Source organism: Jatropha curcas, chromosome 9 (genome assembly GCF_041381405.1).
Source record: "Jatropha curcas cultivar XTBG-Jc1 chromosome 9, XTBG_Jcur_1.0, whole genome shotgun sequence".
In the NCBI taxonomy this organism is placed as follows: Eukaryota; Viridiplantae; Streptophyta; class Magnoliopsida; order Malpighiales; family Euphorbiaceae; genus Jatropha; species Jatropha curcas.
This window is the reverse complement of record NC_143159.1, coordinates 20,488,854-20,560,942: the sequence shown is the minus strand read 5'-3', so window position 1 is coordinate 20,560,942 and position 72,089 is coordinate 20,488,854. Positions and strand designations below refer to the sequence as shown.

Below are 72,089 nucleotides of genomic sequence, written 5' to 3'. Positions count from 1 at the left end.
TTCATAGAATAGCTGCGTGACGCAACTGTTCTAATATCCAGGACAATAACCAGAGTTCCGTCACGCGACTGTTCTTCATAGAACAGCTGCGTGACGCGACTGTCTTCAAGTTCCAGAACACTTTTCTTATTTTGTCTTAATTTCATGTCATTAAGTAGATTTTTAATCTTAATCCGGAAAATGGTCAATAATGGGCAAATTAAGTCTTAATCAAACCAAATCGATTAATTTATTGTGATTATAAGATTTTGGGATTTATTATTCATTGTTTACTATTCATCATATTATTAAACTCGGTTTGTGGCCCGCCTTTAATCATAAGGCAAGAGCGGGTCTTTTAATTATTTTTGCTATATATTGTGGATGAATGGTGGATGTGATGATTAATTTATGATGAATGCAATGAATGAACCTATTTGGGACGGTTAATTAATTTTCCACATAGGAACTCGGTTCGATTTATTCGGGTTGGGTTTAGTTAAATAATTGGCTTTTCTAAAATAAAATCAATTAGAAATCGTAGGCTAAAAGAGGCCGGTTTTCCGGGCGTCGACTTCCAACGAGCCGACGTACCCAATTCTCTTACCCAGAACCTCATTGGTTTGTCTGACCAGTTTTTCTAAATAATTTGGCCTTGAATAAAAAATGGGTTAAATGGAGTCATTTAATAAAATAAAAATTGAAAACGGTCCCATTGCTGAAAAAATGGGTGGCGACTCAAAATATTTTATAAAACCGATTTATCGGCATCGCATATCCAAAAAGATTTTCATCACCTTTTTCAAAAACAATAATAATAATAAAAAAGATGTTTTTTGGGATCCTTCCGGGGTTTTTGGGATTTCGACGAAAACAGTTTGGCGACTTCACTGGGAATTTGCACCTACTAATCCCCGGTTATTTTTAATAAATTTAGTAGTTGCAATTAGGAATTGACTCTAAAAAGTCTACTTTTCTAAATAAAAATTGGTTAGAAAAGCCGATGGAAAATTTTTAATCGTTCGTATATGTTTAATTGCTTTCCTTTTCTTTTATAGGACTTTTTGCATTCATTCACATTTCTTTCTTCTCACCTCATTCTACCCATACTACCCTTCGGTATTGGTGTTAAGTTTGACGGTGGATCTAGCCTAAACCATGCGATTTAGGTGCATACATCCGAGAATTAACATTACTACCAACCGCAAGCCTAGTACCTCAAAGGTGCGTTAAAAGGAGTAGGCCCAACAAAGCCCGAATCCTGTTTGCGGAACCCAGACTTTGTTAAGCCCAATAAGACTAAAGCCAAAGCATGTAGTTAAAAAATCGTAGCTACTTCCCCTAAGGAAATACCCGGTTCTATTTGCTGTTGTTATGCTGCATTCATTTCCGAGTTGATATCGTCAATCTCAAAACCCCCTGTTGGTTGTCGAGATTAGACCAATTCCTAGGAAACAGATGTCGGAATTTTATACCAATGGAATCCGTGTGTGGGAGAAATAAGGTCGGAAGGCATGCATCTCCCAACTCTCATTCCCCTGTTTGATATAAATTGTACATATGTTGTGACATTCATGCACCATGTAACACTTTCTTTTTCAGCCATGCATTAATAAGAGCTAATGTTCGATATGGACATTTGACCTTGATTTTGAAACTGGACTTCAAATTCGTTTTGAATAATATTATGCAATCACTTATAGCAAATCAATACCCAAAAGAAAAGGGAGATATAAGGGGGTTGCGATTCCTTTGTATTTTTTACATTTCTCGTATTATCTGAAAATAAGTGAGAGATGACAGAATTTTGTAACAAAATAGAATGACGTCCTGCTTGGGGCCATATGTTCCAAGGCAAAAAGTAAGGATACAACAAAATAATAAAATAAAGTCCCGCTCGGAGATTCTTTCGTTCCGAGGCAAAAGTTAGGGATTCGAGAGAAAATAGTTGATCGTAAATCCAAAAGGAACGGTCGACGACAGATAATGCCCGAAACGTTTAAATATAAAATAAGTTATTGATGTATTATTCATACCGAATTTTTGGTCCAGTTGTTGAAATCGAGATCTTATTTCCGTGCTGGCCTTAGCACATTAGAAATGCATTTCTCATCCTATGTGCTTTCATTTTCACATGCATACATGTAGGACCTACTTTAACTCGGACATTTTTTGTCAGAATTGATCCTTCCCGGGAAACTGCTTCGAGAGCTTGGAACCGACGTCCTGGTCAGCGTCTAGTCAGAACATCCCCAATCCCCAAGTTTATTCCAGTCAGTTCAGTGAGCTATTCAAGTTCATCAGATTCAGAACCCGATTCAGATCCAGTAGAAATGGCAGATGATATAGGGGATGAGCCCGGATTTTCACAAGCTCAGATAAGAACAATTGCTCAGATTGTGGCCGCTGCTCTCGCCCAAGATAGGGCTCAGAACCAAGCTACTCCTGCTTCGAGCAGTCAACCAGCGGTTGAAGAAAGGAAAATTCCAGAACCTGTGTCAGACAACCGGGCTTCTGTGGGAAATACTGTCCCTGTTGAGAACGATGTAATCAAGCAACTTGCGGAGCTGAAAGATAAAATCGAGAAAATGTCTGTAGTGAAGGAAAAAGATCCGGTCACCAATTTTCACATAACTGAGTATGTTTTGCACCCAACCAGCTCCACCTCATTCAAAACATTCAAGCATACCACATTTGAAGGAGACAATGATCCCTGTTCTCACTTGTCTGAATTTCTCCGAGTCTCTCAGATGAACCGGTACAATGAGGAAGATGTTTTGCGAGCATTCCCACAAACATTACATAAGGACTATCGGAGGTGGTATGATGGCCTAGATGAGGAGATTCAGAAGAATTGGATCAAACTACAGACTGCTTTTCTCAAGCATTTCAAGACCGATGAGAGTGATGAGTTTGGTTTGCGTGACTTGGAGGGTTTGAGATAAGGGAAGGATGAAAACTTTTCTGACTACTATAGGAGATGGAGAACAAAGCAGTATAGGGTTCAGACAAGGCCGAAAGACAAAGAGTTGATCAGAATCTTCAGTAGGAGCTTGTTGCCCTTCTTCAAGGAGAGGATGTTAACCCAGCCTCTCACTGATTTTGCTTTAGTTCAAAGTGCTGGTTTGAACATTGAGGAGCTGTACAAGGAGGAAAAGAAGAAGAATAGAGGGTTTGGCAACTACCGGACTTCTTATGGTGACAGAAGTGCTGGAAGTAGTAATCAGAACCAATCGGGGAACAGTAATACAGTGGGGGCAGTTAATGAAAGAGCCAGAAGAGAGTTTACCAATTTAGGAAGACCCTTGAGTACAGTGCTAAGATCATGTATCAAGAATGGAGTGCTGTCGAAGCTGCCAGTCGACCCGACTAAGCCCGTGCGAGGGAGATATATGGACCGAAGCTGTGATTACCATCAGTGCAAGGGACATTCGACTGATGATTGTTTCAAATTAAGGCACGATATCCAAGATCTGATTGACAGCAGGAAAATTACCAAGCCTTCGGAGAGGAACAAGCCTAGCACTAAGAACAACCCGCTTCCCCAATATCAGTACAACTATCCGCCCCGTAAGACTCAGTTGGGTGGGTCGGTCAACGCGATCGGGAGTGGATTACCAGAAGAAGTGGTATTGGCAGAAGCTGAATGGGAAGAGCAGATGTGCGCAATGTTGAACATATGGGATGACTGCAGTAGCGATGAGGAAGGGAAGATGCTCGTAAAGATAGAAATTGAGAAAAGCATCACGGTGAAGGTGGGTGATGTGCCAGAAGATGAGGATGAGCAACTCCAGCTTGCAATTCAAAAGAGCTTAGCCGACCAAGAAGAACAATGGTATTATAGCAGTGAAGAGGATAAGAATGAGGTAGGCATCCAGAGCTTAACCCGCAGTGGGCGAGTATACAATCCCGAGAGCAGTGTACAGGCTAAGGGAAAAGAGATTGTTGTTGATGGAATAAAGAAGAAAGTAACAAAGAAAGGCGGAGAGGAGCCAAAAGAGAAAAAGAAAGAGGAGGAGGTAGTGAAAGGGCACAAAAAGACTATCGAGGTTGGAGAAAGCAGTCAGAATAAGGTACCTAGTGGGGTGACCGCCAGTTCTGTATTGAGTCAGTTGCAAAGAACAAGAGCAGATATTTCAATATGGGACTTGCTGATAGCATCCAAGGAGCATAGAGAAGCTTTACTTGAAGCCATGACTTTTGTCAGAGTACCGGCTCGGATTCAAAGTGTTGATATGATCAACGTGCTACAACGTAGAATTGGCGAGGTCACTTTCTTTGACTCGGACCTCCCACCAGAAGGAAGAAACCACTCTAAGCCATTGTACATCCAGATCGCCGTCAATGGACGTGATACCCAGAACGTGATGGTGGATAACGGATCAGCACTGTGCGTATGCCCGTTGAAGATGTTATCTAAGTTTAAAATTGAAGAGTCAGAACTTGAGCCATCAAATATGGTGGTCAAAGCTTATGACAACACCATGAGGAATGCAAAAGGAACTTTTAAAGCGAAGATATCCACAGGGGCCGTGGAAAGCTAGGTAAACGTGGTTGTGCTTGACATCTTAGCCAACTATGCTCTTTTGTTGGGAAGACCCTGGCTCTATCCTTTAGGTGCAGTTCCGTCCACTCTGCACAGAAAAGTAAAAATTCCATGGGGTACAGACGTGGTGACAGTCAATGCGCAAGAGGATCTGAATGTGGCAACAGTGGAAGGCTTAAAGTTGGCGGTACCGTTGTCAGGTTTTCAGGTGGCAGTGATTGATGCGCCCACCACCAAGAGCAAGAGTGCAGTGAATAGAATGAGTCCTTTTTCAAGGAAGATGATGAAGAAGATGCATTGGCATTATGGCAAAGGTTTGGGTCGGGAGCTGCAAGGAATGTTTGAACCTCTCTCATCGGCATTTGGACAGCAAGACAAGCGCGGATTGGGATAGTCTGAAAATAGAAAGAAGGAAAGGTATGAGATTCGGTCTCCAGTCAGAGGGTCAAATTTGAATCATATCTTTTTTGTTCCACAAGCCGAAGGAGAATTTCAAAGTAGGGGGAAGACCTACCCCGGCCTGGAGATATTCATGACCGACTATGAGGAGAAGCTGATCAAGTCGCCTGAACCTTCCTTGGAACAACTGGTGGATGGAACTGAGTTTATGGTGGGTATGACAGAAGCAAACACCGAATCTGAGTGGTCAAAGAAGATATCTGAGTTTGAAGACTTTTTGGGGATTGGGGATGAAGCTTCCAAGCTGGTGCAAGAGCAGAAGGCCAAGACACGGATCCTCCAGTCGATTCTAGCTACTGAAGATGCCAAAGCGGCAGAGAGGAAGGTATTGAAGATGAAGCTGGTGCAAGAGAAAGTGGAAACTACCCCGGAGGAAGAAGAAGGTGCAGACGCCGATGAAGTAATCTAGGCAATAAAGAACACTTGTAATGAATGTATTGAACAGGTAATTAATCCTATATTTTGTTTTTCTGATGCTTGTTTTGAGAACAATATGGATGATTTTCCTCTCTTATTTCAATCAATGGAAGTGAACTTTGACTACTTGTTTTCTTGTTTTCCTGATTGTCATGTTCATGGCATTGATTATACCACACGCATATTTGACATAAATGCATTGCATCATTTTGCATTTAACTTAAGCACCACTGAAGATTCTAAAATAATCGAAATCGGATCAGACTTTAAACCTGAGCTCAGACAGGATCTTCAAGAATGCATTAGAAAAAATTCAGAGGTATTTGCCTGGAGCTATGCAGACGTGCCAGGGATCGACAGATCAATAGCAGAGCACTTTATTCCTACTGATCCGAGTGTTAAGCCAGTAAAGCAGAAAAGGAGAAGGGTTAGACCCGAGTGGCAGGATAAGATCAAAGCTGAAGTCCAGAAGCAGTTGGATGCAGGATTCTTGGAAGTAGTTCACTATCCGGAATGGTTGGCAAATATAGTCCCAGTGCTAAAGAAAGACGGGAGGATAAGGGTCTGTGTCGACTACAGGGACCTGAACAAAGCCTCGCCTAAGGATGACTTTTCACTTCTGCACATAGATGGTTTGATCGACAGTGCTGCCGGGATGGGATGTTATTCTATCATGGACGGATTCTCCGGATACAATCAAATACTGATGGCTTTAGTGGACAAGCACAAGACGACCTTCACCACGGATTTCAAAACGTTTTGTTATAGAGTAATGCCGTTTGGATTGAAGAACGCCGGGGCAACATACCAGAAAATGGCTACAACGTTATTTCATGATATGATCCATAAAGGGTTAGAAGTATATGTAGATGATATGGTGATCATGACAAAAATACAGGAAGAACACACAGAGATGTTGGAAAAGTTCTTTGCACGGGTCAAGCAGTATAACTTGAGACTCAATCCCAAGAAGTGCGTATTCGGAGTAACGAAAGGGAAGTTGTTAGGTTTTGTTGTAGGACCTAACGGGATTGAAGTTGACCTCGACAAAATAAAAGCCATTCAGGATATGGAACCGCCAAGAACAGAACGTTAGGTGAGAAGCTTCTTAGGTAAAATTCAGTACATCAGCAGGTTTATTTCGAGGTTATCCATCACCTGTGCTCCAATTTTCAGGCTACTGAAGAAGAATCAGCCAGTTAAGTGGAATGAGGATTGCCAGAAAGCCTTTGACCACATAAAGAAATACTTTATGAATCCATCGGTGCTTGGTTCACCAAGATCAGGAGAACCTCTGATCTTGTATATATCTGTAGAAGATGCAGGAGTTGGAGCAATGTTGGTACATCCGGACGCCGCTGGAGTAGAAAAGGCCAGTTACTATATTAGCAAGAAACTACTGCCTATGGAGGAGAAGTACAACTTGGTGGAGAAAACATGCATGGCAGTAGTGTGGTCGATAAAGAAGTTGAGGCCTTACTTCGATTCCTTCAAGGTCACTTTTGTCTCCAAAATTGACCCTTTGAAGTATTTGCAGAGAATGCCTACTCTGGAGGGACGGTTGTCTAAGTGGTTAATTCAGATGTCTAGCGTGGATGCAGAATTTGTAATGAAGAAAACGGTCAAGGGTCGGGCTGTAGCAGAATTCCTGGTAGAGAATCCAATTACAAGTGATGAACCTTGGGAATTGGAGTTTCCAGATGAGCACTTACTATGTATCGAAACAGGGGCTTGGAAATTGTACTTTGATGGATCAGCCAACAGAAATGGAGCCGGAGCTGGTATTGTAATTGAAGCACCTAATGGCAAGGTTACCACTAACAACATGGCTGAATATGAAGCATGCATCATGGGAATGGAAGCTTTCCTTGCATCCGGCGCTAAGGAGGTCGAGGTAATAGGAGATTCGTTACTGGTTATTGAACATGCCAACGAGAGATGGAAGGTAGAGGAAGAAAGACTGAAGCCCTATGTCGAGTACTTGTTGAAAAAGGCAGCACTATTCGACAAGATCACTTTCACTCACATAGGAAGAACCTATAACAGAATTCCAGATGCCTTGGCAAACTTAGCATCGGCTTGGCAGGATTTGAGTAAAGTTCCGAAGAAGCCATTTATCATTACCACAGCCAATATCCCATGTTATAAAGAACATTTTGTGAACCAGGTAGAGTCGGAGGAAGAACCATGGTTTACGGATATTCTGAGTTATATGAAAGACGGTATTTTTTCTGATGATGCGACAAAAGAAGACCATGCAGTTCTCAGAAAAATGGCTTTGAATAATGTTATAGCTGATGGTGAACTCTATAGAAAAGCTTGGGATGGGATGTTGCTGAGATGCGTGAGTAAGAAAGAGGGAGAAGACATAATGAGGAAGGTGCATGAAGGAGTTTGTGGTACTCATCTAAGTGGCATGAGCCTAGCAAGAAAAATCATGAGGCAGGGTTATTTCTGGATGCAGATGGAAGGTGACTGTGTTCAGTATGTGCGTCATTGCAAAGCTTGCCAATATCATGACAATAAAAGCCACTTACCTGCTGTTGAACTCCATCCAACAACTCCTTCTTGGCCTTTTTCTGCATGGGGTATAGACGTCATCGGCAAAATCTCGCCAGCAGCATCGAACGGCCATCAGTACATATTGGTTGCAGTTGACTATTTCTCTAGATGGATTGAGGCTCAATCTTACAAAACCTTAACCGCCAAACATGTGGCTAGATTCATTGAACATAACATTTTCTGTCGCTATGGTGTTCCCCATCACATAGTTACAGATAACGGTTCTCATTTTCAAGTAGATGTTGGCCAATTGCTTTATAGATATAAGGTTGAGCATCACCATTCTTCTTCTTATCGCCCTCAGGCTAATGGTGCAGTAGAAGCTGCGAATAAGGATATCAAAAGAATCCTATCAAAAATGTGTGAAAGGTATAGAAGCTAGGCCGAGAAACTTCCTTTCGCGCTCTGGGGGCATTGCACCACATTCAAATCAGTAAATGGAGCCTCTCCTTTCGAACTTGTATATGGAATGGAGGCAGTGTTACCAATAGAGCTCGAAAAGAAGTGTCTTAGGGTTTTGGTAGAAGCTGGTCTGACCGAAGAGGAATAGGTCAAGAAGAGATATGAAGATTTGGCGCTCTTAGATGGAAGAAGACTGAATGCTTGATTCCAGGATCAGATGAGAAAAAGAAGGATTGCTCGCTTCTACAATAAACGGGTACATCCAAGGGCATTAAAGAACGGAGATTTGGTTTTGATCAGATTATTGGATCACGAAGCCCAGAATCATCCTGGTGGGAAATTTAAACCCAACTGGCGTGGACCGTTCAGAGTTCACAAGTTATTAGCAAAAGGCGCCGCTGAATTAGTCACCATGGAAGGGAAGCCTGTCAACCGAATTGTCAATCAGGATCAAATGAAGAGATTTTATTCCTGAAATGACGATTTCGATTAAAAAAAAAATCAGCTAATTTGAAAACCCGAAAGGGCGGCTTAGGCAAGAATTAAGCTCGCTAGGTTGAAAACCCGAAAGGGCGGCCTAGGCAAAAGTTAGAGCATGAATAAAAATGATAATAAAACAAAATTTTCGGGATCAACGTGTGGTGCTTAGTTTAAATGCAGGATCTATACCATGCGTTCGTGATAAATTTGTGATTGGTTGCTCAACGCCATCAACTCGACTTGAAGGAGAATAGGAAATCGAATAGTTAGAGCAAATGACCATTGTATTAAAATAAATTCTTTCTACTTCTGTATAATGTTGAAAAGAAGTAAGATTAATAAAGGATTTGAATTTCAAAATTTTTCTTTTTGTTCCGGGGTTATGGCCGAAGAATGCAAGACCTTCCTCTCTGCTTATTTGAATAAAGATCGACTCATCTGGTTTAAAATGTTCTGGCTGTTGGTCCTGCCTAAACAATGAACTCTTTTAAGACGTTGATCAGAGGAACGAGCACCATTTTCTCAGTGATTTCCCCGGAAAGATCAATATAAAACCATGAATAAACCTTAGTACTCATGTAGGTTCATGCATACATAAAGGAGTTGCGTATGTTGTTTTTGTTTGATCTGTGCAGGTAATAAAATAGTCACCCCATTCTTAGTTATTTCCCAGTGTAAGCTTTTATCTTTATAGAATAATCTCTTTCTTATGAGCTTTCATTTATTAACCCAAGGGCAGGAGGCCCAAATAACTAACGCAATAAATAATTTCGAAAGAAAAAGTTTGTTGTCTGTTGTTGATTCATGTGTGCAGAAAGCAGGAATTAATAAAGACAGGATCATCGAGATCATTAATTAAAAGGAGAGCAGATACATTCAAATAAAAGCTCATGGCCTGAGTACAAAAGAAAAGTAACAAACAACAATTTATTCTAGTGGGGCCTATCAGCAGAGGCCAATTTTCACAGAGCTTGACATCATTATGGGGTAAAGAACCAGTTGGCATATGCGGGTGTCATGGTGTCCTGCATCGTTCCTTCATCTACATACATGGTGTTTCGATTTTGCCAACGGTCAGCCAAATGGGTCAACAGATGTGGTGTTATCAGACCACTCTCGAAGTTATGGACTCTGGGAACATGCTGTATCATCCCATACTGACGGCTGATCCTATCGGGGAAATAGGCCATGGAACAGTCTAGACTGGCATACAACACATAGTTGAGATTCATACTTCCGGTTGTGACCAGTCTAATCCTCCACCAAGGACAAGTCCACCGAATTGTAGGGTTACCCCCAAAATCGAAGCGTCTCCGAGACCGAGATTGGAAACTGGCCGGTCCATAGGTTGGAATTAAGCGAGCTGGAACCGGAGGAATCAGGTTTAATTTGTCCAGAGCCCAGGCTTGCAATAGCAATAGACAACCGCGATGATGAACATTGAAGTCGGTGATGTGAAGGGCAATATTCCTGACCCAAGACATTGTTTCTCCCATGATCATCATAAAGACAGTATGATGGTACAATTGCATGTCACGAACAACGGTCAAAAGTCGGAAATCTCCGATTCCTATGAATACTCAAATTTTGAGGCTCAAAGAGCCAGTTTTTCCGGACTGCAAACAGTTCGGCCGGACCAGAGGCCATTTTGGAAATTTACCGGAGGTATGCCAATATGGTACTTAAAACGTCCGGGACGTCGCGAGGATCGCGGAACTGGTCCCGAAATATTTTTTGGAGGTCCGGAACTCCCAGAAAAGCCTCCGGAATGTAAACCTAGAAAATGCGCCGGCCGCTGCGGCGGCAGCGGCCCCCCTTCACGGCGGCGGTAGCCGCTATCGCCGGCAGCTGCAGCCGCCGGCGACAGCAGCTGCGGCGGCCGCCGAGCTCCGGCAGCCCAGCCGCCGGGATCCGGCGGCTCAGGCCGCCGAGCTCGGGCGGCCCAGCCGCCGAGATCAAACGGCTCAGGCCGCCAAGCTCCGGCGGCCCAGCCGCCTAAACAGTCCATTTTTTTTGCCTATAAATACGGCCCCGGTGTGACCTTTCAACTCACTCAGTCTGTGTTGACGGACGCTCCTTCTCCCCTACGCTCCTTGCGATTCTTTACTGCTTTTCTGCATTTTAGTTTAGCTTTAATTGCTTTCTTGCTTTGTTAAGTGGTCATAAAATCAAATTAATTAATATTCCCTTAACGAGGAGCTTAACCTGGAGTTAAAAAGCGGTCGACGATTAAATCAGGTACATGAACTAAACTCTGCCTATTTAATTTTAGCACTTCATGCATGCTTCTCTTCTACTCCTAATAATTCTACAACTGCATAAATGCATTCACGTCAAGCATTAGGCAAATAAACTGCCTCAATTAAATAAATTTAGGCTAAACGCCCGGTTAATCAATAATCGTGGTGTTAAGCTTAAATCCGACAATATTGACTAAAAAACGCCTAGTTAATCAATAACTATGGTGAAATTGCCTTTATTTCGAACAAATTCGGCTTAAGTCCAATTAATCAATAATTGTGGCTAAAAGGCCTTAATTAAACACGGTTTTTTTCTTGGCAAAAAAATTGCCTACATTACAATTCGGTTAATCAATTTTTTTGGCAAACACATTACCTATAAATTAGATTAACCACTTTTTAGCGATAAATCGCTTAAATCAAAAGCTTTGGCAAAATGCCTTAGAACTAATCAATCTTTTGGCTAAAAGCCTTCAAACAATCATTTTGGCGACAATCGCCTAAATCACATCAACTTTTGACAAAAATTGACTAAATCAATTCATTTTGGCTAAAAGCCTTCAAATAATCAATTTTGGCGACAAACGCCCAAATCAATCAAACTTTGGCAACAAATTGCCTAAATCAACACATTTTGGCTAAAAGCCTTCAAATATCGACTTTTGGCACAAATGCCTTAATCATTTTGGCGACAATCACCCAACAAAACATCTTTTGGCAATAATAAGCCCAAACATCAATTTTTGGCAAACTAATTGCCTAAATCAATCCTTTTGGCTAAAAGCCATTAAAATCAACATTTTTGGCATCAAATGCCTAAAATCAAATCAATCAATTCTTTGGCAAAATGCCTAAACAAAATGCACAAAGCATACACACACTCATGCATTAAGCATACCCATTCAAAGAAGGCCTATCGAACTACGTTGACTTTGATCTTCCATTCAAATGGAAGTACGTAGGCACGTTTGGGATTTAACCCCGAGCGGCAAGTCGAAATCACTTTCAATTGGTCCAATTACATCATTCACCTTGCAAAGCATCCATTTCATTGGTTAGTTTATCAACATGACATGGTCTCGGGATCCGCCTCGAGTTCGTAGGCTATGCCTTAAACATTGGGATAATTAATCTAGTAATTAGGTTAATTAAAAATGGAGTCACTTAGGGTTTTTTCCTAGTTTACCCTGAAATAATTAAACAAGGTGGCAACTCACACACATCATGTGCATTTCTTCCTTGGTCACATGCATTCCTATGCATTGATATTTGGGGAGGGGTTCACAATTCCAGGTTGACGATTCTTCATGGCGTACACATTCAACAGCAAGAAGCAGCAAGCTCGGATCCAAGAGAGATCTAGATCGATGGACAAAACCCTGCTCAAGAAAGGTTCCAAGGGAAGGCCTTGATCCACGTTTATGCCATCAGGGAGGTAAACCGGACACAAGGCTGCAATCTCAACTAGATCATACCTAGGACCTGGAGGTAAAGCCGGAGTTTCGTCTTGATCAGGATGATGATCCATCACGGCACACATCTCCTCGTAGGTCGGAGTTACTTCAGAATCTTCAAACCGGAAAACCATGGTGTTAGGATTAAAATGAGTAACGAACCAAGACAAGAAACCATAGTCAAGTTTTATGTCTTTGAAATGTTTCAGCCAAACGAGCTGGTTCATAGGAGGAACTTGCCATAGGTCATCAGGAATGGATTGAACAAAGGATGAGACTTGGTTTCTGAAGGCCATGAATGAAAAAAAAAAATTATTTAAGAAACTGATTTGCTTTGAATGCTGGATGTGAAGGAGATATGAAGGGAAACCCCTATTTATAGAAGGGTAAAAGCACCGATGAGCGAAGCATCGTCATTATCCGACATGATGTCCGCTGTCAAGGGTAGTTGGAAAGGTATTCATGTATGGACTGCTTGGGTTGGTGAGCACTTAAACCCGCATTGATCAATAAGAAGGACGGTTTGTACAATCAGACGGTTGAATTTTTATGACCACATTAATCGTCCTGTCAGGTAAGTACTACGATCCATTGTTATTTAGTAATTGATTTTTGTAGTATGTCGTTTTAAATCCATTATTTTATTTCATTTATTCCATTTTATTTCATTTATTCATTTACAATAAATCGGTCCATGGACCACTAACAAGGTGGACCGCTTTTGTAAATAAATGGGACACCGTTGTTTCGTGTTTTTGTATTCGTGTTTTGTTTTTGCAGGAATAAGACTTCACAGTTGTAAAACATAAACACATATGACAATGTAATAAAAGCAAAATATTATAGAAATATAAATGATATCATGAAAAATAATGATATAACTGTACAGTCATCCTAAAAATAATAATAATATAATATAAAACTACTAAATGTTCAAAATATTCAAAATATTCCAAAGTGGCTGAGACACGGAGCAGGACTACCGCTGCCTACGGCACGGACCAGCAGCAGCCTGAGGGGGTGGAGACAGTGGTGCATCATCGGAAGAAGAGCCGTCCTCATCCTCCTCGGAGGAGTCGAGCGGGATGCCCTCAACCTCCAACCTCATCCAAAGCCGGTCTACCTCCGCCTGGAGTCGGCTCACAGCGCTAGACTGACGAGACTGATGCCTCCGCAGCCTACCGATCACCAGGTCCTGTAAAACAGAGATGTGTAAGAAAAAAAATAATAATAAGGAAGAAGCATAAGACACAAGAAGGCTATACTTACTCGCTCATGCCGCTCGGAGTAGAGCCGACTGATGTAGGATCAGGCAAACCCAAACCGCTGGCAAATCTCCTGGTACCTCTGGGCCGGCACCTGCAAACAAGAAAAATCCATTAAAAGGCTATTCAGGAAAAATAAAAATCCAAATCTCGGTTTGAACCGTAGCTGCATCACGCAACTACACAGTCGCGTCACGCGTCTACACAGTTGCGTCACGCAACTTTGCCCAAGTTGCGTAGTTTGAAGCACAGCTGCGTCGCGCACCTCAGCACCCGCGCCACGCCACTGCACAGCTGCATCACGCAACTGTTTGAAGTTTGTTGCCCTAAGAACAGATGTGCCACGCAACTACGCAGCTGCGCCACGCATCTCGACAGTTGCGTCACGCAAACTGCTCAAGGCTCTGCCTCGTTGACGAACAGTTGCGTCACGCAACTGTTCTTCCAAAGAACAGCTGCATGACGCAACTGTCGAAGGTACGCAGTGCTTTAATTTATGCCTAATTTCACTATATTTGTGTTGTTCTCATGTAATTTTCAGGGCAAAATCAAGTCGCCTAGAGATACCAACAAGCAAGCATCAATAAATCAAGTTTTAACACAATAAAATGGGATAAAATCCTAAGTTCAGGGCAAGCTAGGGTTTTCTGGCGCCACGAACAGTTGCGTCACGCAACTGTTCACACAAGAACAGCTGCGTCACGCAACTGTTCACACAGGAACAGCCGCGCCACGCAACTCCTACCTGCGTGACGCGACTGTTGACGCACGCACAGACTACAAAAATCAACCATATGCTACAGTTATGGATCAAAAGCGATAAAATCGAAGAAAATTTTTACTTACCTCAGTCTGAAAGCCGCGCATTCGGCTCGTCTCGTATCTCACCAGGAACTCAGTGCCCGGCAACGGAAGGAGCTGCAACGGTCGCGTCCCGGGGGTCAGTGGTTTCCGGCTCACCGGCATCGGCTCGCCATCGAAGGTCGAAATATCCGGTAGCGCCCCGAGGGTCTCCATCTCCGAAGTGTAAGCGGAAGCGGGGATTTCTGAGATCTGAGACATCGCTTTCAGTTGAAAAGTTCAGAGAGTTTTCAATTGCTTAGGGTTTGTGAATAAGTGAAAATGAATCAGTTAAGAAAGCAGTTACTTATAGTAAGCGGCTGGGCCCAAGCCCACTTCTCCAAGCCCAAAAAGCAACAGGCCCATTATCTTCTTTCAAGCCCAATAGGCCCGTGCAGCCCATTTAAAAGCCCACGACGGTCCACTTCAGCAATTTGACGTCGATGTGCGGCTCGTACACTTCAGCAATCTTTGTCTACTCACCGCACAGGGGGCAGGAACATCAAATTGCCCAGATTACCTTTAGGTCAATTTTCTTTCAACCACTATATCATAAAGGGTATACTTGAAAATGCAGATAACAAATTTTTGTTAAATCTTTTATGCCGAAATTTTTGATAAAATTTTTGCAAAATGATTAAAATATGCCTACAAAAGTGGATATTTCTGGTCCTAGGCCGGAATTCCGGATTGGGGGCAAAAGTATAACCTTTTGCCTTAATGTGAATCCTTTTTCATAATTAATGCATGGGAACATGTGATGTTCCAATATTTTTCTAACAGAAGGCAAGGTCTGTTTGTACACGGATATTGCTCTTTTTCTTGTGAACAATTTTTCAGGCCAACCGGTGATGGTTTTTCGAAGCCGATAGGTCTTACTGATTAGTGATGGTCCACTGCAAAGCTAGTCAGAACAATTTCAAAACAGTGATGATGTATTGCGAAGCTATTTGAAATCTCTTCCCCAGTCAATAATGATGAATTGCGAAGTTGACCAGGGTAAAACCAACATCTTTCGAGCCGATCAAATTGAGCCTCGAGGATGCCCCTTCTGATCCGACTGGAGCCGACGAAGCCGACCAAACCGAGCTGAGTAGGTGGCCAGATGATCAAAATCAAAGCCCTTCAAGCCGATCAAACCGAGCTTTGAAGAATTTTTCATAAAACCAACGTCTTTCAGGCCGATCAAACCGAGCCTCGAGGATGCCTTTTCTGATCCGACTGGAGCCGACAAAGCCGATCAAACCGAGCTGAGTGGGTGGCCAGATGATCAAATCAAAAACCTTCAAGCCGATCAAACCGAGCTTCGAAGGTATCTTCGTCAAACCAATTTTGTTATTAATCCGACTGGAGCCGACAAAGCCGACCAAACCGAGCTGAGTAGGTGGCCAAGATGATTGAGTCAACATCTTTCCAAGCCGATCGAACCGAGCTTCGAGGATGATTGCCTGATAGAAGGCGCGTCAATGGACCACTTTAACTTTAATTGTTTATACAATTAATGATAAAGTGGGGGGGCAAATTGTTGACGCGTAATTTTATGCCCCCACCTAACTCAGTGATGATATGAGGATAAGGGATAAAGAATCACGATCAACCAGAAGTGTTTGAACCAAAATTTGAATCGAACTGGCCCAAAGGAGTCTGACCCGCGTTAGGGTTGCGTCACGCAACTATTACCTGCGTGACGGCACTCTTAGTTGCGTCACGCAACTCTAACGAAGCTGACACCTCTGGCCCGCCCCCGTGCAACGGCCTGCACTGTTTGTATGGATACGCGGCAACTGTACGAAAAGTAAGATGCATCACGCAACTTGCGGTTGCGTCACGCAGCTTATACATGCGTGACGCGACTATGTTCTGTTGCCCTACCCATATAAATACGACATTTTATGTTAAAAACGAGGCTTTTTCACTTTTCTCTCATTTTTGTCTAAGAATTCTAAGGCTTTAAGCTGAGTTTTCGATTAAACGGCTAGGGTTTCTTCCCCAAGAACTCAAGTGAGTAAACTTGAGGAAGATCAAGCCATTAACAATTTAGTTTTGAAATCAAAAAGCATAAAAAAATATAAGAAGAGAAAAAAGAGAGAAAAGAAAGAAAAAGAAAACACTTTGTTATGTGAAAAACGTGGTAGCTACACTTCTGGGGTCGTGAAACAGTGTCCTTAAGCTAATCCAAGTGCATGCAATCCTCAAATCTGAGGGCTAGGTAACCATTTTAACCTTTCTTTTTCATTTCTAGTCTTTTATTTCTTAAAAATCTTACTTTCATAGTATTTAGTTGATCTGTTATTGGTTAGACGTAATTTTTCCCTATTGTTGGACTTTTCTGAGCTGAGTTTAATCATTTTTGACAAAAAGAACACGTAAAAAGAGTAGTTTGAAAGGTAGTTGTGGACCAGAGCATCCGCGTCACGCAGCTATTACTTGCGTGACGCGACTGTTCATGTCCAAAAGCACCTGATCTGGAATGAACCACCCGCGTGACGCAGCTGTTCGTGTACTCAGTTTCTATTTTGTTTTTATATTTGTATCCAATATTTTGCTTTGAATAAATAATCAATATACCTGAGGATTTTAATAAAGTCACGAACAGCTCCGTCATGTAGCTACGAGTTCCGTCACGCGACTGTTCTTCATAGAATAGCTGCGTGACGCAACTGTTCTAATCTCCAGGACAATAACCAGAGTTCCGTCACGCGACTGTTCTTCATAGAACAGTTGCGTGACGCAACTGTTCTAAGTTCCAGAATAAATGACAAGAGCTCCGTCACGCGACTGTTCTTCATAGAACAGCTGCGTGACGCGACTGTCTTCAAGTTCCAGAACACTTTTCTTATTTTGTCTTAATTTCATGTCATTAAGTAGATTTTTAATCTTAATCCGGAAAATGGTCAATAATGGGCAAATTAAGTCTTAATCAAACCAAATCGATTAATTTATTGTGATTATAAGATTTTGGGATTTATTATTCATTGTTTACTATTGATCATATTATTAAACTCGGTTTGTGGCCCGCCTTTAACCATAAGGCAAGAGCAGGTCTTTTAATTATTTTTGCTATATATTGTGGATGAATGGTGGATGTGATGATTAATTTATGATGAATGCAATGAATGAACCTATTTGGGACGTTTAATTAATTTTCCACATAGGAACTCGGTTCGATTTATTCGGGTTGGGTTTAGTTAAATAATTGGCTTTTCTAAAATAAAATCAATTAGAAATCGTAGGTTAAAAGAGGCCGGTTTTCCGGGCGTCGACTTCCAACGGGCCGACGTACCCAATTCCCTTACCCACAACCTCATTGGTTCGTCTGACCAGTTTTTCTAAATAATTTGGCCTTGAATAAAAAATGGGTTAAATGGAGTCATTTAATAAAATAAAAATTGAAAACGGTCCCATTGCCGAAAAAATGGGTGGCGACTCAAAATATTTTATAAGACCGATTTATCGGCATCGCATATCCAGAAAGATTTTCATCACCTTTTTCAAAAACAATAATAATAATAAAAAAGATGTTTTTCGGGATCCTTCCGGGGTTTTTGGGATTTCGGCGAAAACAAAAACACAGCGAGACGATTTAGGAGCTAACTTTTTCAAAAACAATAATAATAATACGGTTTCAACCATGGGTAACAAAGAGAGCCAAACACCCGCAGCTAATTTTAATTGGGTTTAACATGAAAAAGAATTTCAAATGGAGTTTGGAAATATCTTTTGGAGGATGGTAACCTATTGATTGTATAGACAGCAACATCAAAAGCATATGTCCAATAAGCATAAGGTACGGATGCATTGTGCAATAAAGCTCTACCCAATTCAACAATATGCTTGTGTTTCCATTCAGCACACCCGTTTTGTTCTGGTGTATGAGGACAAGATACATGGTGTGTTATACCATTATTTGAGAGATATTTAGAAAGAGATTGAAACTCTCCCCCCTCCCCCCAATCTGACTGAAAACTCTTGATGGAAACTCCAAAATACTTCTCTACTAATTTTTTAAATTGAATAAAAATGGGCAGAACATCAGATTTCTATTTCAAAAAATATAACCAGCAATATTTACTATAATGATCATAAAACACCACATAATAACGATAACCATCAATTGAAATTACTGGAGATGGACCCCAAACATCAGAACAAATTAATTCCAAAGGTTTTGAAGTTTGATAAATAGAATTTGAAAATGACAATTTGTGTGATTGGCTTACACTATAAGCATGACAATACTGAAAGGAATTATTAGAATCAACAGAAATATTATTTGAACGAAGAACACTTTGAACTAGACGAATGTTTGCATGACTGAGACGCTCATGCCAAAGTGCACAAGTGCTGGAAATGCTTTTGGTGAGAACGAATGAACAAATTGCTGCATCGGAAATAGATATAACCCATCTTTACTCTGGCCTTGGTAAAGCACCTGTTTCGTGGGGATATCCTTCACAAGATAAGAGTTAGGGAAAAATTCAAGAGAAACATTATTTTGTGAAGAGAATGCAGACACAGACAATAAATTTTTCTTAATCGCAGGAGAATAAAGCACATTATCAAGAATATATGAATGACCAATAACAGTTTCAAAAGAAGAACCACGAGAGACAATAGGAAGGGTATTACCATTTGCAATAGTAAGAGTAGCTGTGTCTGGAACAAGAACAGGTTGAGCAATAGCTTCCTTATGAGCAGCAAGGTGATAATTAGCACCGGAATCAACAGTCCAATCAGTAGTTTCAGCTTGCACAGTGTTGCCATGAGATGAGATTTTTGGGGACGGGCATTGACAGGCAACATGACCGCTGCCATTGCAGTTAAAACAAGTCAAAAGAGCCAAATTATTACCACGTCCAGCAGAACTAGATTGATGGGCAGAATAATTGTAGTTCCCTCGTGCAAAACCAAACTGATTATAACCACGACCTCTACCTCCATGCCCCCCACGTGACCTACCACCATAACTAACTTGTCCACGCCCAGCAGAAGATGCTCCATAATGGGCAGTTGGTGAAACAGAGGCATTTAATGACATAGAATCCATTTTCAATTGTGTTTCCTCACTTAACAGTAACGCGTGAAGCTCGTCGAAAGAGATGGGGGTGTTTCGTGCTTCAATTGCTCGAGTAAAGGGTCGATATTCAGAACCTAGACCCTCTAAAACATCACAAACTAAGGCTGCATCTGATATTGGATTTTGAAATGCCTCTAATTGATCAGCAAGAAAACGAGCTTTCTTCATGTATGTATCAATCGAATCTGTTCCTCTAGAAAGATGCTTCAACTGTTTTCACAATTGAGGAACATGTGATTTAGCACCAGTAGAATAGATCGTTGCAAGCTTATCCCAAGCCTCTTTTGCAGTTTGGCAACGTAAAATATGATGAGCAATAGACTCAGAGACAGAACAATTGAGCCAACTTCTAACAAACTGATCCTGACTAAACCAAGTTAAATATTCAAGATTTAGCTCACCAGATTCGGTTGTTTGTGATGGTTGAGGAATCGATCCATCAACATGCCCAGCTAATCGATACCCATGAAGAAGAGGAAGAAGTTGTGCTTCCCACAGCAGATAATTCGATGAATTCAGCTTAATGGTTAAAAAGGGTTTAATATTTGGGACTTGAAGAATAGGAGCAGCAACAGTTTCAGCAAAGGTAGAAGAAATCGTTGGAGAAGGAGAAGAACTCAGACTTGGTTGAGTAGACATGGTGAATCAGATCAATGGACGATGGACAGGAAAAGAAGAAAAAGAGCCCTGCACTGGCTTTGATACCATATAGAATTTAAGAATTCTAGGAGTCTTTTTCATTGTTTTATTTGTATTGTTGTAGGCTGTATATATAGTATACAGAATCTGTTACAAGAGATAATGCTATATTATTTACATTTATCACAATATAACAAACTATCCTTATCACATGCTACCATGAGCAGTAGCTCCATTTGTGCAGGTTCCAATGAATGGAAACATTTGTAAACTAGGAGTGAACCGAACCATTTTGTAACTGCAGATCGAAGGTGCAACGGACTGAGAATCCGAACTTATCGAGCCTCTGGGCATTCAACAAGAGCATGTAGCAGTGACTCCTCTTCTTCTCCACACCTGTTGTAGATCATATCAATGTCCACTCTCCTTTTAATAAGCTCAGATTTTGAAGGGAGTTGATTATCGCATGCTCAATACATGAAATGCTTTACTTTTGGTGAAACTTTTTGCTTCTATAAATTTCTCCAAAACTTATGATTCAAAATACTCGACATGCTAGCAACACCACTATTAATAATAGAATTAAAAGCAATATGATAAGCAGATCAAACGAAATAAAAGCCACTCTTATTAGCTGGCCATGTTAACACATCAATAACTCTTCTATTACATAAAGGTTGTTGAAATAATAAACTTAATTAAAAAAAATAAAAAATAAAAAAATAAAAGGAGGGACAATGATTTGATATGCACATGATGGTGCAATATAACAATAAAAATAGACAAATTAGTAGTTGAATAATAATATGTGGCAGACAAAATAAGATTGTAGTGGCAGACAAAAGAAGATTGTGAGTTGAGTATGGAAGCATGAGCTGTTTTAGGTATAAGTGTGTGGTTTTCGTTTAATGTAATGGTGGTTGTTTATAAACCACAAAATTATACGGTGTTTGCTCTATAAATAGAGTTTGTGTGTGCAGAGTATGTAATAGAGTTTGTAAGATGTGTGTTTAAGAAAATATTAATGAAGTTTTATTTTGAGTGTTTGTTGATATTCCTACTATTTAGTCCTCTTCCTTTAACAAAGTGGTATCAGAGCTTTTAAAAGCTCGATTCGTGAGAGTTGTGTGGTTTTTAATCTTCTGAAAAAAAAAAAATTTAGTGTTTGAGAGACCTCTACAAAAAATGAATTCTAATGGTGTTTCCTTCAATTTCCCTCAGTTTACCAAAACCAATTACAAAAATTGGTGTATCAAAATGAAAGCAATTCTTGGAGCCCAAGATGTTTGGGACATTGTCGAAAAAGGCTACATAATCCCAGCTGAAGGTGTACAATTGTCTCAAGCTAAAAAAGACAGTTTGCATAAGAGTCGCAAGAATGATCAGAAGGCGCTCAGTATAATCCATCAAGGATTAGATGATGTAATGTTTGAGAAGGTGGCAGAAGCAACTACCTCCAAGCAAGCATGGGACATATTACGAGTTTCTCTTCAAGGGGAGGAGAAAGTACAAAAAGTCCGACTTCAAATGTTGAGGGGAGATTTCGAGATGATGAAAATGAAGGAGACAGAAGCTATTGTTGATTACTCCTCACGAGTAAAATCTGTCGTTAATCAAATGTGACAGTACGGAGAAAAAATTGATGAGTCAAGAACTGTTGAAAAAATTCTACGGTCGCTACTACCAAAGTTTGACTACATAGTAGTGGCCATAGAAGAATCGCGAGATACAAGTGCAATGACTGTTGATGAAGTTGTTGGTTCATTGCAAGCACGTGAGGAAAGGTTGAATAGTCAAAAAGAAGAGTCTGTAGAACAAGTCTTGGCTGCAAAGACTTCGTTCAAAGAAAATGAAAATCACCGAGATATCAGTCAATTAGGAAGAGGACGTGGTAAAGGTCGTGGAGGAAGCGAAAGAGGAAGAGGACATAGCAGAAATCAACAATTCGGAAGAGGTGACAACAATGATGGAAATACCTACTTCACAAGAGGCAAAGGTCGTGGACGTGGAAAAGGTCGAGGAAGAGGAAACTGGAGATCAAATGATGGAAGAGACAAATCCAACATCCAGTGTTACAATTGCTCCAAATATGGCCATTACGTTTCAGAATGCTGGAGTTCGCCTAAGCAAGTAGAGGAAACAGTTAACAACATTCAAGAAGAGGATGTTACAGGCACCGTATTGCTAACACATGAAGGAGAAATAAATTCTCAAAATAATATATGGTACCTGGATACTACAGCAAGTAATCATATGACTGGCAATAAGAAGATATTTGTGGAACTTGACAGATCTATTTGTGGCAACGTAGTATTTGGAGATAAATCAGAAATCGACATTAGAGGTAAAGGAACCATTCTTATCCGACGAAAGAATGAATGTCACCAGTTCATTGATAATGTTTATTTTTTGCCTAACTTGAAAAGCAATATTTTGAGTTTGGGACAATTGTTGGAGAAAGATTATAAAGTCCATATGATGAATAGAAAGTTGTTGCTGCTCAATGAGAAAAAGGAGCTATTAGCAAGAGTACCAATGTCAAAGAAACAAATGTTTCCCTTGAATATTCAGACTGATGTTGCAAAATGCTTGAAAGTATGCGTGAAGAATTCTCATTGGCTTTGGCATTTAAGGTTTGGGCATCTCAATTTTGGAGGGCTAAAGTTACTGAGTCAAAAAAAGATGGTGCATGGATTACCACCAATTGATCAACCACACCAACTTTATGAAGGATGTCTTGTTGGAAAACAATCCAGAATCAGTTTTCCGAAGGAGTCCATTTCAAGAGCAAAAGCACCACTTGAGCTGATTCATGCAGATGTTTGTGGACCAATAACTCCAATATCACTTGGTAATAACAAATATTTCTTATTATTTGTTGATAATTATAGCAGAAAGACGTGGGTTTATTTTTTGAAGGAAAAATCAGAAGCCTTTGGAGCATTTTTAAAAAATTCAAAGCTATTGTTGAGAAAGAAAGCGGGAAGTATATCAAAGCACTCAGATCCGACAGAGGAGGAGAGTTCACATCAAATGAATTCAACAAATTTTGTGAAGACAATGGCATTCGTCATTTTCTGACAGTTCCAAGATCTCTCCAACAAAATGGTGTCGTGGAAAGAAAGAACAGAACGGTGCTGAACATGACAAGAAGCATGTTGAAGAGCAAGAACTTACCAAAGGAGCTGTGGGCAGAAGCTGTTGATTGTGCAGTCTACATTTTGAACCAGTCTCCAACTACCGTGTTCTAGATTTAACACCGCAAGAAGCATGGAGTGGAAGAAAGCCAAGTGTTTCTCACTTACGCGTTTTTGGAAGTATTGTATATGTTCATGTGCTAGATGAAGAAAGAAGGAAGATTGATGACAAAAGTAGAAAGTATTTGTTTGTGGGCTATTTTGAACAATCAAAAGGATACAAGATGTTCGATCCTGATTCTGGAAAGATGATCATTAGCAAAGATGTGACTATTGATGAAGAAGCATGTTGGGATTGGAGTAATGAAAAGAAGAAGAGTTATAGTTTTTATCCACTCTCTACGGATGAAAACAATGACAATGATCCAGAGGTAACAATTGCTACACCAGAAACTAATACTCCTCTTTCAGGTGATTCTGTTGGAGAAAAAGAAAACCAAAGTGAAAGTCCCAGAGAAAGGCCACTAAAGCTAAGACGGGTTGAAGATCTTTATGATGTAACAAGAAATCTCAGTGAAGAATTAACTCTTTATTGTCATTTTGTTGATAATGAACCAATTGATGCAGAAGAAGCAATGAAAGATATGCAATGGAGAAAAGCCATGGAGGAAGAGATTCAAGCAATCGAAAAGAACAAAACGTGGGAGCTTACCTCTCTTCCAGCGGAAAAAAACCCATTGGTGTTAAATGGGTGTTCAAGACGAAGAAAGATGCAGCAGGTGAAATTGTGAGACACAAGGCAAGGCTGGTAGCAAAAGGATTCAGTCAAAGAGCTGGCATCGACTATAATGAAGTTTTTGCTCCAGTTGCTAGATTGGAAACGATCAGATTGGTGATCTCAATTGCTACACAAAATAGGTGGAAGATTCATCAGATGGATGTCAAATCAGCTTTTCTGAATGGATACTTAGAGGAAGAAATTTATATTCAACAACCACCTGGTTTCATTACCAAAGGGTATGAAGATAAAGTGTTAAAGTTGAAGAAAGCACTTTATGGGCTCAAGCAAGCACCAAGAGCCTGGAATAGCCGAATTGATAAATATTTTCAAGAGAATGGTTTCTTTAAATGTCCACATGAATATGCCTTGTATGTAAAAATGAAAAATGAAGACATAATGATTGTTTGTCTTTATATGGATGATTTAATTTTCACAGGGAGTAATCAGCAGATGTTTGAAGAATTCAAGAAGGCGATGGCTCGTGAGTTTGAAATGACTGATATTGGCCTCATGTCATATTACCTTGGCATTGAAGTGAAGCAGAATGATGATGGAATTTTCATTTCTCAAAGTGGCTTTACAAAGGAGGTTTTGAAGAAGTTCAAAATGGAGAATTGCAATCCTGTCAAAACACCGGTTGAATGCAGCTTAAAGTTGACTAAAGATGAAAATGGTGTGAAAGTGAATCCGACAATTTTTCGAAGCCTGGTTGGAAGTCTTAGATATCTGACGTGCACAAGGCCAGACATCCTATATGCAGTTAGATTGGTGAGTAGATACATGGAAGCGCCAACGGAGTCTCATTGGAAAGCATCAAAAAGAATACTTCGTTATTTAAAAGGTACAATCAATTTTGGCCTACACTACTCAATTTCTGATGAATTTAAATTAGTTGGATACATTGATAGTGATTGGGCCAGTGACAAGGATAATCGAAAAAGCACGACAGGTTTTGTATTTTTCGTGGGTAATACGACATTCACTTGGAGTTCCAAGAAGCAACCCATTGTGACTTTGTCAACTTGTGAGGCAGAATATGTTGATGCGACATCATGTGTATGTCATGCAATATGGCTGAGAAGATTACTGAAGGAATTGAAGATGGCTCAACATGATCCAACCGAAATTTTTGTAGATAATAAATCTGCATTAGCGTTGGCAAAGAATCCAGTATTCCATGATCGACGCAAGCATATTGATACGAGGTATCATTTCATCAGGGAAAGTATTGAGCAAAATGAAGTAATACTGAAGTATGTCAAAACTCAAGATCAAGTTGCTGACATTTTTACGAAGCCGCTTAAATACGACATGTTCAATTAGTTGCGAGCATTATTGGGAATTACCGAAAATTAAGTTTAAGAGGGGATGTTGAAATAATAAACTTAATTTTAAAAAATAAAAAATAAAAAAATAAAAGGAGGGACATTGATTTGATATGCACATGATGGTGCAATATAACAATAAGAATAGACAAATTAGTAGTTGAATAATAATATGTGGCAGACAAAATAAGATTGTAGTGGCAGACAAAAGAAGATTGTGAGTTGAGTATGGAAGCATGGGATGTTTTAGGTATAAGTGTGTGGTTTTTGTTTAATGTAATGGTGGTTGTTTATAAACCACAAAATTATATGGTGTTTGCTCTATAAATAGAGTTTGTGTGTGCAGAGTATGTAATAGAGTTTGTAAGATAAGTGCGTGTGTTTAAGAAAATATTGATGAAGTTTTATTTTGAGTGTTAGTTGATATTCCTACTATTTAGTCCTCTTCCTTTAACAAAGGTAAGCTACAAATTTCAACAGCTTCATTTGGCAAAAAAATGAGTTAATGAGTTTAGAATTTCAAACCCCAATTTTCGCATTGATGAGATCGCTAACCGTTGCATTGTAATCCAAAATTGAAGGAATATAGTGGACTCGAAATTCCTGCTGCTTGGGAAGCCAATTGCCTTGCCCAATGCGAATGTCTTGACTGTTACCAACTAAACATCTAGAACCCCTCTTGATTAACCATCGAGCTTCCATTAAACTGCACCACACAAAACTTAGTTGGTCCCCTGACTTCACTTTAAGGAAAGAACAATTTGGATGATATTTGTCTTTAAGAAACCAGGTAAGAAGAGAAGAGTCATTCGTAGCGAGTCACTAACATTGGCTACCCAGCATTGCTAAATTGAAAAGGCAAGTTTCTAAAACCCAACCCTTGTTCAAATTTTGAATAACATAATTTATTCCTTTAGGCCCAATGAACTTTTCTCTCCTCACCTTTCTTACCCTACCAGAATTGAGCCATAAGAGATTCCATCTTGTTACAGGTATCATTCGATAAAAGGAAACACTCATGGTGTATGTCAGGATAGATTTGATAACAACCTTTAACAATACTTCTTTTCCTGCTTTTGAAATAGTCTTTTCTTCTTTTGAAAGAGTCTTTTCCCAGCCTTTTAGTTTTTGTGCAACCCTATCAATGAGGTTGCTAACACCAACTTCTTTTTCTCCCAATTATAGCAAGTAAACCTAAGTACTTACTATGTTTTTTAACCTCTCCAACTCCAAGCCTTTGTCTAACAGTATCCTGCAAGGCCATAATAATATTAGCACTAAAAGAAATTTCAGACTTTTCCAAATTCAGCTTTTGACCAGATGCTCTTTCATAATCGGCTAAACCTCGAAAGAACTCTTTCTACTTCATTTTGGAATGCTTGAGCAAAAATAATGCTTTCTTCTGCCAAAAATAAGTGAGAAAGAGAAGGAGCTCTTCTACAAATATTAATACCATGTAATTGTCTTAAACTTTCTGCCCGACGAATCAAACCTAAAAAGAACTCAGGCACAAATATGGTGAAAGTGGATTACCTTGTTGAAGTCCTCTTTGGGGGGGAAAGACTTTTTGAGGTTCACCATTCACCAGAACAACATTAGGGACACAATGCATAACCAGATTAACCCAATCAGAATTAAACCCAATCTTAAGCATAACTTGTTCAACAAAACCTCATTCAACTAATACTTGCAAAATGCAGATGGAAATCAAACCCACCACCTCCAGATTTTCTTTACCATCAAACATGCAAAGGAGGAAACATGCAAAGGAGGAGCAATAGATAGTTTATACTTATATACAAGAGAAAATAAGACAAGCATAGCTCAAAATTACTTCAATAACACATTTTCCACCAGAAGCTAATGATCCAAGTAGAGCATTTCCTCGCACTTGATTGGTCTAAAGAAGCAAAACTCCGTTAGCAAATCCCAAGATTTAAAAGAATATTAAAAAAGAGCAGAAAAGAAAAAGAGAGGAAAGGCAGAATGACAGGTAATAATAGACCTAAAACCACCACCTGGTTTTAAAGAAACCAAAACAAGACAAGGAAGAAGCTAACAAAAAATATCCAAGAAAACCCCTTATCTTTAATCGCTAATTAAACCACTTCACTTTTTAGGGAGTTTGAAACTAAGGTATCATCGTCTCTAGCAGTTTCGGAGGAGGAAAAAGCTACAGTAGAGAAAGAGTTTTATTTATCAAGAAGAAGCGAGTCACGGGAGCTGCTGACTCTCTCTTCATTCCGCAAAGTAAGAAAAAGGAAGCTTTAGGGTAACATTTGTAATTTTAAAATAACTCTCTCTCCTCTCCCCTTGCTTTACACTCTCATTTAACAGAAAAAACATTTAATTTGGATGGAATAACTATTTAATAAGAAAAAAACAAAACTTAAAAACGAAATAATTATTTTTTCTAATAAAAAATTATTACTTTTTTATTTTAAATATTTCATCTGTTCCATTTTATTTATATAGTTTGATAAAACATGCATATTAAGAATTTAGTCAATAAAAATTATTTTATCATTCTTTACCTTTAATAACTCATTAAGATATTAATAAAAACCGTTTATTTAATAAACAATTATAAAAAATTATTATGAAAAAAATAATTATTTATATATAAAAATTTAAAAATTTTGTAAGCATTTTGAGACATCCAAATAAGGAATAACAAGCAAATAAAATGACTTTGAGAGAGTAATATATATTCCATTCGATTTAGCATTTTGAATTTTTTTTTTTTTTTTTTTGAAAGGTAGTGCTCAAATAAAATTTTTATTAAAAAAAAAAAAGCTGGAAGATGATATTATTTTAAAATTCAAACATTTCCATACGTTTTTCTAGTCACCAAATAGAGTTCTTTAAGCCCTACACAGGGAAAACGAAACGGCAATAGCAATAGAAACAAATCGTAACTGTGAAAAGAAAAATGAAAATCCGAGTATTGGTTCTAACACTCTCCATCTTGGCTCTGCTAATTTCAATTTCACAATCATCAGAATCGGACGAGAAAAAGTTCAAGATTGATGGCAAAGTTTTGGAGCTCGACGAATCAAACTTTGATTCGGCCATTTCCTCCTTCGATTTCATCTTCGTTGACTTCTACGCTCCTTGGTGCGGCCACTGCAAGCGTCTCGCTCCTGAGGTACGTTGAAAATTTTTTGATTGGTTTTGATTTGCCCTCAATTTCGGTTATGCATTTCCCTATCTTATTGGTCATGTATTTGCTACAATTGAAGTGAGATTTCATATGAATTGGGTCAGATTTAGATAGATGTTGTATAGAATATCCGCTTTGGCAATCTTAAGTTAGTAAATTTTGAGGAATAGTTTGTTGAAATTTGGTTAAAATGCTAAATTATAATTTCTTTTTGAAGATTGTCAGAGGTTGAACTGGTTTGAAGATTTGTCTGCATGTTTGTAATTCATCTCAGCTTGTGAGATTCTTTGATTCTGGTTTATATATATAACTGTAATAATAGGTACTTTGGTTTTAGTTATTTGGCACTAGGCGTCAGTGATGCTAGTTGTTTTGTATCATTATAACCCGAGTAATTTGATAGTTTAAGTTGACAAAAAAGTGAGCTTGTTGGCATTGATATTGGGATGGGAAGTGCGGCTACTGTATATGATTCAGGTGAATGCATTGTGTGAGGTTTGGTTAAAATACATCTAGAAATTTGGCTTTTAGCTTTTTTGTTAGTAGAGTTATAGCTTCTCATTTTGCTTTTTGTTGCGAAATATTGTTGATTTTGGAACTCCTTTTTATGTATTGGTTTAATTCTTTTGTTGCAGTTAGATGCTGCTGCCCCTGTTCTTGCTGAATTGAAGGAACCTATAGTGATAGCAAAAGTAGATGCTGACAAGTATACCCGTCTTGCTCGCAAATATGACCTAGAGTATGTATGCACTAGTTTTTGTTTCATTCCAGTTGATAGTTCACAACTCCTTTTTCAACTTGATAATCGAGTGCTATGATAATTACCTTTGTGCTTATTCTGAATGTTGAATCTCAGATATGCTTATTTCAATTTAGCATTCTCTTGAAATATTTGTGCTTACTTTGATGCAGTGGGTATCCTACCCTGAAAATCTTTATGCATGGCGTTCCTGTGGATTACTATGGACCGAGGAAGGCAGAGTTACTTGTTCGTTATTTGAAGAAATTTGTTGCTCCTGATGTCGCTGTGCTTAATTCAGACTTTGCTATCAGAGAATTTGCTGAAGCAGCTGGCACTTTCTTCCCAATATTTATAGGTTTTGGATTAAATGAGACAACAATATCAACACTGGGCATAAAGTATAAGAAAAAGGCTTGGTTTTCTGTGGCAAATGATTTTTCTGAGGATATCATGGTACAATATGATTTTGACAAGGTTCCTGCTTTGGTATCTGTTCATCCAAGTTATAATGAGCAAAGCATCTTTTATGGCCCCTTTGAAGGTTAGTTATATCCATATATCAGGAACCAACCATTTATATATAATTTTTTTCTCTATGCCGATAAATTATCTGCATTTTCTTCTTAGAATTTGACCATTAACATTTGGTTATTTCATGTTTCTGCTTGACACCTCATTCCCTCGATATTTGTGTACTTGACTATGATCTAGGTTCCATTTGCTAGAATAGAGGAATGGAATTAGGGATAGAAAAGAGGAAAAAATAAGGAGAAAAAAAAAAAGTAAAAGGAAGGTTCAATCATGTTGCATGTGTGTGATTATGCTTGGGCTGTCTGGTGTCAGTCACTTTCCCCGTTGTGTTATTTGCTTAATAAGTTAATATAAACTGCACAAAGTGGGGATCAGAGGAAATTTAGAACAACTCAGGGAGCAGCATATGGCTGGGAATCAAATTGTAACACCATTATTAGCTGACATATTCATCTTGGAATCAGTTAAGCTGAGGAATCAGGAAGAGGTTAAGTAGAACAACAGGCTAGGATTACTAGAACTAGAAGTTGTGAACGCTGGCTTAACCTTTACATTAAGTTCATAAATGAATCTTGTACAGAAATTGGCAATAACCGAGTTAATTATCAATCAGTTTGCCTCCAATAAAACTTATTGGGAGTTTCAGTGGCTGGATATGATTTTTCTATCGGTGTATGCTTTCTATATCTTTTTGCAACTTTGCTTCTGCAGGTAATGACAAATACTACCAAATGGTGAATCCAACTGAAGTCTTTGTCAATCTAAATGAAAAAAGAAAAAAGACGGCCTTTATACTTGATACTAATGGGTTGAAGAATCATGGTGGAACTGAGTCAGCCTTCTATATGTACTAGGAACGACTTTTTAGTGCTTCTGTTACCTATGCAATCTATCGAATTTTGACTTTTTAGTGCTTCTGTTACCTATGCAATCTATTGAATTTTTTTTAACTGAAAAGAGTATGATAAAAACTTGATACAATGTTGAAAAGAGTCTAGATTCTGATAAATCATCACTTTCTTTCTTAAATTTTTTTTTTTTTTATTTTTTTTTATTTTTACTTCTCTTTCAATTTTTTACGCATAAACCATTGTGGATATAATTATAGCTTTAAAATTCATGATGTTTCTTATACATGAAATACACCTCAGAACTTGAGGGGAAAAAAAAGGGAAAAAAAAGGAATAGAAGAAGATAAAGAAAAATTTACATCTATGGTCAAAATAACCAGCTAGGCTGAAGTGGAGCTATGCTTCAGCAGCTATTTTTGCTAAGTTGAGGTTAAATATGCTGCGGAGAACTTTCAGATAAGCTCATGACGAGCTTGTTCATTAATCTCATCAATTAAGCCAAGAAGTTTAAGGTGGAACTCTCGATGATATATTTATTCCTCTCATTAATTTAACTAATTGAGCTTAAACGTCTCAACTGACTCCATAGTCATTTCAGCTTTGAGTTGATCAGCATGCTATATTTTCTGTCGCTTCCAAATTTCATTTGCTTTAGCATAGATGTTTCTGTTCGTTCTCTAGTTATACCTGTTTTATTTCTCTTCGTTGGTCAAATTAGTGTGAGCAATTCTTACATTCCTCCTGTTAAATATGCAGAGAAATTTTTGGAGGACTTTGTAAAACAAAATTTTCTTCCTCCAGTTGTGCCCATGAACCATGACACGCTGAAGATATTGAAAGATGATGAGAGGAAAATTGTCTTGACCATCTTGGAAGACGAATCCGATGAAAAATCACAAAAACTGATAAAGTTACTAAAAGCTGCTGCATCTGCAAATCGTGATTTAGTATTTGGTTATGTTGGTGTCAAACAATGGGATGACTTTACTGATTCATTTGGTGGTAATAAGCAGACAAAACTGCCGAAAATGGTTGTTTGGGATGGAAATGAGGAGTATCTCTCGGTAAGTGATGGTTATAAAATTACACTTGAATTCTTGTTCCTGAACTTGGTACATACTGCAAGTAATTGTTGATTATATTATAACAGTTATTTACTTTCTTCTTGACGTTGATTAATATGATACATAAATGATGATATAATGAGGAGTATCACTTGGTAAGTAATGGTTATAAAATCACACTTCAATTCTTGTTCCTGAATTTAGTACATTCCACAAGTAATTGTTGATTATATATAACATAATATAAGCCAGTTTATTTATACTTTCTTCTTGACATTGATTAATATGATGTATAAATGATGATATAATCATCTTTTATTGCTTAGATGTAGGATATTGAAACATATGTTAATTGTCATACTTCTTTCTGTTTCAAAGACATGCATTATTTATATCTGCAGCCTTAAATGAGATGCATTTTAGATCAGTATGGGTTTGCTGTGTGCAATGGAGACGTTTCATCATCTGATATTCAGAGATATCCTTATACATGATACTGTTAAATTCTGAGAAAAATGATCTAATGAATGAAATTTGAACCAAACAAGCTGTTTTGACCTTGTAGACGAATTAGACCTGGCAAAGGTTCTAGTTCTGAACCAGAAATGCACTGATTTTGAACTTATTAAAACCAAATTGGCCAGAACCAGAACCAGAGCTAGTTTTGATTCCAATTCTATGATAATTGGAATTGGGATTGTACCTTGGCAGGAATCTCCCTGCCTGGAAATTAATTTTTTTATTAGGAAAATTAGAAAAAAAATATTTAAAATGGCTAGTTCTAATTTATTAAATAATTAATTAGGTGAAAACCAATTACTTATATTACTTTTAAAAAATAAATAAATATGTAATATCACAATCACACTAAGAATACTGAATGTATAATATCATAATAATTGTTAATTTTTTTAAAAAAAATAAAATTATTTTTAATTTATTCTAATTAAATTATTCTCATTATTAATTTGTTTATTTGCTTAATTGAAAGATTGATAAGTCTTGAAGAATTAACTCATTTTTAAAATTTTTTAAAAATATAATTCCAGCCAGAATTGCTTGGAACCTTACTGTTAAGGTTACGCTTCTGGTTCCGACTATGGAGAACAAGAACTGCTGATTTGGTTCTGGTTCCGGAACTTTGGCCAGGCCTAATTGTGGTGGAAGTGTTTGCTGAAATAAGCAGCAGAAATTATTGTCTAGGCTGAATCAGGGTACTCAGTTTCATGCAGGTCATTCTTCCAAAAATATTTTTGTGAATAAAACCTAAATTAAATGAGAATTCTAAGAACTTAGGCTGCTGCATCATTTTAGTTTTTCAATGATAGATGTCTAGTGGCTACAAGGTTTAGAATTTTTATTGAAACAACAATTAGCAGTCATTAGTGGAGGATCTCTGCAGATCTAGGCTATTGTATTTGCAAAGTGATGTCTTCTGGTTTTACCATACGGTCTGAAGGTTCCCATTTAATTTCCTTAGAATTAAAAGGACTTCTCATCTGCATGGTGGAAAGAGAGGAGGCAAAAAGGAGAGAATGGAAATCACAGCTTTGTTTTATCATGTGAAAGTCACTGGAAATTACTTTTCGAATTGGGAAAGTAGAAGGAAGATCTGTTCTCTGTAGATTGTAGGAACTTACTTATTTCTCTTACACTTGGACTTTTCCATCTTATTCTCTCTCTTCATTCAAGAAAAATAATTTGTATATGTTTACTATAATACTAGAGCCGAATTTATTGCAATACTATATTCATTCCTTTTTGCTACTTTAAATAGCCTATTTCGCTGTTAACTAGTTCAATGTTTTTGGCATGTGCATCTAATATAGGAAAAGAGAAAAAAAAAAATGTGTTTGTACTAACGCTTTTATGTTTTGTTCTTTATGATGCAGGTTATTGGTATGGAAAGCATTGAAGAGGAGGACCAGGCATCTCAAATCTCATATTTTCTTGAAGGATACAGAAAAGGAGAAACAATACAGAAACAAATAAGTGGTCCGTCGTTTATGGGTTATATCAGTTCACTATTTGGCATCAGAAGTGTGTACATAGTTATCTTTATGGTTGCAATGTTAATGCTTATCCGAACCATTGGCAAAGAGGAACCGCTTAGAGTCGGTACTCGAGATGAGGCTGACCATGCCTCTAGTTCTGAAGCTGAAGGCATCAAATATAGACCTGGAGATAAGCAAGATTAGATTTTCAGGCTTCTTGTTTGGAATGGAAATGGGATTATTCTGAAATGGGAGAATAGATTTCAAGACAGTTCCCGAAGAGAAAGAAATAGTAGATTCACCCCATTCCTGAGCTTCCTTGTTATAGATAATGATTTAGTTCCAGAACTCTAAATTTCCTTTAGTAGTTTGTTCTATTTTTGAGAATTTTTTTGCAGTAGACATCATTTTTTTTTTCTTTTTTCATACAAATAGTTAATCTGATTTATGTTTAGGTGTAAAAGATCTCTGTACGTATTTTTCTTCGTGATACATAGAGTGTTATCTTGCAAATTTGATTACCTATTCTGGTATTTCCGTGCATCTGCAGTCGAGAACTTGTTCATTAGTTTTTCTCTTTCAATGTTTACGAATGAAGCATTGTCTGGGCAGGGGGGTTGGCTATTTGCTTTTAACTTTCGGTTTAAAATGTTTGTTTAATTTAAAAATAAATAATTAGTGTTTGATAGAACTATTTAAAAGTTGTATTTAAGTAATTTAATTGTTTGATTAATAGGTATTTAAAGATAACTTAAATTAAGGGTTTATTAAAAATGAGGAAGTGTTTGCAATTTAAAAAATTTATTAGAGCAACAGTCTTTTAAAAAATTTATTAGAAGAAATGATATTTTAATATCAAAATAAATTTATTTTCTCAAAGAGATAATGTCGTTGGATATTTAATATAACAAATGATATTTTCTTTTAAAAGAAAAGCAGTATGAACATATTATTTGTTTAATAAACATATATGAAACATTTGAAAATTTTTATATTTTATTTTATAAATTTATTTTTTAAACATTTGATTCTATTTAATTATAATTTAAAATATTTTATTTAGGAGAGAGATAAAAAAAAATATTTTTTATAACAAAATTTTGAATAAAATATACAAAATTTAAATTTTAACTTTTAAAATTTATTTCTAAATAAAATGAATATATGTGTATAGGATGACGAAGATTAGAAAATTTTAATTTTAAAAATATATGTAATATTTCTTATATCTATGTATTTACATATATTGAAATATATTTATTATGTGATATTGTAGTTATAATGATTTTTAGACAAATGACATTATAAATTAAGATAAAATGTGTGTATATATACATACTGCTGTTTTATTAATTAATCATTATATTCACGTTAATCTTATATGAAATTTTATTTTAACATTATAAAATCTAAATAATATAAGATAAAAATTATACAATATTTAATATTAAAAAATAAAAATGAGTATAAATAATAAGTAAAAGATGACATAAAAATTGAACGAGTATATAACGAGTATAATCAACGTGAAACACATAACATAAAAAAGGATAGTATAAATAAAAATATTAATTCAATACTTAATAATGTTTAAAAAATTATTATTATTAAGTAACTATAAATAAAATGATCATAAAACTATGAATTTAAAATTTTGAATGAAAATAATTATTTAAACCCTGAGTTTTTACAAAACTAATTTTCTCATCCTTGTATATTTTATATTAGGTATTTAGTACTGAACGTTCGGTTTCATCTCATTAAAAGGTCATCTCATCCAAAATCAATGATTTTTGCAATTAAAAGAGAGCAAAAAAGATAAAATAACCCTTGAGTACAAAAAAACAAAACCATGCTCCTATTGTGAATGGAAAATGAAACATCCTTTAGACTTACACAAGTTGTGTTCTTTCAAAAATGCTTTTCTTTGAATTTTCATAAAGGATTTACTTCGAATCTTTGCTATTGTTGGTTGCAAGAAGTGGACGAGTTAATTTGGTTCTCTGTTCCCTAAGGTTCATAAGTCTTTTCTTTGTTTGAAGGTGATTTTTTTATAAAAGTTGACGTATTTGTCATAGTTATCCTGAATATTTCATTTTTTCCTTTATCATGGTCTCATTGCATTATATAAAGACTAGATTACACATTTGCAACTCTATGCTTCGATTTCATTAGTGTATTGGGAATTTATGATCATTTTGAGTAATAATTCATTGGATAAGTAGTTGAACGCTTAAACTGACTATATGATAAATTGCATCTCAAGACGCTAAATTATCATGCTTCTTTCATGGTATGTGATTGAGGTCTTATACGAAGGATAATAGGGTACCATAAATAAAGTTGACCACCCTGAAAAACTTTCATACATTATTCTGCTATAACTGGTGTGTTAGCTGTGCAAAATAAAGACTAGTAACATAGATATCATCTATGGTCAGAATATTAAGATAGAGAATGATGAAGACAAATTTTATGCTGGAAATGTTCAAGAATATTGCCGTAGTCATTTTACACATCAGTAAGATTTCCCCTTTGAGTAGTGATGTCTGATGATTTCTTTAGTCGAGTTGATGACAATAATGGTCCTATGCTATTGGATCATCAAACTGAAGATGTATTTGAGCATGCGGTAGTTCATTTACAAAGCCAAGTAGGGCATAGTAGCATGGCAAGAACTAGTGATGTCACTGTTGTGGATTCTCAGGTTGAAGTGAACGATGTTGATGGATTAAGTGCAAAAAATTCTAAAGTGGAGAATATTGTTGGATTAAGTGCAAAATATACTGATGTAGATGCTGAGATTGAAGATGTTGTTTTGGGTGAAGAATCACTAAATGTAGGTGATGTAATACTAGAAAACTTTGAAGAATCATAGAATATAAGAGGTGTAATCTTTGAAAACCATGAAGTATGGCTTAGCAATGTTGATCACAGTGCGGATAGGAAACAAAATGAAAGGGATGGTCAGAAGCAATTAAGTTCAAATATTTGGGACAGGCCATGCAATGAGGATAATCACTTTCCTGTGAGATCTTGTCTGAACACCATTTCAATTAAAGAAATTGAAACACAATTGGATTAAAACCACATGGAAAAGCCCATTTAACTTGATTTGCTTTTAGAAAGAGGGAGTCGCCATTTCAAGTTTAATTATAAAAGGGAAAACTTAAGGAAAATCCCCAATTTAACTCTGAGAAAAAAAAATTATCCAATAGAAAACTACACTAGAACTTGAAACCATAGAGGATTCAGGAACTAGGTTTTTAGTATAAAAGAAATAAGTTGTTTAGCTTGAAATTAAAACAAGATTCAATGGAAATAATTTTATGAACAATTAATATTATGCATGAGTATATAAATAATGCATGAACAATATAAAAAATATTATAAACAAAATAATCAATAATTAAATAAAGCAATAAAATAATTCAAATTAAATTAGAGAGTATTGTCTCTAATCTCTTGATAAGGATTTAGGATAATCACACATCTCCAAATAAAAATAAAAAAATAATAATTAACTACTCCAATATTAATGACAATAATAAAAATTATCCCACAAATAATAAAAGATGATGAGAAAAGAGAAGGGGGATTTTTATTAATTTGGTTTGCAATTTAGGAAAAAATCACAAAATTTATTTGCATATCCATTAGATCCATAATTAGATTTGGAATCAAAATCATGTTGTTCTATTGATTGATTTTAGTCTTATTTACCATGTTTTCACAGGCCAGATTTGTGAATAAGGGATAGAAAAAGAGAGATTTAAGATTTATGGAAACATACCTTAACCTTGTGGATCTTGAGACTTTACGGATTGGTTGAAATATTCGGCCAAATCTCAATTCTCTCTTACCTAGGCTGGAGGGTGTCAAAATGAATTAATTTGAGAGTAAAATTAATTAATTTAAAGAAAATTAATTAATTGGAAAATAAATATAAATTTTGAAAAATCAATTAATATGTTTTCGAGTGGTGATAGTCTAATTAATTTAAAGAAACTTAATTAGGATAAGGCTTAAAAATTGAAAAAAAAAACTGTAATTGGAGAGAGAAGAGAGTTTTTTAATGTCAATACAACCGAAGCAATCAGGGTGTGAAAAAATGAGGTCTAGAAGGCCTATCTAGGCTAAATTCGTCAAAATTAGAGTCAAAATATGAAGCAAATGGGGGCGCCATGTGGCAAGGGTTCGGTAGCTGCAGGGCTATTTATGGCAACCAACCCAAATCTAGCCCTAATTTTAACTTCAAGGTGGGGTTTAGTGTGTAATATACTGATGGAAGCCTAAGAAGTTTAGTTTTGAATGCCACTTTGAATTTAAGATTTTTCTCGATTCTGGATTGACTAAGATCGATTTGAACCGTATCTTTTCTGATCGATTTCAATGATAAAATCTGAATTTAAATCAGCCTGAAACTATTGGTTCCGATTCGATTCGAACTAGAAATTTTTTATTTTTATTTTTAAAATTATAATCACTTAACATATTCTATACACCTCTAAAAGTCTAAATAATCTTTTACCATATCATACGCTTTACTTAATTTTTTTTTTTAAATATTCTTTGCTTAAAGGTTAAAAATCTAAAAAAGTAAAATGCTAAAAAAAAAGTGAAATATTTAGTCTAGAATTATATGGTTTGATACAAATGGGAGTTTAACATTTTTTTTTCTTTTAAATTGTTTACTTCGTTCAAAATTACATTGTTTGAAGTATTTTTCAAAATTTTCTCAGTTTATTTAATTAATAATATTTAGAAAAAATAAAAAGATAATTATTTGATTATTTTATAAAATTAATTAATTTTATTTCTTATATATGAGTATGAGGTTTCTAAAAGTTATTTAAAATAAAATTTACTAATATTTCTTAAACTCATATTAATTTTTTCGAAAGAAAAATATAATTTAGAACCAAATTATTATTTTTTTTAAAAAAATAATACATATATAATTTAGAACGGAACCATCGGTTCAAGAGCCGGTTTAAGTTCAACATCCTAAAAATTTTGAATTGCCGATTCCGGTACAGAACCGAAACCGGCGGTTCAACAAACCGGTCATGCCTATATCATAGACACACTCAAAATCAAATTCAGGCAATCAAGCTCTACATTTATGCGTTCCAACCTCACTGCTATCCTTCGCATCTTGGTCTGCGTCAACAAAATCTCCTCCATATCATTTACATCAATAGGTATACTTCTTTGCGTCAGTTCATTTACACCATGCTTTGGCTCGAATCGCTAACATCAACTTGCTTACACCATCCCAGAAATATACCATAAACATTATTCACACAATAGCAATACAAACAATGCTTGTTTCTTGTTGTGAGAAATCTCTTTTTACTATAGACTATAAGTTAACAACTCATTGTTCAATTTAAGAGGGCAAAAGTTGAATTATACAATTGAAAGAGGAACATCTTTTATTTAGATTTGAATTTTAATACAAGATATTAGGAATTTCTGATAATTCTTTTCTTAATCAACATATTAAAATTTTAACAACAAATAAAATTTTTAATAATTCAATATTTATTAACATATTAAGTTAATTTTTAATAATTTAAAATAATTCTATTTATGACCGATCATCTTGTTTAAAAATTTTCAAGTTCAAATTCCGCTTATTTATAATTGTGAATTAAAAAAATTGCAACTCGTTTACTACTGCTGAATACGTTCACGAGCTAACTTGATAATGAAACTTGCAAGCTCAGCTCGTCTACTAAACGAGGTTGATAAAATAAACTCGAATTCGACTAATTATGTTTTATCATATAATGCTATATTATTAAAATGTAGCTATTGTGTTATTTATCCCATACCAAAGGAGGTTAAAGTTTTAAACTCAATAACATGCCTTGCCCTTTTTAAAAACTTTCGATATTACTGAAAAAAAACATAATTATCATGTGCTACGTTATTATTCATATATATGTGTTTCCAAGTCTGAGGATAATGACATTTTCCAAAAAAAAAAAAAAAAAAAATCTGAGGATAATGACAATTATTGATCATTGAAAGGACATTCTTCTAACTAGCTCTAAGACCCAAATCATGATTAGATTTAGCAATTTCCCTGATTAATCATTTTATACTGGACCCACCAAGCAATTGGCATCAATTTCACTTGTCCATATTATTCAAAATAGGATACTTCTCCCTCTAATAATTAATTAAACAAGAGAATGGGAGTAGGTTTAAGCTCCATCTCCCTTTGATAAATTATATTCAGAAAGTATTTTTAATTGAAATGATATCTTACAAAATCTTCAATCATAAAGAATAGAACCTACAAGTCAATGAATGAAAACATATTAGTGACTCGAAAAAATTAAGAAAATAATATTTTTTTTTTTTTTAAAAAAAAAGAGTTGTAGATACATACATACATATACATGCATACATATATACATACATATACATCTCAATTTTCTTAGAAAAATTATTGAAAATTTTTAAAGGAATGGAAGCTGTTGCAATTAAATCTCTAATCTTCTAATTATATAACATTTTTTTAATGTTAATTTTAAATTTAAGATTTAGAATTTAGAATTTAATTAGTTGTGATCTTTTAGATATTTCTAAAAAAATTTTCTTAGAGAAAAAAAATAAAAAAGCTAAAATCTACTTTCATAAGTGGAACAAAACATAAACTAATTATGGAAAAACATTACTATAAATGGGACAAATAGAAAAAAAAAAAAATTACCTATGAATTAAGTAATTCAATTTTTAGGACAAAGAGCAATGAATACCATGTTAATTTGTTTTGTCAATGTTGATTAAAGCAAAAAGGACCCAATTAATTCTTAACAAAGACAAGCAAAGAGATGGCCATAAACAGGCAGAAGAATTAATTAAAGATAGAAAGAACTTTCCATTAAAGCCATTTTGGATAGGACAATTAGTGAGTGGTCATGTCTATCCATGTCCCTCAATTACAAGCCCTTTGCCTATAGTCTATAGCTAACATCAACTTTCTTTCCGCACTTACAATAAAAATTTACAAACTCCCTCTTGTTGATTATTAGCCAAGCTTTATACTAACCACAAACCCTAGCTTTTTGTTTGAGTTATAAAGATCGTTTGGGAATGATGTTGGGCTTAATATATTGTTTTACCCTCAACTTTAAATTTTATTACAATTTCACTCTAACTTGACTTTTATACCAATTTCACCCTGAAATTTAACCTTTTATTGCAATTTTACTCCAATTTGAACTTTATACCAATTTCATCTTAAACTTTGATATTTTGTTGCAATAGTACCCTAAATTATAATTAGAACTTAAATTGTGAATAAAAAATAGATTCACTCTTGATCTTGGATTTAGATTAACTTAATACATTAGTGTTAACAGTAAAAACAATCTCTATTATTATTTTTAATATTTTTAAATTCTTTCTTTCAAATCAACATTTAAGATACTCTTCTATATCAAGATATTGTCATGATTGTAGTTATACCTTAATTATGCCCTAATAAACGATGTTATTTCATCTATATAAACATATGCCCTCAAATTGACTCCCGATCAACGCCACTCAAGACTTTCTCCTTCTGAATGCCTAAATTTCATAATCACTAAAAGCTTATATGCAAAATTTCTTAATCATTGTCACAGTCATTGAAAAGGAGAAAAAAATAAATAAAAAGGGAAGAATCAATTTTGGAGAAATCTTAATTGATGGAGTAAAGACAAAAATTCATCGAGGGTGAAAACTGAAAAAGGGTTTGTCTTGAGAACAAATTTAGCTTAGGACTAAAGAATCCCTATAAAACGACGTTGTACATGTTTCAGATAACTCATGAACCTTCAAAACTGCAGCGTTTTGGCTATGGAGAGAATCCACTTAAAACTGACGTGGACGTACTACCTGAAGTATGGGGCTCACACAGAGGAAGGTTAGGAAATTTCTAACCAATTTCGACAAATTAAGCTATAATTAACATTAATTAATTAATTAATTCAGGGTATCGTTAGATAGATTTTTCAAAATTGATCAAAATTGAAAAAATGGCAAAAAATATATTGTTTTTTGTTGGCCATTATTAGATCTAAGATTTTCGTATAAATTATCTTTTGATGTTTGTTATAGTAAAGTTAAATTGAAGAGGATAAAATAATAGAAAAGTAAAATTGAATGGCGCCATCTTGTTTTACCCAATTTTTTTATAATAATAATAATAATAAAATATTAAAAGTGGTAGTAAAACGACAGCGCCAACTTGAAAATTGGTAGTAAAACCATATACATAAATATAATAATTCATATATAAAAAAGTCCTCTTTGGCTAGCTCCGGTCAATTTTAGCATGCTGATTTTAATTGGAGTTTTTTATAAATAATAATAGTGATTTGAAGTGTTTACTACTAAGTAATCATCTTTATTTGTTAATTACGTATCTTGAGAATGTCACAATCTTTATTTTTTGGATTTAAAAAAATCAAATCCAACCAAAAAAATTTCAATTTTTTTGGTTAAAAAATTGCAGCAATATGAAATAATAATAAAAAAAGACAGAATAACACCGATTGGATTTGATTTAATTCAATTTAATTTAATAACTCATATATTTTTTTTCTATTATGCTTAGCCTTAGCAAGACATCCTTCGTCTATTATCAATCTTGCCCCTGGGTTTGTATACTTAATTTATATATTAGTTATTCGTGCTAGTTGATGCTTGCAATTGGTGATTGATAGCCATTGGTTAATGGACATTATTGTTTAATATGCTTTTATGCTCTTTTGATATAAATGATTTCAAAATATGTAATTCATTTATAAATGAATTGTTATATTTCGTATAATTTATAATTCAATTGAATTCCATAATAATTAATAAAACAAATTCATAATTAAAATTTATTTACTTTTGATTCCTAAAGTATCCTTAAAATAGTAATTTCATAAAAATAATTAATAAATACCAATTACATTTATGTCATGCTATATTTTTTTACATTTTTATTAAAATAAATATATAGAATAAAAATAATATTAATAAAATTATTGCATTTAATTTAATGATAAATGGATATTTCACTTGAATCTTTGTCGTCGATAGTAAAAAAGCTAAAAAAATTTTAAAATAAGAGATGAAAATATTAAAATAAAAACACAATAATAAGAAAAAAATTTTCTTAAAAAAAAATTTTAAATGATTTTGGTCAAGTTTGGTAAAATGAATAATTTAAATACGTAAAAAATTAAAAAATTGGCTTTGTAAATGAAAATAACAGTTTTGTCATAAAAAGTTAGATAATTTAATTACGTGAGATTTATTTGGAAATTTCATTTATTTTTGTGAAATTTGGTATAGTCACGTTCAATTCTATGGAATTCAAATTTATATTTTTTTCATTCCAAATATAAAAATATGAATTTTATAAAATTTTATTAAATTCATTTATTCTAAATAAGGAGTTAATAATATTATTGTTATAAATGGTGGAGCCAAAAATTAGAGTCAACGAGGTTAATTTTATTTGAAAAATACCTATATAATTTTAAAAAACAAATGCAGTTGCTCTCATGAAAGCGTTAGAATAGTGGCTTTATTAATAATAATATTAGAGCTATGCTTTGAAAATATCAAATCAACAGTATTGATTTAACTTTTGGCTTTTTCATAAAGGTAAGACCGTAAGAGTCAATTGTGAAAAATTTATTTAAATATGGAGATAAAAACTAAAATATATTTTTTTCAAAAATCTTTTGCATTAAAAATTTTAATTTTAATTTTTTTTTTTTTAAATTTGGGGGCCACAAGTCTACACACAGTGACGGAGGGAGGGCGGCTGGCCCCTGGCATGGGTTAAAAAAGTGATGAGGCCATTAATTCTAGCAAGTGCCTCAGTGGTTTAATGATATTGTGTTGCAATTTTCAGGTGAAGCCACATGTGTTTGACCCTTACTATCAATCCAATGTTTTTATTTTTAGTTAGCAGTCTTCGTAACTGCATCTCCTAGTCTCCTGCTAACTAAAAATAAAAACATTGGATTGATATATATATAAGCAGGAGACTAGGAGATGCAGTTACGAAGACTGCTAACTAAAAATAAAAACATTGGATTGATAGTAAGGGTTATATATATATATATATATATATGTTAGGTTTTTTATTTTTAATTTTAGATTTTTTTAAAAATTTTTATTTTAGGCTTGATTTCGTTATATGAATACATGAAATAAATAAATATTAAAATATATAATAATTTTATAAATTTATAATTTAAGTATTATTAATGGTTATTTGGTTAAAACTTAATAACTTGAAAAAAAAACTTTAAAATTTTAAATTCATTGAATAAACATATGATATTTAATTATTAAAAGAGATAGATATAATATTATAAATTTTGATTATTTTAAATAATAATATGAAATTAAATTGATCGAATTTTAAAATTAAAATAATATATTTAAACTTTTAAGCACTAATATTTATTTTTATTGTAATTTCTAATATGGAAATTTTAGAAAGATATTGTTTCTTTTCTATTGAAAGTTATCATCAATACCAAATATCTTTATAATTTTTATTTTTATTAAAATTTTATCCATATATAATATATATTTGCATATATATTTATTTTTTCAGTCATACATGACTTTGAGCACTATGAAAGAATGACAAACAAAACTTCTATATAGTAATAATAAATTATGTTTTAAGTCAAATAATGATTCAAATGATTTCTATTATATTAAGAATAAGAATTCATGATATTCATACCATGAATATCATGACTGGGATAGTAGAAGGCTCTTTCTCTCTTTCTTTAAATCACTCTGGGCTGCTATCGAAGGGATCATACTACTGCATTTCCTGATATGCTATAAATATATTTTCGCCTTTCAAGAAAAAATCTTGATTCTGTCACTGGCGCTACTTAACATGCCTTATATTTTTATAAGGGTAGGCTTTTTCTTAATTTATCAAATTGATAAAAATTTTTTCAATCGAGAGGATTTGAACTTAAAAACTCTCACTCTCTACAAAAAATGAAGATGCCAACCAAATAAAGCATAATTATACTTTAAAATTTTTTTAAAGGGATGGCATGAAAATTAAAAAGTAAAAATAGTTTAATGGGTCAAGCTATCAAATTAAATAGGGTCTAAGTTATATTTATAAAAGAAAAAAGAAATCGAGGTTCGCAGCGGCTTGTAAGTTTTACAGTTACTTTTCTTGCAAGTTAAATGTTTTCTTGTAAGGTGAACTTCTATTTTTATTTAGACTTCTACTGCACGCTACAGTTTGATTTTTAGCCATTTTTTCTATAAATAGGCTTTTCGTATTCTTTTATATTCACTGTCTAACAATGTTTTCCTACTCTCTTTCTCCCATCATTGGCATAAATCTGCATGTGGCATCAAAAGGATTTTTTTTTTTTTCTATTTTCTTTGAATAGTAAAAAATATATTTTGATTTTGCTATTTATTTGTAATTTCCTTCTCTCTTTTATTATAATCAACCTGGAGTGAATCGAGTAATAATCTTCTGTTTTTTAATTTTTCGGGTTGAGTTTGTTAGTTTACGACATAATTTCCTAACATTCTATTTTCGTCTCTTCTCAATTAAATAAATTACATAAATTCAGAAAGATTTAAAGAATTACAAAGAATCGAATTGAAGAAAATAAAATATGAGATTTTAAGTAAGTGTTTCATATAATATTTAATTAAAAATGGTTAATTTTAATTAAAGTTTATAAATATGATTGTTATTTGTAATAATATTCAATTAATAGTTAAGATGCCGAAATGTTATTTTGAGAGGAAAATATCAAATATTTGAATTTCTTAAATTTTTAATAATATGGAGGATATAGAGGGTTTGAAACATTACATGATACATACACATATTAATAAATAAATCACAAATATATATAATGGATAATGACTATGAATAATGTAATTAATATATCAATTTTAATGTGTATTTATTTTATTTTTAACCCTACATATTTTCTTAACGACGAATATAAGGGGTGACTGGCAGGAGCCGTCGCCCTCTTAGATTCATAAATTTCATTATATTATCAATGGTTATAGTCAAGTTGGCCAATAAATAAAATAATGGTTATAGTCAAGGAGACAAGATAATGCATATTTTGTCAAAATTCTTCATACATGAACTACAAAAGCACAACACATTGATGCTTAACAGATTGACTCAGGCGGAAACCTTAATTACTTGCTCATCAAAGAACTTCTAATTACAAATTTTTAAAGAATGAATGCCCAAAATTAGAAGATACATAAGTTCGTAGATTTGAAGTAATATATTCACAAGGGGAGTAAAAGACACATTATACTCTTTTCCTTAATCAATTTTTTGTCCTGTTGGGTTTTCTTTGTAAGATTTTCAATAAGGTAGGTAACAGTGTATTTTATATTACTCTCGTTGGATGTCCATAAATAATGTGCCTCGTTAAAATCTTATTAGGGAAAACCTTACAAGATAAAAAGCTAGTGGAAAAGAAAAGAGTACATGTTATTTATAACATAGTTGCCTGGTATAAAATAGAAAGATCATAAACTCTAAAGAAATGAACTAAGAGAAAACAATGGAAAAATAAATAAAATTCGAACTAAACTGATTTTATCAAACAAACATGATATAGAATTCATTTGATAAAAAATAAAACAAAATTTGCAAAAAGAACAGAAAATTGAGTGAGGGCTGTAACAGGAGACAATATGCTCTTTCCTCGTATCTACAAACTTGATTCTTGTGTTTTAATAATGAAAAAGAAAAATGTTTAATAAAAAAAGGAGAAGAGAGAAACAAAGAGCGGCTTGGGTAAAAATTCCATGCTGGATTTTATATATTGGAAATATTAATTTTGAATAATCAATATTATTTCTCTATTTTTGATATGTTTTCTTATTATTTATATTTTTGAAGCCTATGGTCTTATTCTATGTGTTCATAAATGAATGAGTATGCTTATACTAGGTCTGCTAACAACTATGACACCATATTAGAGTCTACCAGTATCAAAATCAATTTTTTTATTATTTAACGTGGTATTTATCTCCCAACACTTTTATGGTTGTAAATGTATAACTTTCTTATTTTTATTATACAGCTAAATAAGAAATACGAGAAACATATAAGAGTAATAAATATAGAAAGCAAAAATTCTTTTCGATATCATATTTTATATAATAATATATTATATTATCTAAACTAGCTCATAATAAAAAAATAAATAAACAAAAGAGAAGTAAACACTACGGCGCCTCCCTGCTCTAATCACGACAACTTACCTTTCAAAAAGAAAAATCATGGGGATTTAAAAATTAGGTTGATTTAATAAAAAAGAGGTCCTCCTTGGCTTGCTGGGTGCTTTGTATTTTTACGAAGTAACAAACTCTATTGTTTGATTGCTTACCTTTAAAATTTCCTATACTTCCTTGTGTTTCAAATTAAATAATCGAAAAAAAAAATAATGAAAATTCTTTTAAAAAAAATAATAAAAGCCATGGAAGCACGAATATTTCTTAATATTATGTCACATCATTACATATATTCAGCTTTATATATTTACTAGTTGATCTTTGTTGATCTTTTGTTATTCGCACCACTATATAATGTTTCTTGTTTTTTTTTTCTTTTTTAGATGTAAAATATGCGTATCAAATAAATTATTAAAAAATTGAGATGCTTACAATGCATGTACAATATAATTTAAGATAGCATGTGAATGAAAATAAGAAGGCGAAAAAATTAAATCATAATAGAACATTAACACTGTATTTGGATGGAAGTATTTTTTTGAAGGAATCAAAATAGCTGAGGAAAATAGCTATGGAAAATAATTTTACCTTGTTTGGAAAAGAAGAAAAAATAATGAAGGAATGAAAAATTAATCGATTTTCCTCCTTGGCCCACATAGATAGAATCTCTTCATTTGGGAGAGAAAATAATGATGAAAAGTAGGAGTTTTTTCCAATTTTTATGCAATTACCAAATACCCAAACTTCCGCTTTTATTTTTGGATTTGAATTAGATTGAGTAGACTATGTGATTTCATTTTCTTTTATTTTCTCTTTTTTTTGGTTAAATTTGGTTTGTATTTTGATATTTTTATTTTAATTTACATAATTTTTGTTTACTCTAGTTGCTTTTATAATTTTTATGTTAATTAAATAATTACACAATATAATTAAGGTATTAAGTTAAATTACAATGATATTGCATCCATTTTTTTATCAAAAAGGGAAAAGAATAGGATAATTTGTTGAAAGGATAAGTGAGGTTAAAATGGTAAAATATCAATAATAACATTTTTTTCTTCTATAGCTTCACTTTTTGTAAACAAAGAAAAATAAATTTATTTTCTTTCCTTCATTGTTAGACAAACATAAGACTATGAAAAAAAAAATTAATAATTCCTCATTATTTCCCTTTATTATTTTCATTTCTCTTCTTTCCAAACAAAGTGTAAGAGTCGTTAGAGTTTAAAAGTGATAAAGATAATAAATAAGAGAATAACTTTTGAAGTGCTATTATGTGTAAAATCCATAAAATTCATAAATTAGGAAGAGGTAAAACACATTTTCCATGTCCAATATTTTTATAATAAAAAAGAATTAATTAGTGATAGTAGCACAATGACTCAATTCCTGCTTTGACAATGACAAATTTAAAAATGATTTTCTGATGGCTCCTTAAAAATTATTTAAAAAGTACAAAATTATAAAGGTGACTGCTTTAATCACCTCAAGTTCTCTATAAAAAGTGTTGCTTTGATGTGTTTACAATTACAGGCATTAAGCATATAATACTATCACTTACCATCTTCAGCTTATTTAACTACCCTGAAAATGGCTCAAGTGTCTGTTCCATCAAAAACTCAGCAAGACATCTTTCGTCCATTGGGAAATTTCCCCCCCAGTGTCTGGGGTTATAGCTTTGCTTCATCTTCACCACTTGAAGCTGTAAGTCGTTCTTCCTTGTCTATTTTTCATCGCTAAAAGACATGACGTTTGTAGTAGAAACGACATTTTGTTTATTTATATTTTTGTTTCCACAGGAATTTGAATCATACACAAGAGAGGTGGAAGCACTAAAAGAAAATGTGAAGGACATGTTAAAGCAATCAACAGGAAAATTAATTGAGAATATTGAGTTAATCAACTTATTATATCGTCTTGGTGTTTCGTATCAATTTCGGGCTGAGATTGAAGAGCAACTAAGTCATATTTTCATTGCTCTTCCTAATATCATTAATGACAATAACTATGACCTCTATACTTCGGCACTTCTATTTCAAGTTCTGAGACAACATGGATATAAAATGTCATGCGGTAAGTTATTTATTGCGATTTTTATGCATTTTATATGTATAATAATTTGCAGGGTTGTAAATGAGTCAAGTTGTGATAAATTTTATTGAGCTCGAATTTAGCTTATTAAAACTCTACTTTTACTCAAATCGAACTTAAAAAATCAAGTTCAATCTAAGCTCATTTAAACAAGCGTGATAGGTAGATTTGAGCTCGATTTATTTAATTTATCGAACTAAGTTTTTTTCTGGTGGAACTTCAAATGGTGTCAAAAAAATCAGAGAGGAGATACTGGTTTTCAATATTCTTAAAGAAATAAAAAAGAAAAAGGTTATAAACACAAAAGAAGAGATTGAGAGGAAAACATAAATTCATTACTCATAGCAAATTGGATTAACAAAGCATAAAAACAAAGTTTTTTTTTCTTTTTCTTCATTCTCATGACTATCCATTTCTCTCCCTCTTCATTTTGTTCAAGACAAGTGTTAAAGGTCAGCCTACGTGGCATTCCCCTAACAAATATACTTTTTACCGATTTTACCAAACCCAAGAACTTAAGCTATTTTGGTCAAGTTAAGTGAAAAAGTGTCACTTCCCTAACAAATAGCTCACCAGTAGTTGGCTCATTTATAGTCCTAGGAATATGTTTAAAGTACAAAAGAAGTATTCTATATATATATATAACAAAGAAGGCTAATATAATTACTATGAAGCAGACGTGTTCAAAAAATTCAAGGACAACAATGGAGAATTCAAGAAAAGCATAAGTGATGATGTGAAAGGCCTTCTTGGCTTATATGAAGCTACCTTTCTAAGTGTGCATGGAGAAGATATTTTAGACGAAGCTCTTGTTTTTACAAAGCAACGCCTAGAAATCTTAGCTGCACAATCGAGTCCTCATCTTGCAAACCGCATAAGGAATGCTTTACTGCGGCCATTCCATCAAGGCATAGAAAGAATAGAGACTCGCCAATACATATCATTTTATGGAGAAGAAGAGTCTCCAAATCAAACTCTTCTCAAGTTTGCAAAGCTTGATTTTAATAGACTACAATTATTATACAAACAAGAGTTAGCTTTGGTCTCAAAGTAAGTTAATATAATCTTTCATAGTAATTTCTTGACGAAAATTTAGTATATACTTACGATTAATTTATGCCTCATCAGGTGGTGGAAAGACTTAAATCTGGTTGAAGAGCTTCCTTATGTAAGAGACAGAATTGTGGAGATATATCTTTGGGCAATTGGAGCTCATTTTGAGCCGCAATATGCTCTTGCTCGTGTGATGATAACCAAGTATACAAAAATGGTGTCAGTGGTTGATGATACATATGATGCATATGGTACACTTGATGAACTCCAACAGTTCACAATTGCGTTTCAAAGGTCTGATAGACAAATAAGAAAACTACTGTTTCGGTCAGACCCCATGTGATATTCTATTCCTAACAATCATTTGGTTCAAATTTTCAGGTGTAATATTGATGCTATTGATCAGCTACCAGAATACATGAAAGTTCTTTATAGGGCTGTGTTGAATCTTTTTGATGAAACAGGAAATGATGAGACTGAAGGAAGATCCCAGAGAACAGCTTATGCTAAAGAAACTGTAAGATTACTATATACGCTATTAATTGTGGACTTTGCTAAATACACCTAGTTAATGAACTTTGTTTGGTATTATTAGTTCAAGGAATTGGTGAGCGCATACTTTGTAGAAGCAAAGTGGTTTAATGAGGGGTATGTGCCACCATTCGAGGAGTACATAAGCAATGGATTAGTGTCGAGCACTTACAGTGTACTTCCAGCAGCTTCCTTTATTGGAATGGAAAACGTTGTTGGAAGCAAAGAGTACGAATGGGTAAAAGAAAATCCTAAAATTGTTAATGCTTCCAAGTTAATTTGCCGTCTGATGGATGACGTAACAACCCACGAGGTATTGCATGCTATTCTAAAATTTCTTCTCTTTTCTAGAATTAAGACATTATTTACAGATTAATTAGCAGTAATCACCAATTATAAAGAAAGAAGCTTTGCAGATTTATGTAAAGAACATACTCTAATTAACATATATAAATCTTGAAGCATGAGCAAGAGAGAGGACACTGTGCTTCAGGTATCGAATGCTACATGAAAGAGTATGGTGTTTCACAAAAGGTGGCCATTGATGAGATCCAGAAAATGTGTGCAAATGCCTGGAAGGATATGAACGAAGCATGCATGAAGCCAACTGAGGTGTCCACCACCCTTCTCAAGTATTATGTCAATCTTGCACGTGTCATTGATTTTGTTTACAAGTATTCGGATTCCTACACCTACTCAACAATTCTCAAAGATGACATCAAAGCCTTGTTCCTTGAGAAATTGCCCATGTAATGATGGATTGATTTAGTTTTAAGTGTGGAGGATAATATATAGAATTCCTAATAAAACGAGATTTTATTTGGAGTCGTTCAATAAAATATTGTAATAAAACGACATTGTATCAGTAAAACATTGTAATAAGACATCACCAGTTTGGAGACGTTTTAAAATAATTGTAAGGGAAGAACAAGCGGTTGACTTTGATGAGTATATGGGTTTTTTTTTTTTTGGTCTCATTTAAGTATTTAGTTTTGTAAGATGCAGAATGGATTAAAGGATATTTTCACTAATAAACCCAAAATAAAAACTATTATATTCAAAAAATATCAAGGAAAAAAAAAAAAAAAACAGAACAAACACGGAAATACATTTTTCGTTCTGCAGCACTTTAAGAAACCAACATAACAAACATACACTATACAAGCTACAAATAATAATATAAATGAAAAATTAAAGTTCTTTTGCAATTCAAGTATACAAGTGATTTATCAATATTACACTAATTACAAACTAACCGGCTCTTAAGGATGCTGCTTTTCATCCAGGACCGCCCGTTTGTCTGGCTGTGCCTTTAGCTTCACACAAGAGGGCCAAAAGCACTGACGGAGCCAGTGGGGAGGCGCCCAAACACCATCTTTGATGTGGTTAAACCTAATGGTCAAATGAAATCACTGGCCTAATGGTTAAACCTATGCTACTCCTATGCTATTTCCATCATTGGTTCTAAGATCAATTTTCGATAATTGCAGTTTTTTTGTTTTGTTAGTTTTCTTTTTCTTTTTTTTTTAGTTCAATTATTTTAATTAGTTCTTATATATTGTTTTAGTTTATATATATTATCATAAATAAGCACACAAGATCCACAATTTTTATAAATCAATATTTATTGGCTTTGAATGACTTGTATCATGAAATGACCCGAAAAATTTTTGAAACGAAAAATTATTTTTAAAAATTTTTCATTTAAAATTTAATCATAAAATCCAATCAATGAAATCAACAGAAAAATATATTATTATTATTAAACCGGACTCTTAAATCAGTTTTGATTTTTCAAAAACCACGCTAGAACCAGTAAACCAAATAAAAATCGTGTTGAATTGCTGATTTGGACCAAACCGATTCGAATCGATCCGGAATGGCCCAGAAAATTCGAGAACGCATCTTTTTCCCCTTTTTCTTCTCTCCTTCGCGAGCGCTAGGCAACGCCATTCTCGCCCTCTCATTCCATTTTCGGCCACCGCTCGACCAGAGCGAGGTGGTGATCGGTTCGTCTCGCGCCGGTGGACATGATTCCAACCCCCCTCCACGCTAGTAGAACCTCCAGAGGCGCGAAACGAGACTGTCTTCATCGACAATTCTTATTCTTTGTTTTCCAGCAATAACAGGCGACTCCGGCGACGTGGAGCTGCAAGGTGAGTCTCGATCGACTCAGCTTCTCCACGCGAACGTTTTCCATCAAAGAATCGACGGAAAAAATGGCGGAAACTGAAACCACCATGAGTGGCGGCGTGAAGGTGACTGTGGCAGTCTATCCGTCCAAACGAACCACTACCTCCCAAAACAATACCAAATTTAGCTTCTATAAGTGATTTCAAGCATTTTGGTGTAGGTGTTGCACAATTCTGGGTCATTTGGCTTTCCCGGCCACCGTCCACGGCAGCGGCGGCGGTCCGATATTCAGTCGGCGAGGCACCAAGAGGCAGAATTCTCCTCTCCTCATGTAGACTGTGGATTCGTTATCCCATTCTTAACTGGTACACTCTAAGACTCAATTCGCAATTTTTGTATAAATCCCGAATTAACTAATTAATAAATTTAATTGGGTATTTAAGCAAATTAAATTGAAAATTTCTAAATATATTCCATGAATATTAATTATAACTATAAGGTTGATATTGAAATATGAATTCCTAGATAATAATAATGTAAGTAAATTTTAGGAATTTTATTAATTATTAATATAAACAAGTAAATAGTTATAGAACAATTAATTATAATTGGAATTTAGCTTAAGAATGTGCCCGATGAATGGGCTATGTGAATTGAATGAATAAATGAATGATGGTTATGGCGGACGTGATCGCTTACTGTGAATTGCCAGATGGATGGGCTGTGTGTTGACATGCGGAAAAATATAAAATTGGGTAGTACAGTTTATAGGGGAAATGCTGCCTAATTTTCGGCGAAACACTTAATAAAGAATTAAATTAGTTATATCCTTAATAGGTAGTAACGACTAAAACTTTTAGTATTATTATCATTATTATTATTATTATTATTATTATTATTATTATTATAAAATATTATTTACCGAATAACTAGAAGTTTTATTAAAAAGTTGTAAATGAGAACAAATAAATGAACATTATATATATACAAAGCTTAGTTTGATAAGTTAATTAAGCGACTAGTAACCAAAACTAATAAATGAACGTGAAATACATTTCTCGAATTATAACTCATTTAAAATTTTCTTTTTATTTTAGATATTTATAAAGTTTCGAAATGTGAAGACAAAAGCTGGAGGCGTGCAGTAGTAGAGATAGTCCTTTAAAGGATAATAAAGAACTGTGAGTAGTATTAGATAATTCGCATCATCCGTCTGCATCTTTGCATTCATGCATTCACGGCTAAATATTATCATGCATTTGTTAAATGGCTATATTGTGCTGCACTATTGTTGCGATTAAAATCTGCTTGATTACCTGTGTTGTGATATTGTTGTGCCTTGTTTGTGTGGAATTGGGATGAAGTGGGTTACCATGGGTTTGTGAGAACGATCTATGAAATATGGATCCTGAATATGATGACATTATGGAATTGTGGAATTTGACCGTCGGCCGGGTAAATGGGAGATCATCGCCTCCGTGTGCACCTGATATCATGGATTATATAGAAACCACAGGTGGCCTCCTGTTGTGTGCACTTGATGATCTAGATTTGCGGAGACCACCGGGTTGCCTCCTATTGGTATGGAAAAGAAAATAGAGAATGTAAAAATAATGAGAGGACTGGTCATGTGAGGATTAGACCGGTTGGCCAGGTATGGAGGATTGGCTCCCCGGGTGCACACGTCTTAGAGGATGGGCCATGTGAGAGTACGGCTGGTCGAGGGTTTCGGTGACGCCACTGACTAATTTTCACATGATGTGAATACATGATAATAATTGTGATTGCTGTTTTATTGTCATTTGTGTGATAAACTGCATGATCATATAATTAGTTGGAGGACTAAAATGATTTATGATAGCATATGTGTGATTGTGTGGGGTGAGAGGGTTATCTAACTCTACTCATTGAGTTTGGCGCTCACCCCTGCCTACTACTTTGTTTTCAGGTCATAGAAACGAAGAAAAGCCCCTAAGGAGTTGCAACGTTAATTATAGAAGACTGTTAATGATAGAAATAACGATGTAAATATAAAGGTAGAGTTCTGCAATTGTATTCCACTCGTGTTGTAAATGAGTAATAAGAGTCCATATTAAATATATGAACTGTATTTTGGATACGTATGTGAAATAAATTATTGGGCCTGAACCTACAATTATGAATAGAATATGAGTTTTAAATAATTTAGGCTTGCTAAGGGCTTCGGGGGCTTTTATGTAATATCCTCAACTTTGTAGTTCCTGCTATTCTAGCTTTTTCGATGAATTCGGTTATCCGAATGAAAGGAAAACTTAGAATAATGGGAAACACTATATATTGAGGATGTGAATATTAATTAAATAGTAATTAATGTGATTACAAATCAATTTGAAAGATTAAAGGAAATCAAAAATGAGTTAAAGAGGAATGACTTCTTGGTAAAGCACGATTTTACCCGAAAAGCCCGAAAAAAAACTGTAAGTTCAGTATGACCTTTCTTAAGTGGGGTTTAGAATATTAAATACACTTGGTTGACACCTACTAAGACTAAAGTGAAGTGATTAAAAAGATTAGAGTGCCAAAGGATGAAGGGAAAACAAAAGGGAGGATTATAGTGCAATTTTCATTTAAAGGACATGGAAGGAATTTTTAATAATGTTTATTATATATTTTTATGAAGAGGTGGAGATAACCACGCCATTTTCCACCCATTTTTGCAGTCCAAGTCGTTCAAGAAGAGAGGAGGAGAGTTTTGAGTAAAAACCAAGCAAAAAGGAGGTGAAAATCAAGGAATTTTCAAGTAATTCTTAAGAAAAGGTTAGTTATCTTCACTTCCTCCTTCTTTTCTATGGATAATTTTTGAATTTCATGAACTTTGAAGTGAGGTGCTTGCTTGTTCATTCGGATTTGGTGAAGATGAAGTGATTAGAATTGAGTTTAAGGTGATTTAAGATGATTGAAAGTAGTTATGCATGAATTCAAAGTTTAATTTGCATAATTCACCAAGATGGATGATTTTGAGTTTGTATTTGATATGCCATGACCTAGGGATTCTGATATATCTTATATTATGATGTTATGTAAGTAATAGAAGAGTTGAATTGCATGAATTTATGCTGGAAGTGAGTTGAGAATGCTTAAGCAAACATATCATTGTTGGACCTGTTACAGTTGGGCTGTCTGAACTTCAGCATCTGTAATTGACCTATTTGACTAAGCAAATGAACTTTAAAATTCATGAAATTTTATATGGAGATAGGCTGAGATGTTGAGTAGGTCGTGTTAAAAGGTAAAGGCCATTGGATAAAAGGAAATTGAGTTATAATTAAATCAGTGCAGGCTGCTCAGCATGAGAAAAACTAAAATTCAGATTCTATAATTATGTCATTTGACAATGCAAATGAGCTTTAAAAATTATGAAATTTTACAGGGCAGTACCCTAAGATGTTGGGAACATGCTGTAAAAATTTCAGGGCAAATGAATATGTGGAAATTAAGATATAGCCAGCGGAATGCAAGTTGCTCATATGCTGAAATTCTGCATTTCATAAACATTGAATGAATTTAGCATGCCATTGACTTCTATTGTTTTAATTGTTAGTAGTATGTTTCTAGGATGTGGTTAAGTGTTGGATATGAAGTGTTTCATGCTGAAACTAAGGTCATATGACACTTGGACAAGCATAGTGAAAATGAAAGAAAAAGCATGACACAACATTCTAATACTTAATTTGCATTCCAATAGAAAAGCATAGTGTTTCATGCTTAATTTGCATTCCTATATTGTGTAGTATGAAGTTAATATCAATATTGATCTCATGCTACAGCTTCTGAGAGAAAGGGAGTTGAGGAGAGGGTGGTTGATAGAGGAAAAAGGCTAGGGGAGCCTTCTAGCTCAGGTTAGTGTACTATGTCTTTCCTACTTTTATTTAAACAAAATGAAATTGATTTTGCAAAACATTTTCAATGGATTAGCTTTATGAATTATAACTATAACAAAAAAAAAAATATTAGCGATTTCATAAGTGTTTAAAGAAGAAAAAGATTGTTTTGAAAGCATACGACCTAATGACACATGCAAATAAATTTTATAATTCTTATACCTTGAAAGAGATGTTGGCCAATTGATAACTGTAGTATGAGGGGTGGCCGTGACTGAATGATTTTAGTAGTGTTTGCGAAATGAAATGTTGCCCACAATGATTTTAATATTATTACATGAATGGAACGGTTTAAAAGTCTTACAGCTGATATAGACATGGTTATTACCCCGAATATCACTTCATTTGTTGAAGTTGATATTACAATCGATTGAACATGGATATCATCACTAGATGATATATGATTGATATGAAATTCTCCCTCCATGTTGAGGTTGTAGATTGCTCCCTCTTCTGTTAAAATCATATCACAGATTGAGGTTGTAGATAGCAGGTCTAGATGTGCACATTAGACACTGATGGCCCTCGGAATTGATTCTATAAAAGCTGTAAAGACTACATTATGAATTTATGATTTAAATGGTATTGTTTTTTTTTTTTCCTTTAACATGGTGGGTTTATGACTTATGATTCATTATTTCATATAAAGAGTTTGATTTGATAAATTTGTGTTTATTTTATAATAGTACACCACTAAGCAAAATGCTTAGCGATAGTAGCTTTTGTGCTATCGCAGGAAAAGGCAAGGAAAAAGAACTAGGAGAGGATCATTTTTATTTGATGTAGATAATAGGCTACTGATGTAGCTATTATATATTTGACTTCTTTTGGAATATGTATGATGTATTAAACATTAACAGAACATCTATGTATATTTGAGCAGATACATGTAAATTATGATTGTATGAATTTCTATTATGTATCTAAGGTTTGAAAAGGATTTCAGTATGTAATTAAACCATCCATGGGCTTATGGGTTATGGAACCATTTTATGTTTTGCTACTATAATTGATGTTTAAGAAATCATATTGAGCTTAATGGAAGTTATGTTTCATATGTTCAGTAAATTACGGAAAAAAGACATTTCTTTATAACAGATGAAAGAACCAAAAGGAGTTTTACATTTAATAATTAAATCTACTTTTCTACAAGATATAAATGAATGAATCAACAGTATTAAGTCCCTTGTAGTATACTTAGTAAACATTTATAAGACTTAAGTGCTTATTAAGTATATTACGGGCGATATGCCATGTCTTACAGTAAGGTAAGGTGTGATATGTTTATTTTGGTATCAGAGCGGTTTAATTGCATATTGGATCATAATTTTGCTGAATATAAATGTGAAATGTAATCTGCTCAAATATGACATGACTGTTAATTGTTGGATAGCTACATCATACAATATTCTAATAAGATGAATGTTTTTCTGTGATAGTATACAGAGAGCGTTTTGTTGTTGATAGATAGTATGGAGGGTGTTGGTCAGGGAGATAATTTTAATCCTCCTGAGGAGCAGTCTGAGGCGAGGCAGGAAGAGATTGGTGATGCTCCCGAGGGTTCTGATGTTCCTGTTGTGCCAGCTGCTGACCCTATAGCCCAGCAGATGGCTGCGTTATTGAGATTAATGCAGGTAACTTACAACAGCAGTAGCAGTAGCCAGTTAGACAGTATGATAAGTTGGTTAAGTATGGGGCCACAGAGTTTTCAGGCACCACTGACCCGATGGTAGCTGAGCAGTGGCTAGAGAGGATTGATAGGGTTTTCTTAAAGCTCCAGTGTGATGATGCTCAGAAGTACGATTATGCAGTCTCTTTACTTCAGGAAGATGCATATAAGTGGTGGAAGACAGTTCCTAGGAGCAAAGTGCAGCCACCAGTTCTGACTTGGGCAGACTTCCTGAGGGAGTTCAAGAAAAAGTATTTTCCATCTACCTATGTGGATGCCAGGATAAAGGAGTTTCTGCAGCTCAGACAGGATCATAGGACTGTAGCTGAGTATGAGAGGGAGTTTACTCAGTTGAGCTATTATGCTGGGGGTATGTTAGTTACAGGCAGGGATAGGTACAAAAGATTTGAATAGGGATTGAAGCCCAGTATTAAGAGTCATGTGATCGGCTTTGAACATGAGAATTTTTCTGCATTGGTATCACAAGCTCTGAATCAGGAGAAAGTTGAGCAAGAAAAGGCTACAGAGAAGGAGAAGAGTGTCAGGAGGACTTTCCCAGGGGCTAGTAGCTCTAGTAGCAAGAAGAGGAGATTCTTTGGTCCATTTCCTCCTAGATCTAGCAGTGTGAGGCCACAGAGCCAGAGGCAGTTCAGACCACCATTGCCACCTCCACGAGCTCCTCCAGTTACTCGTAGTTGTGTTCATTGTGGTAGATATCATGGAGGAGTGTGTAAGTTGACCACAAGAGCATGTTTTAACTGTGGTGAGGTTGGACACTTTGTGAGGGATTGCCCTAGACCGAGAATGACTACGACATATGCAGCTACAGAGGGATCGATTCAAAGACCAGCCGCCAGTTATGGATCTTCTCAGTCTGCAGGCAGAGGTAGGGGCAGAGGTAGAGGTAGCATGTCGGGTAGTCAGGGGACAGTGAATCAACCAGAGCCTATTGGTGGGCCAGCTAGAGTTTATGCTATGAGGCAGAGGCAGGATGCTGATTCAGCTGATGTAGTGGCTGGTATATTTTCTTTATTTAATCATGATGTTTATGTGTTGTTTGATCCTGGATCATCTCACTCTTATATTAGTGCTGGGATTTCTTGTTATGCATCTGTTCCTTGTTTGAGATTGGGTTATGATGTGCTTGTATCGAGTCCTTTAGGGCAGGAGGTTATTGTTAATAGATTATATCATGATTGCCCACTCACGATCCAAGGTCATGTATTCCTGTCTGATTTAGTTGAGATGCCCTTCAGAGATTTTGATGTTATTTTGGGTATGGATTGGTCAAATAAATATCAGGCAGTGGTTGATTGTGATCTTAAGAAGATTATATTTAAATTTCCAGAATATGTAGATGTGGTGATATAAGGCGAGAGACAGAGGCTTCCTTCATCTGTGATCACTGCTGCTTTAGCTCAGAAATTGATCCGTCATGGGTGTGAGGCATACCTAGCTCACATTGTTGACACAAGGGTAGGTACTCCTAATCTTAAAGACATTCCTACTGTGTGTGACTTTCCAGATGTTTTTCCAGAAGAGTTACCAGGATTGCCTCCAGAAAGGGAAGTTGAATTTGAGATTGAGGTTATGACAGGGACTCAACCGATCTCCATTACTCCTTACAAGATGGCTCCTGCTGAATTAAAAGAATTGAAAGCACAATTACAGGAGTTTCTTGATAAAGGGTTTATTCGCCCTAGTGTGTCACCATGGGGAGCTCCAGTGCTATTTGTAAAGAAGAAAGATGGCAGTTTACGGTTGTGCATCGATTACCGCCAGTTGAATAAGGTCACAGTCAAGAATAAGTATCATTTGCCAAGAATTGATGATCTCTTTGATTAGCTTAAAGGTGCTTCTGTATTCTCTAAGATAGATTTGAGATCGGGGTATCATCAACTCAGAGTTAAAGAGCAGAGTATTCCTAAGACGGCATCCAGGACCCGCTATGGCCATTATGAGTTTCTAGTTATGCCATTCGAATTAACTAATGCTCCAGCAGCATTCATGGCTTTGATGAACACGATCTTCAGACCTTACCTTGACCAGTTTGTTGTGATTTTTATTGATGACATTCTGATATATTCCAAAGATATAGAAGAGCATGATAAGCATCTAAGAATTATTTTTCAAACTCTTCGAAAAGAACAACTTTATGCTAAGTTTTCTAAATGTGAATTCTGGTTAGCACAAGTTGCTTTTCTTGGTCATATTGTATCTGCAGAGGGTATTGCAGTGGATCCTGGTAAGATTGAGGCTATTTCCAGTTGGAAGCCACCAAAGAATGTTTCCAAGATTCGTAGTTTCTTGGGTTTGGCTGGCTATTATCGCAGGTTTGTTAAGGGATTTTCTATCATTGCTTTGCCCTTAACTAAACTATTGCGAAAGAACGTTAGATTTGAATGGACAGATAAATGTCAGGAGAGCTTTGATAAGCTGAAGAAGTGTTTGACTGAAGCTCCAGTTTTGACTTTACCTATTCCAGGTAAAGAGTTTACTGTTTATAGTGATGCTTCTCATAATGGATTAGGTTGTGTGTTGATGCAGGATAGAAATGTTATTGCTTATGCATCACGCCAACTTAAACCACATGAGAGGAATTATCCCACGCATGATTTGGAACTTGCATCCATTGTATTTGCATTGAAGATATGGAGACATTATCTGTATGGTGAGAAATGCTATATCTTCACTGATCATAAAAGTTTGAAGTATCTGGGTACTCAAAGGGAGTTGAATTTGAGACAGAGAAGATGGCTTTAGTTGATAAAAGATTATGACTGTATTATCGATTATCAGCCAGGGAAAGCTAATGTGGTAGCAGATGCACTAAGCCGTAAGACTATTGCTAGCCTGAGAACTACAGAGTTATCTCTAGTCCATGATCTACGGTCTATTAATGCAAAGTTTGAGACGATTTCTGACAATTGGGTGTTAGTTAATCTTCAGGTGAAGCCTTTACTGATTGATCAGATTTGAACAGCAATATTGACTGATGATGAGTATCAAAAGATTCTTTCAGAGACATAAGATGGTAAAAGACCAGATTTTTCTGTCAGTAGAGATGGGTTATTATTATTTCGGGACCGGTTATATGTTCCTTCAGATTTAGATTTGAGACATCTCATTTTGAAGGAAGCACATGATTCTCCATTTGCTATGCATCCAGGCGGGACCAAGATGTACAGGGATTTGAAGAGGAACTATTGGTGGACTGGTATGAAGAAAGATATTGCTGACTTTGTAGCTAAATGTCTAACTTGTCAACAAGTCAAGGCAGAACATCAAGTACCAGTAGGATTACATCATCCACTTCAGATTCCAGAATGGAAATGGGAAAGAGTGACTATGGATTTTCTAATGGGACTTCCACTGACTCAGAGGAAACATGATGCAGTTTGGGTTATTGTGGATAGATTGACGAAAAGTGCTCATTTCCTACTTGTAAGATTAGACTATAGTTTAGAGAAATTGGCAGAACTATATATTGGTGAAATAGTTAAGCTACATGGAGTGCCAGTATCGATTGTTTCTGATAGAGATCCAAGAGTCATATCTAGATTTTGGACTAGCTTACAGAAAGCCCTGGGCACTAGATTGAATTTTAGTACTGCATTCCATCCTCAGACAGATGGTCAATCTGAGAGGATTATTCAAATATTGGAGGATATGCTTCGAGCTTGTGTTCTTGAGTTTGAAGGTAGCTGGGATAAATATTTGACTTTGATGGAATTTGCTTATAATAACAGTTACCAGACCAGTATCGGAATGCCTCCATATGAAGCTTTATATGGTAGAAAATGTAGGACACCCCTATGTTGGGATGAAGTTGGTGAAAGGCAATTGTTAGGTCCTGAAATTATTCAACAAGCAGAAGAAAAGATCAAAATAATTAAAGAAAGATTGAAAGCAGCTGCAGATAGACAAAAATCATATGTGGATCTAAAGAGAGGAGATATAGAGTATAATGAGGGTGATAAAGTATTCCTTAAGGTTTCCCCTTGGAAACGTGTTATGAGATTTGGTAGAAAGGGAAAATTGAGTCCTCGCTTCATAGAACCTTATGAAATACTTGAGAGGATTGGTCCATTGGCATATAGGTTAGCCTTACCACCAGAACTCGAGAAGATTCATAATGTTTTCCATGTTTCTATGCTTCGGAGATATAGATCGGACCCTTCACATATATTGCCTTTAGAATCAATTGAAGTTAGTCGAGACTTCGCATATGATGAAGAACCAGTGGCTATCATAGCTAAGGAAGTTAAGCAACTTCGGAATAAACAGATTCCCTTAGTTAAGGTGTTATGGAGAAGCCACTCCAGAGAAGAGGCTACTTGGGAATGTGAAGAAGATATGAGAAGACAACATCCACAATTATTCAGAAATCTATAACAGGTAAAATTTCGAGACGAAATTTCTTTTGTAATATCCTCAACTTTGTAGTTCCTGCTATTCTAGCTTTTTCGATGAATTCGGTTATCCGAATGAAAGGAAAACTTAGAATAATGGGAAACACTATATATTGAGAATGTGAATATTAATTAAATAGTAATTAATGTGATTACAAATCAATTTGAAAGATTAAAGGAAATCAAAAATAAGTTAAAGAGGAATGACTTCTTGGTAAAGCACGATTCTACCCGAAAAGCCCGAAAAAAAAACGGTAAGTTCAGTATGACCTTTCTTAAGTGGGGTTTAGAATATTAAATACACTTGGTTGATGCCTACTAAGACTAAAGTGAAGTGATTAAAAAGATTAGAGTGCCAAAGGATGAAGGGAAAACAAAAGGGAGGATTATAGTGCAATTTTCATTTAAAGGACATGGAAGGAATTTTTAATAATGTTTATTATATATTTTTATGAAGAGGTGGAGATAACCACGCCATTTTCCACCCATTTTTGCAGTCCAAGTCGTTCAAGAAGAGAGGAGGAGAGTTTTGAGTAAAAACCAAGCAAAAAGGAGGTGAAAATCAAGGAATTTTCAAGTAATTCTTAAGAAAAGGTTAGTTATCTTCACTTCCTCCTTCTTTTCTATGGATTAATTTTTGAATTTCATGAACTTTGAAGTGAGGTGCTTGCTTGTTCATTCTGATTTGGTGAAGATGAAGTGATTAGAATTGAGTTTAAGGTGATTTAAGATGATTGAAAGTAGTTATGCATGAATTCAAAGTTTAATTTGCATAATTCACCAAGATGGATGATTTTGAGTTTGTATTTGATATGCCATGGCCTAGGGATTCTGATATATCTTATATTATGATGTTATGTAAGTAATAGAAGAGTTGAATTGCATGAATTTGTGCTGGAAGTGAGTTGAGAATGCTTAAGCAAACATATAATTGTTGGACCTGTTACAGTTGGGCTGTCTAAACTTCAGCGTCTGTAATTGACCTACTTGACTAAGCAAATGAACTTTAAAAATCCTGAAATTTTATATGGAGATAGGCTGAGATGTTGGGTAGGTCGTGTTAAAAGGTAAAGGCCATTGGATAAAAGGAAATTGAGTTATAATTAAATCAGTGCAAGCTGCTCAGCATGAGAAAAACTGAAATTCAGATTCTATAATTATGTCATTTGACAATGCAAATGAGCTTTAAAAATTATGAAATTTTACAGGGCAGTACCCTAAGATGTTGGGAACATGCTGTAAAAATTTCAGGGCAAATGAATATGTGGAAATTAAGATATAGCCAACGGAATGCAAGCTGCTCATATGCTGAAATTCTGCATTTCATAAACATTGAATGAATTTAGCATGCCATTGACTTCTATTGTTTTAATTGTTAGTAGTATGTTTCTAGGATGTGGTTAAGTGTTGGAAATGAAGTGTTTCAAGCTGAAACTAAGGTCATATGACACTTGGACAAGCATAGTGAAAATGAAAGAAAAAGCATGACACAACATTCTAATGCTTAATTTGCATTCCTATAGAAAAGCATGCTTAATTTGCATTCCTATATTGTGTAGTATGAAGTTAATATCAATATTAATCTCATGCTACAGCTTCTGAGAGAAAGGGAGTTGAGGAGAGGGTGGTTGATAGAGGAAAAAGGCTAGGGGAGCCTTCTAGCTCAGGTTAGTGTACTATGCATTTCTACTTTTATTTAAACAAAATGAAATTGATTTTGCAAAACATTTTCAATGGATTTGCTTTATGAATTATAACTATAACAAAAAAAAAAAAATATTAGTGATTTCATAAGTGTTTAATGAAGAAAAAGATTGTTTTGAAAGCATACGACCTAATGACACATGCAAATAAATTTTATAATTCTTATACCTTGAAAGAGATGTTGGCCAATTGATAACTGTAGTATGAGGGGTGGCCGTGACTGAATGATTTTAGTAGTGTTTGCGAAATGAAATGTTGCCCACAATGATTTTAATATTATTACATGAATGGAACGGTTTAAAAGTCTTACAGCTGATATAGACATGGTTATTACCCCGAATATCACTTCATTTGTTGAAGTTGATATTACAATCGATTGAACATGGATATCATCACTAGATGATATATGATTGATATGAAATTCTCCCTCCATGTTGAGGTTGTAGATTGCTCCCTCTTCTGTTGAAATCATATCACAGATTGAGGTTGTAGATAGCAGGTCTAGATGTGCACATTAGACACTGATGGCCCTCGGAATTGATTCTATAAAAGCTGTAAAGACTACATTATGAATTTATGATTTAAATGGTATTGTTTTTTTTTTTATTTCCTTTAACATTGTGGGTTTATGACTTATGATTCATTATTTCATATAAAGAGTTTGATTTGATAAATTTGTGTTTATTTTATAATAGTACACCACTAAGCAAAATGCTTAGCGATAGTTGCTTTTGTGCTATCGCAGGAAAAGGCAAGGAAAAAGAACTAGGAGAGGATCATTTTTATTTGATGTAGATAATATGCTACTGATGTAGCTATTGTATATTTGACTTCTTTTGGAATATGTATGATGTATTAAACATTAATAGAACATCTATGTATATTTGAGCAGATACATGTAAATTATGATTGTATGAATTTCTATTATGTATCTAAGGTTTGAAAAGGATTTCAGTATGTAATTAAACCATCCATGGGCTTATGGGTTATGGAACAATTTTATGTTTTGCTACTATAATTGATGTTTAAGAAATCATATTGAGCTTAATGGAAGTTATGTTTCATATGTTCAGTAAATTACAGAAAAAAGACATTTCTTTATAACAGATGAAAGAACCAAAAGGAGTTTTACATTTAATAATTAAATCTACTTTTCTACAAGATATAAATGAATGAATCAACAGTATTAAGTCCCTTGTAGTATACTTAGTAAACATTTATAAGACTTAAGTGCTTATTAAGTATATTACGGGCGACATGCCATGTCTTACAGTAAGGTAAGGTGTGACATTTTAAGCCAACTCAGATCTTAGTGCCAGTCCGGCTCGTGGAAATGGATCATGACATATCATTAATTTGATTTTAGGTTATTTAATTTTACATTCTTTTTAAATTTTAATTTTAAATTAATTTCATTCCATGAATATATAAAATTCACGTTAATATTAAAATATATAATAGTATTATAAATTTATATTTTAATTTTTTATTATTGGTTATTTAATTAAAACTTAACAACTCAAAAAAATTTTAGAATTCTAAATTCATTGAATGATCACATGGTATCTAATTTATTTGAAGAAATGAATTTAATATTATAATTCATGATTCTATTCATTGTAATTTCTAGTATGTAAATTTTAAGAGATTGTTTCTTCTTATTGAAAGTCATTATGTATACTAAAAAAAATCTCTATTAGTTTTTGTCATTTATACTATTTTCATTAAAAAATCTTGACCATCTGTAATATATTTGTTTATATAATTACATTAATTTTAGACTTTTTAATCAGGTTTATTTTTTATTTGTCGTGAAATGAAAAATAAATTTTTGGCCCCCTATGCAAAAAATTATGGCTCCAGCACTGGCCAGAAGAACGCCTTAATTAAAGATTGCTCTTTTATTTTCTCTCACCACTATATATATATATATATATATATATATATATATATAAGATAGGACTAAGAGTATTAATAAGCTGCACCGATTGAAAATAGTTTAAAATGAAAAGGTTCAACTTGAATCGAACTCAAGACGACTCGATTAGCAAACAAGCTGAGTTTTAGCCTGATTGTATTCAGCATGAAAGTTTGACGAGCTTAATAGAGCTTTTATATATGATACAAATTTTTAGGATTAATAAATTTTGCAACCTTTCTTTTTCTCGGTTTGGTGTGATGTCGCTCTCTATTTTTCTTATCTCTCTCTCTCTCTCTCTAGTCTTATGCTACTCTCTCCCTCTTTTCTTCCTTTCTCTCAATGCCAATTGGTCTACTGCTCTTCAATCTAAAATGCGCTTGTCTCTTTTCTCACTCTAGGGTTCCCAACAATCTTGCAGTCGATCAATTGCTCAAGTTTCTCTCTCTACCTCTCTTTGCTAATTTGTTTATAGTTTTGTGATTTTATTGTTCATTATCTACATATAATGGTTTGGTTCTATGCCCCATTTGTGCTTGAAATTTCTCGTGCGTTTTGATTGTCTATAAATTTTTTTTATCAGCAATTTATATTTTATTTTATTAAATTATAAAATCAGGAAAAACTTATCAAAACTCAAGACATTAAACCCGAGCTAACAGGCTTCCCTTATATACCCAAATCTATACTTGAGTTTGATAAGTGAAAAAAATCTGATTATCGAAAACTCCATACAAACAGTACAAAATAAATGTAGATATCTCTTCTTGAGATAAGAAAAAATAGGCTACCAAAAAACCCACAAATATCAAAACCTACCAAATTTTTTTTTTAAAATTCACCTATAAAATATTATAATTTTTTATTTTGCCCTCTAAAAAATAAATATTTTCAATTTTGCTCCTCTTAATTCTTGAAATTGTTTTATCCCTCTAACTTTAATACCTGGCTGCACGTGGGTGAGGAAGAGACCATAATCATAGTACAAGATATGCATTGTTGAAGCTATATGTCCGATTAAAAATGGAATATATATATATATATATATATATGTCTGATAATTGACAAACATAGACTGGATATATTACCGCCCATGCCTATAGATCGGACTGATCAACTGAAAAAAAAAAAAAAAAAAATCGTCATTAGATAAAATTTTTCATGACATATGGATGATTGTTATCAAAATGGATCAACTCAAGTTATAGAGAGTGCAATTCTTTCTAATCAAATATTACTTGGAATTGTATGATATTCACTTCGGCTAAACAATTTAAAAATTTCTTTACAATTTAAAAAAGAAAATTGGTCATACAGTTCCTTTAAAACTTGTCTTCTAATTTCCTTTAAATCGTCTTTATATATATATATATATATATATATATATATATATATATATATATATATATATAATATTTTAAGTTTCAAAGTCTTTACATTTAGAAGATTCTAGAAATATATAGAATAAACTATAACTATGGGTTTCCTTACTAATACTACATTAATTATTTAAATCTCTATAATATATAAAAGTGAGGTAGTTTGCCTTATATATAGCGAAGTGTAAGTAATACAATTTGTCGCTGAGCATTATTTTAGATTATAGAATAACGGATGTTAGAATTCTAATACAATTTGTCACTTTGCAGTATTCTGAATTATAGAATGACAAATGTTAGAATTTTAACACAATTTAACATAACTGTAAGAAAATCAATTGTTTTATATTTTTAGATAAACCCTTTATCAATATAATATCGGTAAAAAGATTATTTCTAATATCTAATATATTAATATAAATTTATTTTTTCTTACAGTACAATTAATAAGTAATCTACTCGCTTAAAAAGTGTGAATAAATAATATATTACTATTAAATAAATAATATATAAATAATTTAAAAAATATAAATTGGAAAGTACGGGATACCATAATTGTTTAAAATGTAGGACATCCACATGCTTATAACACACTACACTAAATAAGTAATATATTAATATTTCAAATAAATAAACAATCATTTATAATAATTATAAACATAAAATAAAAAAATTAATTTCTTATTTCAATACAGAAACAAATAAAAAAAAAAACACTTCATTTTTATTGATATAAAAAAAAAAGCCTTGGTTGATTAGTTTGGTGTATAAAGTAGTCTCATATACTAAGAGCTATGTTGCACAAACACAGAACATGAGATACAGAAATGTACATATATGATAATTTTTAAAAAGTAGGATATCCACACGCTTAGGATATACTACACTAAATAAGTAATGCATTAATATTTTAAATAAATAAATAATCATTTATAATAAATTATAGACATTAAATTTAAAAAAAAAACTTAATTTCTTATTTCAATGACACAAAAATAATTTTTTTTTTAAAAAAAAATACTTCATTTTTTATTAGCAATAAAAAAAAAAGGTTGATTAGTTTGGTATATAGAATTGTCTCATATATCAGGAGTTAGGTTGCACGAAAATGAGACTCGAGATACAAGAATGTACAAGATACGATAATTTTTTAAAAAGTAGGACATCCACACTTTTAGAATACATTATACTAAATAAGTAATAACTTAATATTTCAAATAAATAAAAAATCATTTATAATAAATTATAAACCTAAAATAAAAAAACTTAATGTCTTATTTCAATGACGCAAAAATAAATTTTAAAAAAACACATCATTTTTATTGGTAATAAAAAAAAAAAACGTTCGTTGATTAACTTGATGTATGGAGTAGTCTCATACACCAGAGCTAGGTTGCACAAACACAAGACATAAGATATGGAAATGTAAGGGATACGATAATTTTTAAAATGTAGGACATCCACACACTTAGGATACACTACACTAAATAAGTAATACATTAGTATTTCAAATAAATAAACAATCATTTAGAATAAATCATAAATATAAAATAAAAAATATTTAATTTCTTATTTCAAGATAATTAGTTAAATTTTCAAAATTATTATCACTATTGGAAAATACATTAATAGTGTGTATGTATTTTTTTATATAGGCCATATCATGCATGACTTTTGTTATTACGTACTTTTGAAAGGCTTCACAAGATACTTAAAAAGACACATCTTAGCATTTCAACTTTTAAGCATATCTCAATAAGATACAATTAATCATTTTATTATATAAATTTGCTATTTTTGAATGATATTATAAAAGATTATTTCATCATTTAATATTGCTCCTCGCATCTTGCGGGTTCTAATTTTGAAACGTTTGAATCTATATATCTATATAATATATAAAAACAAAGAAATTATAATCTACATAATACATAAAAGCAAAGAAATTATAAGTGATTATCTTAAATGACAGACAAGTGTAAGTCTTTCAAATTGCCAACTATAAGGAGATAAACTATTTAGTATAATTATAAGAAGATAAGTTATAATAACAACAATTTTAAGAAGATAAGTTGTTTTATATTTTCAGATAATGTCATATAGGAGAAAAAAGAAAATAAAACTAAACTAATATTAATAAACAAAAATTATTTTATTTGGAAATAAGAAAAGAATATAAGGGAAAAGAATTCAGATAATTTTCTCTTCAAATTAGAAGGAAAATAAAAATTATAGAAATAAATTTGTAGAGAAAAATTAGTTTTAGATTGCACAGATAGGGGACATGAGATATGGAAATCTACACGGACATGGGACATGAGATATGAAAAATTACGCGATATGATAATTTTTTAAAAAATAGGACATCCATTCGCTTAACACACACTACATTAAATAAGTGCAATACATTAATATTTCAAATAAATAAATAATCATTTATAATAAATCACAAACATTGTTGACTAAGGTTAATTTTATCCTAAGATTTTGATGATTATGCAAACTAAATAAATTTAATATTTTTATATGTGCTAAAGATATTTTATGCAGATTTATTTTTAATGTTGAAATTATTGAAGAAATCAAATTCCGACAATCCAAGATTTTTTTTTATTGAAGACCATGAAGATTATTGAATTTTAGTGGTTAGTATTTTATTAAATCTTAGGAATTATTGTAGGATAGAGAGAAAATTACATTGTAAGCACAAAATTTATTTTATCTCTCTTAGAATCATTTTAAAATGTTTTTGATAAAAATATTAAGAGGAAATAGCCAAATTATTGCTTTTCACGGTTTTCAAAATGAAAAAGATTTTTGGATTAAAATCTTGTTGTTGGCTATTAAATGAGTTTCTGAAAAAGCAGTTTCTCATTCTGACAGAGCTGATAGTTTCTATTTCTGACACAACTGTCTGTTTTTGATACAACTGTCTATTTCTATTGGAAAAGTAACATAGCTTTTTAAACTGAACCTTTTTAAACTGAACCTTTCATCTTCAAAACTTTCATCTTCAAAACTATGCATGTGTGTGTGCAATAAGTGCCCTGATAGATTTTTTTAAATACACTCCATGCACTATCTCTTTTAGCTCATCATGTCAGAAATATTTATTGCTTTATGTCTAACGTTTATTAAATTACAGGAACACCATTTTTGTACAAAAACCTTTTCCTCTTTCAAAAGAAATGTTGGCAAGAGTAAGAGATCGTTGCTCAAAGGTTCAAATCACTCAAAGCTCTCTCTTCAACCCCCTTTATTTCTTTTCTTTTCCATTCTTTAAGAAATACTTTTAAGAGAAAAGAAATCTGGTAACAACCCTTTTTTGAAGAACAGTTTTGAACTTATTTTTTGTTTTCAAATTTGTTTTTTGTTTTTCTTGTGCTTATAGTTGCATTTCTCTCTATCTATATATATTGCTGTAATCTGTTGTAGACTAGAGGTTTTTAAATGAAAAACATTTGTGTATAGCTTAAGTGAGAAGCTATGTTGTAAAAGGTTATCAAGTGACATTCTCCTTGTGTGAGATTCTAATGTCTTGATTTGAGTTTTCTGTTCTCTGTAATAGAGGTCGATTAGAACCTTTGAAATCTATTGGATTAAAGGTTAGATCTAGGTTTCTAATATATTTCCTTATAACGATTGATTTGTCTTCTACCCTTTGAAACAAAAAACATAGTGGAGGATCTCTAGATGAGTCTTGGGGAGTGGATGTAGATGAGTTAGTGCTGAACCACTATAAATCTCTTTGTTATTCTTCCTTTATTTTCTTAAGTTTTGCTTGATTATATTCTGATTACATATCTATTAATGTTTTTAGAAAAGCAAAATTGTTAATGATTTTCTATTTCTAATCGTGCAAAAGTTTTATCTTTGTGGATCATTAGAATTTTGGATTTCTATACTGTAATTTCTCTAAGTTCTAATTTGTCCTTTTACATTTAGTAGAAATCAGAATATGAGTTACCATCAATATTCTAATCTTTTATAAGCTTTGTGAGGAAGTTCTAATTTTAATAAGTGTCTCTCACAAGTGCTTTCTAATTCCATCGATTT

General features: G+C 34.0%; 3 protein-coding genes and 2 long non-coding RNA genes across 5 annotated transcripts; all 5 read left to right on the top strand.

The window, feature by feature from the left end:
* Window positions 1-21,545: 21,545 nt before the first annotated feature.
* On the top strand, window positions 21,546-21,983 carry LOC149493757 (Copia-like polyprotein/retrotransposon). The gene has a single exon (XM_089726331.1). The coding sequence runs from the start codon at window positions 21,546-21,548 to the stop codon at window positions 21,981-21,983; it is 438 nt and encodes a 145-aa protein (XP_089582457.1).
* Window positions 21,984-28,438: 6,455 nt separating this feature from the next.
* PDIL5-2 (PDI-like 5-2) lies at window positions 28,439-34,469 on the top strand. Its single transcript, XM_089726268.1, has 5 exons — window positions 28,439-28,751; window positions 29,402-29,505; window positions 29,679-30,049; window positions 31,647-31,954; window positions 33,847-34,469. The coding sequence occupies exons 1-5, from the start codon at window positions 28,536-28,538 to the stop codon at window positions 34,150-34,152; spliced, it is 1,305 nt and encodes a 434-aa protein (XP_089582394.1). The 5' UTR covers window positions 28,439-28,535; the 3' UTR covers window positions 34,153-34,469.
* Window positions 34,470-48,741: 14,272 nt separating this feature from the next.
* On the top strand, window positions 48,742-51,849 carry LOC105631572 (putative terpene synthase 6). The gene is made up of 7 exons (XM_089726045.1): window positions 48,742-48,927; window positions 49,023-49,296; window positions 49,992-50,364; window positions 50,443-50,661; window positions 50,749-50,884; window positions 50,963-51,211; window positions 51,361-51,849. Exons 1-7 carry the CDS (start codon window positions 48,814-48,816, stop codon window positions 51,649-51,651), a joined length of 1,656 nt encoding a protein of 551 aa, XP_089582171.1. The 5' UTR covers window positions 48,742-48,813; the 3' UTR covers window positions 51,652-51,849.
* Window positions 51,850-55,725: 3,876 nt separating this feature from the next.
* On the top strand, window positions 55,726-57,739 carry LOC149493756 (uncharacterized). The gene is made up of 3 exons (XR_016322436.1): window positions 55,726-55,827; window positions 56,838-56,909; window positions 57,688-57,739. It is a non-coding gene; the product is annotated as an uncharacterized LOC149493756 (long non-coding RNA).
* A 5,785-nt stretch (window positions 57,740-63,524) lies between these two features.
* LOC149493755 (uncharacterized) lies at window positions 63,525-65,708 on the top strand. Its single transcript, XR_016322724.1, has 3 exons — window positions 63,525-63,626; window positions 64,628-64,699; window positions 65,482-65,708. It is a non-coding gene; the product is annotated as an uncharacterized LOC149493755 (long non-coding RNA).
* The last annotated feature ends 6,381 nt before the right edge of the window (window positions 65,709-72,089 follow it).

Bases quoted from the DNA above. Each gene is read 5' to 3' on its own strand.
- LOC149493757 (XM_089726331.1), top strand. From the start codon at position 21,546: ATGAATTCTAATGGTGTTTCCTTCAATTTCCCTCAGTTTACCAAAACC.
- PDIL5-2 (XM_089726268.1), top strand. From the start codon at position 28,536: ATGAAAATCCGAGTATTGGTTCTAACACTCTCCATCTTGGCTCTGCTA. The intron at 29,506-29,678 runs GTATGTATGCAC...ACTTTGATGCAG, and splicing joins GCTCGCAAATATGACCTAGA to TGGGTATCCTACCCTGAAAA. The intron at 31,955-33,846 runs GTAAGTGATGGT...TTTATGATGCAG, and splicing joins GAAATGAGGAGTATCTCTCG to GTTATTGGTATGGAAAGCAT.
- LOC105631572 (XM_089726045.1), top strand. From the start codon at position 48,814: ATGGCTCAAGTGTCTGTTCCATCAAAAACTCAGCAAGACATCTTTCGT. The intron at 50,365-50,442 runs GTAAGTTAATAT...ATGCCTCATCAG, and splicing joins GAGTTAGCTTTGGTCTCAAA to GTGGTGGAAAGACTTAAATC. The intron at 50,662-50,748 runs GTCTGATAGACA...TCAAATTTTCAG, and splicing joins TTCACAATTGCGTTTCAAAG to GTGTAATATTGATGCTATTG.